The sequence below is a fragment of the Manacus candei genome, unplaced genomic scaffold (assembly GCF_025592945.1).
Source record: "Manacus candei isolate 608988 ecotype Guabito, Panama unplaced genomic scaffold, ASM2559294v1 h1tg000015l, whole genome shotgun sequence".
NCBI lineage: Eukaryota > Metazoa > Chordata > Aves > Passeriformes > Pipridae > Manacus > Manacus candei.
The window spans coordinates 14,117,904-14,178,851 of record NW_026138063.1 but is presented as its reverse complement, the minus strand read 5'-3'; the positions used below and the strand labels follow the sequence as shown (position 1 = coordinate 14,178,851).

The 60,948-nt window shown below is 39.0% G+C and overlaps 1 protein-coding gene across 5 annotated transcripts; it reads right to left on the bottom strand.

Moving 5' to 3' along the window:
• Positions 1-9,226: 9,226 nt before the first annotated feature.
• On the bottom strand, positions 9,227-24,812 carry LOC127468330 (phospholipid scramblase family member 5-like). Of its 5 annotated transcripts, none has more exons than XM_051781383.1 (9): positions 24,649-24,812; positions 20,475-20,693; positions 17,921-18,072; positions 13,439-13,481; positions 12,362-12,582; positions 11,235-11,396; positions 10,448-10,609; positions 9,480-9,562; positions 9,227-9,397 (listed from the first exon to the last, which is right to left on the bottom strand). In XM_051781383.1, exons 2-8 carry the CDS (start codon positions 20,485-20,487, stop codon positions 9,524-9,526), a joined length of 792 nt encoding a protein of 263 aa, XP_051637343.1. In that variant the 5' UTR covers positions 20,488-20,693; positions 24,649-24,812; the 3' UTR covers positions 9,227-9,397; positions 9,480-9,523. The 5 variants fall into 5 exon arrangements, with proteins under 5 accessions (XP_051637343.1, XP_051637345.1, XP_051637341.1 ...); XM_051781385.1 differs by having other exon boundaries at positions 9,484-9,562; XM_051781381.1 differs by having other exon boundaries at positions 9,227-9,562.
• Between the last annotated feature and the right edge of the window lie 36,136 nt (positions 24,813-60,948).

Sequence of the window (60,948 nt, the reverse complement as noted above, 5' to 3'; positions counted from 1 at the left end):
CATTTACTAGTTATTTTCTCTGAATTAATAATATAAAATGCTTGCTGGTAGAGCTGCCTACAATTAGTCTGGACTCATCTGACAAAAGGCCTTAATGACTTGATCCAAGAGTTAACATTTATTTTATCAGGATTGAATAAAGCCTTGTGATTTTAATGCTTCACTGTGGTGTTGGAACTCTAAACCCTTCTATATCTACCAAGACTGCAGTTAAGATGACATTGCTTTATAAGTGACAGACTGAACACAGCTATTTACAAAATCTAATTTCTGGGAGAGCATGGGAAAAGAGAGGAGTCTGAGCCCTTTTTTACAGTTTGTTGGAGTTTTTTTACTACTTCTGCAGTGATATATTTCCTTCAGGAAAGGCTTCTATTACCACTTTTTATAATCAAGTGATTTAGATTAAAAAGCTTACCAAGAAAGTTAACACACAGTTGTAGTAATAAATATATATGTTGTGCCAAGCACATAATTGCTGCATGAGGCATTTTGCATGTCTGCAGATTTTCTTAACCATTTTTCTTCATTAATCATTTCTTATCAGTGATACTCCAGAAGTACAAGATAAGAGAACATTATAGCTTGAAGAGATCAGCAGTGCAGTAGATAACCATGACTCCACCAAGCAGATGCTTATTTTGTAGCAAAGATCCATTACTCTACTGAGTACATATTTATAAAGAACATATTAGACTTCACAGCTGGTTGAAAGCATTCATTTACACTTGATAAAAATGTTTTATTCTCCTTGTGTCCTCCTATACCCCCCGCTAATTTTGTTCCCATACCCTTGCTCTTTCCTTAGCTCAACTTACTCTGTGGTTTTGCAAGGATTTGTCTTGATCAGACTCTTCTTCTTTCCAAGCTCCACAATCATTTACCCTTTCCCAGTCAAGAGGGTGAAGGGCCTCACCCAGGGAGGTGACAGCTCAACTAAAACATTATGTTTAGACCAGTCAAACACAGTACAGGCAAGAGAGAACTGTGCCAAAGACCGCAAGAAGTGAGATAAACCATTTTATGGGACCATTTGGAGTGAGCGGATTAGTCAGGTCATGCATATGCCCTTTTAATGCCCCAGCCATATAACCACACCTCTCTGTGACAACAGCACGTATGTGTATGGAAGTTCAAAAGCATATACCTGTTGGAGGAGGTAAGTTCATCTGTTGAAAAACCACAAATCAGGGCAAAACACCGGGTCCCACTGGTTCCAACCACTGCAGCTAAAAGCAAACAGTTTCATCTGACAGAAGTTTTTGTGGATCACATGCACACGCTTTATTTAGGTGTCCCACCTGCTGGCACATTTGATGTTGGCGTATCAGTTGGTGTTTTTCTGCTCTTATGGAACAAAGTCTTTACCAAAGGCACACCCTGTCTGTTTACACAAATGCTTCTCTCTACAGTTGTCCCTAGATTTAGTGTCTCTTGTCCTTAATTTATTACCATGAAATTTTCACATCATATCCCCATGCACTATTTGCAGTTATTTAGCACAGCAAATGCACCTGTTCAACTTTTCTCCTCAGTAGCAAGTACAGAATCACCACACATTGTGTGTGTTTTAAACAATGCAAGTACTGGTCTGGTCTCACAATGATGAATACTCTATGAGCATCCAGGTAGATGAAAGACATCAAAAATGACCCATCTTGCAGATCATCAAAAGGAAAAAATATCTTTAATTTTCTATTAGGCTCAATTAGGAAAGTAAAGTGATCAAACTGTGGGACTGTACTGATTTTGCCAGGACAATAGCCATTGATTCCAGAAGGATTAAATACACTGTACACCACTAATTCTTGGTGGGGTTTCACTTTTCTGCAAGTTTATATTCATGATGCTGTTTTATATCAGGCCCTTGAGAGTCTGAAAGCAGTAAAACCCAAGATAAAACTGTTCCTGATAGAGAACCATTCAATTAATTTATTAAATTATTAATTTAAGTAATAACCCACTTGTCCTGGCTTCTGCTGAACTTGGTTTTATCTGAGCTGTTGCATTTTCAGAGCATTGAAGTGATGCTGCTCTCGTATGGTAGGCTCACTTCAGTGAAAACATTTCAGAATCAAATATTTATCAAATCAAAACTGTTCCAAACGCTAAGGTGTTTCAAATGCACATATAGTTCTTGGTTTAAATACTGACATTTAAAAAAATTCCTCTGAATTTCAAACTAGAACATTTGAAAACTAATCTTATTTTCAAGGGAATGGTATGGTTTCCAGGTGCAGTGTTGCTGACCCGGTCCTGGGCAATGCCAAAGGCTAGAAATGCATCTCACGTGGGTTATACTTTACCCAAGTGTTCTGATCCTTAATCTACAGCTATATGGAACTAGAGATAGGAGAGAAGATTAAATAAGTAAATTCCTCAACAGGTTGGGTTGGAAGGGACCTTGAAGATTACCTAGTTCCAACCCCCTGCCATGGGCAGGGACACCTTACACTAGACCAGGTTGCTCAAAGCCCTGTCCAACCTTGGGCTTGAATATTTCCAGGGATGGGTTATTCACAGTTTCTCTGGGCAACCTGTGCCAGTGTATCACCACCCTCACAGTAAAGGATTTCTTGCTTATATATAATCTAAACCTACTCTCTTTCAGTTTAAAGCCATTGCCCTTTGTCCTGTCACTACATATCCTTGTCAAAAGTTTCTTTCCAGCTTTTTTGTAGCTCCTTGAGGTACTGGAAGGTGCTATAAGGTCTCCCTAGGCCCTTCTCTTCTGCAGGCTGAACAACCCCACTCTCTCAGCCTGTCATCATAGAAAAGGTGCTCTAGCCCTCTGGATTATTAATAATTATCACTAATTTTAAAAAATCGTTTTTTACTCCTATCTTATATAATAGCCAAAATATCTCCCCTGAATTTGTAAAGAGGATTTTTCATTTTTAATTAAGATACTTGGGTTTCTTCGTGAAACCCAAAAGGAATTAAAAAAAAAAATGCTCAAAACTTTGAATGCTTGAAAAGTGTGAAACACACAAGATATTTCTAGTAGTGATCCTTATTTTGATCACAGGCTGCATTTCAGGGGAGACCTCATCACCCTCCACAACTGCCTGAAAGGAGGTTGTAGCCAGGTGGGGGTTGGTTTCTTCTCCCAGGCAACTAGAAGTAGGACAAGAGGGCATGGTCTTAAGCTCTGCCAGGGGAGGTTTAGGTTGGTTATTAGAAAGAAATTCTTTACAGAGAGGGTAATCAGACATTGGAATGGGCTGCCTAGGGAGGTGGTGGATTCACCATCCCTGGAGGTTTTTAAGATGAAACTGGATGTGGCATCAGTGCCATGGTCTGGTAACCACAGCGGTAGTGGATCAAGGGTTGGACTTGATCTCTGAGGTCTTTTCCAATCCAGTTGATTTTATGATTCTATGATTTCTTTTCCCAGTCCTGGTTGCTATTTACAGTCATTATCATGACAGGTGCCCAAAATGATTCCTGATGGTAAAATATAATTTTTCAAGGGTTTAGAAAAAACACACGGATAGAAAACTAATGCAATCATTAGCCTTCTCCAAATTTTCCCTAAGCTTCTGCAAGCAATCCATAAATGACTAAGAAAAGACATATGAAGCAACGCTGCACCTTCATACATGCACTGTGACATTTTCTTTAGGGCTTTGAGCAGCGTGGTCTAGTGGAAGGTGTCCTTGCACGTGGCAAGGACGTAGGAACTTGGTGATCTTTAAGGTCCCTTTCAACCCAAACCATTCTGTGATTGTATGATCTGGGGGAAAAGGGAGGGGGCAGAAAGAGAAAATGCCCAGGGTCAGTTCTATTTCTCAATAGAGCAATGTCTGCAACAGAAGCTTGGGGTTTTTTTTGTGATTTTGTTGTTGTTGTGTATCGGTTTTTATAATACAAAACATCAGCAATGTAAATAGAGCACTTACCTAATGTGGCTGGCACAGAGAAAAAGATGTCCTTCAAATGAGTATCTTAAAGTGGAAAAGCACAGCAAATTAATGAGTCCTGATGAAATGACTTGCAGGTGGATTTTTCCTTCAATACTCACCCGGTTGCCAGAATAAAATCATTATTATAGGATGACTGGCCTATAGAAACTTAATGATGGAAAATGTATGGTGTGTGCTTCTGTGTTTTCCAGCCTAACTTAGTACCCTAAGTGCAACTTCCCCTGTAGGGGATGGAGAAGAGGACTATTCTACAGTTTTTCATAGCACTATCTTTACTGCAAGCCTAATCTGTCAACCTTTACTTTTAGTTTACATAAACAAGCAGTAGAACTGTTAAGGTCACTCAAGTAAGTGGGGACTTTCCTCCCAATTAAAATTTTATGTGAGAACACGTGTCTCATCAACATCTTTTATTACAGTTAATTAAAGATTAAACCTGCAAGGAGCTGGGCTCCTTCGAAACAAAAGCCCACGAAGTGCTCACTTAGCTTTAAGCATTTGAGTAATCTCCATGCTTATATGTTTGGCAATATTCAGATTCTGGGATGTATTCTGTGCCAGATCCCATGTAATAAGAAATGCACAGACCTGAACCTGTAGCCTGTGAAAGCATTGAACTTGGGTCTATACAAGAGTGCTTCACTTATTTATTCCTCATGAAGGAGGATATTAAATGAAGGGGATAGATTTAATCCATGTCATACAGTAAAGTTATTCCAAAATCAAGACTGACAAATCAGCTTTGTGAGTACCAGTGCTGCACTGCTTTGTAGGCAACCCCAGGAACTCCACACTGGAAACACAGTCCACCAACATGAACCTCACTGTATCTCTCCATGGTCAATGTGACCTGAGGGTGGTTGGATTATGTACCCCTGTGTACATTCATACAGAAGGTTTGTATGAAATCTGCAACTTCCAAATAGGTCTGATGGATATGAGCATATGAGGACTTTGATTCCTACTGAAATGGTGTAATATAATGTTTATACTTCTTTCCCAGAAGAAAATTAAAGTGAGAATAGCAGTGAGAAGTCTCTGTATTGCTTTTGCAAAGAGAGACTGGAGAATAAGACCTAGTTGTGAATTGAGATGAATTTTCAGTGTCAATTTAGGAGATGCATAATAATGTAAAGTCACCTGAAGGTCTCGTTTTCACAGTGGCAGGAGTTCACTGTCACTTGGGATGAAGGAATGAACAAACATACTTTGGGGACGCAGCCACTGGGCACCCATCAGTCTCTGTCTTTCTAACATTTCTTTTGTGAACATTCATGTGCTTTTGTAAGCATAATACTAACAAATACATAAGAAAGTGGAAAGTTTTATCTGTCCTGGGCTGTCTCTCTCCAAAAAGTAATTACTATTATGTTTAAAATTGTTTTGTTAACTACATTTCAGATGACTGAAATGTAATAAAATGCTGACAAGTCATGAATAAGATGTTGTCTTGTGGCAGGTGCTACTAGAGTACTTCAGTAATGATTTGGCATTAAGGAACTATTCCTAAGAGGAATCAAGTTTAGAAAAACATTCAGGATTCCAGAAAAAAAAAAATCTCCTTTCACAGTATAGAGGTAGTTTTCCCTAAGGAGCTAAAGTGGGTTTTGCCCTCTAAGGGATCCAGTTTTAGGGAAGTAAAAGCACATTTTAAAACCTAAAGCTGATCTTTGAATTAAACTAGTATTTATCATTCTAACATGGAACATACCATTCTAATTGAAAAGAAATCAATACAACTAAGATGAGGGTCAGAAGGAGGAAATTTCATATATTTTTTTTTTCCAAACAGCTCCACTTAGTCAACTCTATTAGAAAATGTGTATTTTGGATAATTTCCATATTTATCTAATCCTAAAACAAATAACCCAATTGACACAAAATGACTTTTTCAATACACACATCAAAGTCTATGAAGAGACTTTTGCAGCCAGCAAATTATTAGACAACAAAAAAATCTCAGAACTTACAGAGATAATGGGTCTCTACTCTCTTACGATCTTCCCAGGGACAAACCAGCTCCTCCCCAGGTATTGGTGTCATCTGGGTTTGTGGCACTACAGGGGTTTTCCATCCCTCTGTCTCAATACAGCACATAGTGACAGACTGTCATGACGTGGCATGACATGACATTTTACCCACAGAAAACGTCTGCATTTCTAGGGACACCACCACAAAGCAATCTCTTTTAGACATGGCACTTTCTGTTTCTGCAGAAGGTGGGGAGTGCCCTGAGGCTGGGGCTTCTCCTTTGTCCACCTGTGGAAGCTGGAGAGATGCTCCAGGTGCAAAAAATAGGTTTAGTGCTGACCAGAAGAGCTCACTTTGTGGTAGACTGTATTCTGCCCATGCCTCAACCACATCTCATTAAATAACCAACAGTTCAGCTGTAAGTTGCAGACAACAAAGATGACCCAGCATCGTGTGACAAAGGTTTAATATCAGACACAGAAAATAAAATCCTCCAGTTAAGAGTAGAATTCAATTAGAGGTTAAAGGTATGTTGAACTTTAATCAGCATCCTGGGTACAGCTTATGATGTGTGTAAAGGTAAATATTGTCATAATGAGCTGTTGCTGCCATCTACTGAACACAAGGAGTGTGTGCTACATAGATTTACAGTTTGGTTAGTGATTACGAGTGAAAATATATGCTTGGCTGGATTAAGTAAAATTTCTGTTTCATTAGAACTATCATGTTTCTTTCTAGAGTATAACCAGAACGTGAATTTGGTTTAGAGAATACCTGTGACCCTTTGGGAGATACTGAATTCTCCTTTGGAGAGCCATGCCTAGCCTGTGGGGGAGCTAGGAAAGGTGAGCATGCATAGCTCCCATAATGTGAAACACATTGCTATTAATAAGCTGCAGGTTATTAAAATCTCAGTACACGTTAGCTCTCCTTTAGTAATATCACTCAGAACTCCATCATCTTTGCTGAGGATGAATACTTGCCTTTGGCAGCTGTGGTTTGGATGAACGACCTTCCAATTGAAAAAGAACTGGCATTGGCACTGAATTTCTACCAGAAATTCAGTCAAGCAGGCTACTGAAGGAGTTCTAACCAGAAAGAGCTATCCCAGCCCCAGTGCTTGTTTTATTCAGGGGCTGAGCCTCTTTCTGTAAGTCCTAGGGGCTGCCTCTAAGTGTAACCAGAGGCATTCAAACATACTCATATACATACACATTAACAGCAAAAAAAGTTGTATTAACACACAAAACAGCAATAAAGTCACTAATTGCAAGAAATGCAGTATTATCATCTGGTTGCAATTCATAAAAAAATATTTTCATGTATTGCTTACCTACAAGGTATTTACGTGGACACTCATAGCCAAACTCAGCCCTGCAGGTAAATAAACCCTATTTTGTGTTGACTTCAAAAGAGGTAGGACAGATTTGCTTCAGAGGTGTCTTTGGCTTATTAAGGGTCATAAGAAGAGTGAAATTGCAGAGGAAAAGTGAGAGATAGGCAGGGATCCTGCTGATCTTACCAGGCTCTGTATCCAGCTCAGAGTTCAGACACACACAGCTCAACAACAGTGCACAAACATGGTTTTGCACAAGACCCAAGATTATGGACTACAACAATACTCACTTCTGTCTAAAATGGAAAAGGGATTTAAATAAAAAAAATAATATAAAGATCTGGTTCTTTTTCTCAGTCTACATTAGAGTAAGTCAGGAGTTAAAGGGTTGAATTTAAGAGTGTGAAATTAGCGAGAATAGCAAAAAGCATCCTTTATTCCTCTGCAAAACCATAAATTTCCACACGAGGGAGCTTCTTACCCACGAAGCTTACAGGGTGTTCCTCCTGGGAAAGGTGGCAGCAATGGTTCCCTGTGAGCTCATAACTTGTGCAGCCTGATTGCACTGCTGAGAGTTACAGCGAGAGCCAGTAATGAAATGGTTAACAGATAATGATGATTGTCAGAGCTTGTTAACCACAATTATTTTCAAGACATATGTAAATCTGTATAAATACCTAAGTGTGGTATATAATCTAAAACATACTGTTTAAATCTATAAGCATTCCTGAGTTAATTTCACTATGGGAACGTTAGTTGCAACTTCCTGACTTCACTGTGTTTGAATTCATATCCATGAACATTAATTTAAAATTAGTCTAAATATTTGTTGAGAATTAATCACCTGATAAATTTAGCTCTTTTTCATTTTTATGAATTATTCATTATCTCCTCTCTTTCCGTTGATGTGTTGGTTGTTTGCAAGAATTGAATTACTGGTTCACACTGAAAAAAAAAAAAAAATCCAGCATTTCCAGTGATTTGTAAAATGTTCCTCTTAGAAACTTGACTGGTGACTTTGTTGGGTTTACCACCAATATTGTAGGGTACTGGACTGCTTCTTGAAGGACCTGCTGGAGTTTTTGGGAAGCATAAGCAAGTTCATACAGCAAATATTTTGCAACAAAAAAAAATTTTCTGTTTATGTCTTCCATATATATCACGGATTTTTCAACAAATGAACTTGTATTAGTAAAAACCTATTAGTGGGAATGTTTGGGAACAGTACGAGGTGTTACTGCAGGGATGAACAGCTATGTACAACTGTTGAACTACAAAAAGCTCCTTTTGCACAGCCCTGTCACAGAAAATACCTGAGCTTGCCAAAGGAAAAGAATAATTCTGTTCTAGGATGGCCTCAGGCAAGTCTGAATGAAAAATTATCAACCACCAGATATTATAAAGAAGAACAAACCTTTTAAGGAAAACCTTGAGTGGATGGCAGCAAGAATCCTTAACACTGGATAGTTCAAAGTGAAGTGCTTTGTGTGCCTCTAGCACACAGAGGACCATCTCTCAAATCTTATATATGGCCTACCTTCAGTGGAAATAGAGGAAGCCCAGATTTTCTGAATAGAGCTAACATTTTCAAGTCTAGTGCTGGAAGCCTAATTTCTGGCTGCCACTCATCAAAACAATCTTTGTCATAAAACTAATTTACCTGTCAACATAACTTCCCTCCTTTCAACACACTGGAACAGGTAACATCTTGAACTTCCCATGGCGTGATGTCCTTATATTTGTTACTTTCAATATCAGTTTGCTATTATTAATTAAATAAAATATCAGAAAATTACTTCTAAAATTATAAAGAAGCAACACCCCCAGAACACACCCTGGTTAGTAACTGGTACCAGCACTTGCAAAACATCAAAGGCTTCTCTAAACACAGACTTTCATCAGTGATGCTGCAAGCCTTCATCTAACCTTTCATGATTTTCCATGCAGGAACATCAAAAGAGAAAGAAGAGAACAGCACTGTTCCAAAGCAACAGTGCTCTGTGTGAAAAGTATGTGTTTAACTACAACACACATAAAGTGTAAGTGGCAAATTATTATTTACGTGAGACATATTTTAATAAACATCATCATTAGCTCCCTATCTTTTCCTATAAGGAACAAGGATTTTTGCAGTTCAAAATCACGTCCAAAGCTCAAGTGATTTCTGGAAGAAAATGAAAAAGAATTAGGAAGTATCTAATGTATAAGTCTTCAAAGCAAGACGATCAATTTATGTTCATTTTTACCTACTGAAACACATTCTGCATATTTCATTGTTTCTGTCATCTTGTTATAATCCATCCAAAGAGTTTTCAAAGAACATTAGGTCCTACAAATAAACAAACTGTGAATTAGAGACGGAAGGCATAAAAATGAACAATTACTATCAAAAGTCTTACTTGTAGGCATTTGTTACACAAAGTAATTAGATTAGGCAATCACTTTCTATCACTGCCACTGAGCAACAGGAGTTTTGCAGGGGACAATTCAATAACCCTAACTGTCAGTTCTATCCTAACAAAAGCAAAATTTCTGAATTGTAGCAATTTTAAAGCAAACACTTTTCAGTGAGTAATTTAAATAGGTTTTTATTTTATATTTTCTGTAAGTATCACAGATGATTGTGAAACCACTGCATGTTAATATTGACACAATTGTGTTGGCAGAAGAGGTACACAACGAATATCAATTTATAATTCTAGAAAATGGGCATCTTAACTTCATCTTTACCCTTAACAGTGAGTATTCTTCTCATACAATTCTTATCTTACAATCATCTTTGCAAGGGAATTTTTGTAGGAATTTTTATACGACCCGGAGGTCTTACATGCAACATTCAACAGAACTACTGAATTGGTTTGAAATTACCATTAGAAACAACATAACTTTTTTTGGCTCATACACTTGTTCAAAAACAGTAGGGGGCTTGAGGGAGTTTTGTAGGTTTGACATGTTGAGATTTGATCCTGCCATATAAAATATTGAACTGCATGTGTAACACTATTTAAACTATTTAAGAAACAAAAAATTAAGAAACCTAAAAAACAAAAGCAGACATAAAAATTAAAATGTTTTCAATTAATTTATCTTTTAGGTATTGGGTTTGGCTTTCCACTGCACTTACACCTTTGTAGGATCACAGCTGATACCAATGGACCCTCTGGCCCCAGTCTGCACACCTCTATAGCTCTACCTTTTCACAGTGCATACTTACAATGAGGAAACAAGCACCAATCATTACTGCCTTCATTCTCACATCAAGATCTACAGGGACCTGGATCCCAAAGTTGGCAGTGTTGGTAAAGACGTTGTTTACAAATCCAGACCAGTACTTGGAAATTTTGCCAATTGTTGTCATCTCATTGAGAGCTTTTACCTGCACAAATAAAAAATAGGAACAGACACAAATGTAAATAAATCAAGTGCACACTGATGACATCTCCACAGAATTAATGAATGTGCCCTGACATGCAGAGTATGCTATAGTTGTCAGGTTCTTCTTTTATTCTTATTGCCGAGATGTTCTATTAGTGTCAAATTTGCCTTTTGGAGTGGCACACAAGAAAGGGTCTCAAGTTTGGAAATCAGCATCTTTAGAACTGACAGAAAAGTGGAGGAAAGCAATTGTGAAAGTTTACACTTTTGTTCCTCTTTCACAGCGTTGGCTTTTCCCTGTCTCGTGTTCCCAATATGCTCCTCATCACATTGCTGTGGACCCCTGTCCCCTCAGGGGACAGATATGTTCTCAATTACATAGCCATCTGCATGCTTCTCACAGTATACTGAAATTTCAGACAGTACCCACTGGAGTCTTCTGATTTGGGTAATAACTTGATAAATCCAAAAGTTCCTTTATGGTTCTCAACTAAGGCAAAGCACTTTGTTCACATCAGAAAACTCCACTTAAGGTTTCTTCAAGCATCTCCCATTCTCCCTCTCACCTGAGAAATTTATTCAAAACAGTAAAACTTTTGAATTCTTAACACTCATAAGAAACATACCTCAAAGTCAACATCTTCAAAACAGCCACAGGTTGCATAAGGTCCAATTATTTTTAGTACATCTTCTTTACTTTGGTTCTGTATAGTAAACTTTGGCAGAAAAGGGTCCCAGTTCTGTACAACATACCCAGCTGTTGTACCTGGTGGGGACTGAACTTCTAACTAGCAAACAAAAGAAAAAAAACCAACAGTAAAATGTTTCAAACTAATTTTATATTAGTATATTTTTCCATGATAGCATACAGTTTATATAATGCCAAAACACTTATTTATTGCATATAGTGATATATAAATTTACCAAACAGTGAATTGGATATTGCAAAACAGTCTAATGGTGTTTTTAAATATAGTGGAAAATATGAAGCTCAAAAGCTCCACCAGAAGTGATTGAACATCTTATATGTAAGACTTTACAAAAGCCATACAATGTGAAAAGATTTTGTTATTGTAATCAGCGAATATCCTATAAGCTTTTTTTAAGTAGCTGTCCTATGAAGGGATCTTTTTTTTAAAATCCTGATGAAGGGCTGAGAAGGTAAGTGTAATGAAAAACATCTTCATAAAACAAGAAAGAAGTCAAAAATATGGAAGTCAAGTAAAAAATATCTGATACTCTACGGTATCTCCATTTTTCACTCCAAGGAGCTCACTTCCATTTTCTGCAATTTCCCAGAGATGTGTGGCCTGGAAGAGGCAGAGTCACAGACCAAAGCATCAGCCTCCTCAGAGAGCTGCTTCCCAGTCATACCCACACACACCCATGGCCTCCAGGGATTTTCCATCCATCACCCTCCTGGACCACAGTGGGTGACCTCCATCTGTGTCAGGGCAAGTAGTATTTTTGGGTGTGATGTGAATGGAGAGACATCTGTATCATCAGACACAGAAGCTTTAAGTGGCATGCAAGGAGAGCAAGGTTCCATGAAAGGGAGGAGGTGCACTGGGAAAGCAGCTCATAGAAGGGGCTCGTTTATCAAGAGCACTTCTAAAGGAAGGCCTCCAATCCCCCAGGACAAGAAGTGGCTGTGAATTCCTTCCTGCCACCCTCGCAGAACTGCAGGAAGCTTCATTAATGCTGTGCACATACAGCAGGACGCTGGAACAAAAAGCATCTAGGATTCCCTCACCTCCTGCAGGAAGCAGGGGAACCAGCAGCTGTTGCATCTCAAGGGTCTGATCACTCTGATCACTTCTCGGCCCATGTTATCCGTGATCCTTATGGTGAACGACCGTATAGGCGAACACAGGTTACGGTCAAAGCAATCATTTTCTTCTATTGCAAAGTAAACTCTTTGTCCCAAATGGTTTTTTATCTCATATTTGCTGGAGGTCTCTGTGCCAAGTATGGCTAATAAAGCAAAACAAGTAGAACATTAACTTAGTATAATGTTAGTCATTACCTTAGTATAATGTTAGTCTATACATATACAGGTGTATATTTCAAAGATACAGATTTTTTAAACAGATTGTTAAAACAGTGTTTTGAAATAATGACACAAAAAAATACACAATTATAAAGAAATAATAATGCCAGGTCTGTATTTTGAAGAAATTAGTTCAAAGACTTTGATTTGCTGTATGCTAAAGTACATATCATAAAACAGAATTTATATCCTGAGTTTTGGTTTAGGTTTTTTCTTACTGTATCATCTGTGAAAAGTAATACTGTGAGGCTGTCCCACCTCAGTGACTAAGCTTTCACCCAGTGGGTCATTCAAGAATCAGATCAAAATCATTTTGAATGGGAGAAATACATTTTACTTGCAGAACTTAATACTTGCTCAGTACTTTGAAATTCTGAGAAACCATGTAATTAGAAACTCTTATGCTTCACTTTGTGTCTTCTGATCTTCATTTCTCTATTTGCTTTGTTCCTCATAGCACATTAATTCTTGTTAAAGACAGTAAATTTTTCCATGGATTGAAATGATGGTCAAACTTTAATAACACTGAGAGGGAAGTGTCTGAGGGAGAGAATTTAGGACTATTGTACAGACTACTCCCTGTAATCCTTCTCAGTGGTTTGCTGCAGAGCAGGCATACAATGAAGTGAGCCTTTCCCACACTGTCACCTCATTACAGCCTGACACAAGGGCACTGAGAGGGTTCACAGTGACTTCAGTGAGGAGGGGCAAGACTTGGGAAGCCTTTTGGAGACACCTGTATAGCAGCATTGTTAAGGAGTGACAAGGATTGCACCATACCTTCCAGAAGCTCCACTTGCTGATGAATAATTATCCGGTCCAGCTGTTTAAAAAAAAAATAAACAAGATGGTGGGTCTTGGATAGGTCTGGGGCTGCCAGTGGTCACCTGTCTATTTTTATTGCTCCTCTCCCTGTTACTAGGATTTCTTTCCTTCCAGAGGTGCACAGGCTGGGTGCCTGAGGGCTGTCTCAATCACACTTTAGAATTCTCTCTGAAATGACAGCTGAAGAATGTGACATTGGGTGCTGTGGGCATGTAATTCACCCACACATTTGAATAAAAATAACCTTCCGGGGGGAATAAGGAAGGCAACAGCTATAGAAAGCTGTGTCTGAGGAGCAGGATCCACTTCTTGCTCCTGTTCCTCCTCCTTGGCAGAGGGGAAGCCCCTTACACCAAAGCTAAGGTTGGTGCTGGGCACCACGGCAGCACAGGAAGGAACAAGTCTGGATTCAAGCTTAAAATGTGCTGCAACCACATCCCAAAGGGCCCTGTTGGAGCAGCCCAGCAGGGCAATCAGGGGATGCCAACAATGGCACACAAGAGCTTTAGTGCTCTAATCTCAGGCACAGGAGCTCTGCATCCTAAATCTGGCAAATGGTCATGCCAGGGTGCCAGAATGAGCAAAACAGGAGTTCCACAAAGAAACCTTAGCTGGTTGAAATTTTCTTACCCCATGAGCTGGTAACAAATGCAGGAGAAAAACTGCTTGCCATGATACCCAGCTTTGCTGTGCTTATCGCCCCTCTGACATTATTCTTCTTTAGAGAACAGTTGTTGGTATTATAAAACCAGCAAGACTTAATTTCAGTCTACCTTTCAGTTTTATGTGACTTTAATGCCTGTTTTATGTGACAGTATATTTAGGCTTTACCAGTCTTTTCCGTAAATTCCTGATGGGCAAACGCTTGGCACAGGGTCTTGCCATTACTCACAGCTGCAGACAGAAAGCACACAGCAACCTTCTGAGACCAGCATGTCACAGCTCTCCAGTGCCTGTATATTCTACAACTGATAAATCTTGCCTGGTACGTATTCAAACTGTTGCAGCCATTTGTCACTTCTAGTCATCTCCTGCAGCTAGTTCAGGCTGCAAAGAAAAGCTGGTAAAAAGAGGAACTTCTTTATCCCTTTCATTAATCTCTGAAATGTGCATGCCAGTAATTGAAATAATAAAAAATATTTAGACTTAAAAATATTCTCCCAAAACTCTTTGCTGTTTGTTTAGGTTTCATGAGAGATGTGAACTCTTGGAGTTCACAGGAAGGGCTCTGCTGATGAAAATAGAATAAACAAGTTAAAGATATTAGGGCTATTTTAATATTTTAGTATTGATTTTAATATGGATTTCTTTGCCCCATGTAGACTTTCACAGGGAAAAGAAAATTAATGAGACTGAACTGTTAAAAGCTTTGAGTGATTTTCGTCTGTGTATTGGTTTATTGTGCCCAATGTATAAACAATGTTGAGACAACACAGCAGTACCACTTGTTAGCCTTGTTTTCCCTTTCAGTGGTTTCTGCAAGACAGCTATTCTGATGCATTTTTATTGAGGCACTTGTGGATTAAGGGAATTCTGCACTTGCATTTGAAAGCATTCAAAGCCCTTTGGTTTACAAGGGTCTGGTCCTCTCGAGCTCAGATATGTTACAATTCCTTATACACAGCTAATTCTCAGTATTCAGTTCTGTGGGCATTACATTTACATCTGATCAGTCTAACCAAGCCTAAACTAAGAAGTTTTTTACAAAATTGGTTAAGCCTGAATGGTGGCACAACATGAGGCTGAGCTAGTCAGAAAATTTTTCTCCGAGTTCTCTCTTGTCTATTCCTGCTGCTGGAAAAGGTTCCTGTGCTTTTTATGATGGACACTGAACAATCCTTCAAGTTATGGCTGTGATCTGGAAGATGATAATGAGGTTTGGGTAACATTTTGCTTGGAAATTATTTAAATAGTGTCACTTTTGTGATAGTTATAGAAAGCATGGTATCTGTTTGCTGAGGCAGAAGCAGTTTTTTGCCCTTCTCTGGTGCACCTTAAACAGCTGATTGAATTGCTCCTTCATCTGAACTCCGTATCTGCAGAGTGAAATATTGCTGTCAGGCCTTAAAGTATAGGACAGATATTTTCCTTTCTTCTCATTCAACACTGTATGCCGTGTCCTTGAGTTGCTATTTGGAATAAGATTATAGGGATCCCTCTGAGATTCACTAAATCTGCATTCTTGTTTCAGAGTCAAACATATCATGCTCTTATTAAGAAATATATTCAGCTTTTTCGAATCTATCCAGCTATCTTCCCCACTCAGGCTTGAGATAATCCCAGAATGTCCTTTCTATTTGATATCCTGTATTTATTCACAACCACTTTCTATATAATATTTCTTCCAGTAATATAATTCTATAAATTAAATGTGTCTCTTTCCCACAAGTTGTTTACTCTTCTAGGTACTCAGTCATGGTTCCCTCTCTGGTAGTGTTTTTTTAGTCTAAAAGATGAAACAACTGGAGACTCATTTTAAAACAGGTTCTCTATTCCCCATGCCCTTCCATTAGCACCTGTCTGTGCCTGTTTCAGTTTGGACCCACCTTTCCCCAATACACACAGCACCAGAAGGATACACAGTCTTCTAGTGGCACAAAAAAAATTCCCAATTCTGCTAGAAACATCTTCATTGGAGAATTTCATTACGTGAAAATCTCTGAGTCCATCAGGATAAATCCCAAGTGATTATGCTGGCAGCTGTGAATCCCACATTCATTCTGCAGGCAGCCCTCTCCCTGCTGGTGGGATCTCCTTTATGCTCCAATCTATCCTATATGAGCCTGTTTCATTAGTCACACAGACAGTATGACTTCAGCATCACACACCAAACTGTTCTGTGATGCACAGAAACTCGAGCTGTGGGTATATGCTGACAATCAGCATGGCACACACGCTTCCCACTTTTCAGACTGCAGAGAAAATTAAGAACACTTAGCAGCACAGGCATATGGTTATGGGGCCAAGAGCAAGCATGGATGAGGTCTTCAGTTCCAGTTCCAGTTCTAAAAGCAACTTGCTTTTTTGTCTTTATATCAGATGTAAAGTTTCTATAAAATGGAGCGATAGTATTTGCTTGCCCACATTGTCTAGGTAAATCTGAGGTGTAATTCATGTTCGTACAGGAGCCTGGATATGTAACCTGCCAAGTATTTACTATCAAAATCACCTTTAGACTAAAAAATGTAGCTTCCACAGTCTGTAAGCAAATGCTCGTGTAATTGACAACACATATCATTTTGTGCCTGGGCACCTTGAAATGAAAGTCATAACTCCACAGGAAAGACTGTTTTTGAAGGGTCTCCAATTTCATTAGCTAGCTAGGTAACTTAGCTCCAAATATAAAATACATTCAATTTCTGCTTCTATACAAAACTACTAGAAACATGTGCCTAAAATATAGACCTGGAGTGAAGTAAACATTTCCCATCATCACCAAAATGCAGACACAGCAGAGATGTGGGTATCAGAATTATGACCTGACTACACTGGGGGCCTGATTCCGTCCCTGCCCATACCAGGCAGGGAGTATGACGCCTCATACAGCATATATGAGAGTGGCAGAATCCAGCCACATATGAAATGCAGACTGGAGTCAGTGTCAAAGTGACACCAGGGAGCGACCTTCCTGGTAAAAAATTTCAGGAAGATATGAAACTTCTGCACCAGAGCTGCAGATCGTCACAGCTGTGAGCTCCCAGACCTGAGAGGTTTCACAGAGTGAGAGGAACAGCCACACACTTAGCAGTAGGATGGAGAACACTTAAGCATTCCCTCTCCTTCCCTCCTTGTGGCCTACTTGTCTGCTCCCATTTCCAAGCATTTCCCTCTCTCAGGCATTAGCACTTTCCTCCCCCTCAACCCCACAAAGGGTGGGTGCAGGTTTGTAGCCACCCATGCTTACACTCAACTAAGCTGTCTCCTTGGGAGCTTGCCTCCTGAGGAGAGCAAGCCTCTAACCTGCAGAGGCAGAAGGAACTTGCTCAGAAGACTCTGATGTTCCTCAAAGAATGAGATATAAGGAGGTGACAGTTCCTTCACACACTGCCTGCTTTAGTGTTTTTGAGGCCAGCTGGAGTTTAACAGCCATCTCCCTGAGGGTGAGCTCTTAAGGAGCTGGAAGGAAACTGGGGGAACAATGAGACTCGTAATACTATGACCTACAAAATGTCCTAGAAGGAAGAAAACAATGGTTTTGGTGCAAGGAGAGCTGCATGCATAACAAATTAATATCTACAGAAATGAATGACAGCAATGAAGAAAGAGCTTGTTATTCCTACGCTCCTTATTTCACAGTAATATCAAACAAAGAAAAAGCCTCTACATCTCCACCTACCCCTCCCCCAAGGAAAAAACCCAAACCACCTCATCCCTCAAGGTATCAAAGCAGCATACGAGGAAAACATAAAATTTCTAACATTTGGAAAGATTCAGGACCTGGTTCAGGTATTCTAGACCAGGTGGTAAGTTATGAGTGTGTGATGTTTGCTTCCAGAGACTTGTTGGTTCAACAGGCTTATTCTTTTCAGGAATGTCAGAAGAACCAGGGAGGTAATCCTTAAAGATGGGGTTGGTTTGTCCCCGAGATTCTACATGAAAAAAAAGGAAAAAAAAAATTAGAAATTAACAGGGCATTTACTGTTACAGGCACCTGTCTGCCCACACCCCATGCTCAGGCACCATCTCCCACAGCATTGTGATCACCTTAGTCATTTGACTGCCAACAAACTCCTACTGGTTTTATTAGGCACATCTTTCCTCAGCCTTCAGCAACACTGGCTCTACCAGAACAAGAAAACGCAAGTTGAATCTATCATTAGCAAATTTGCAGATGACACCAAGTTGGGGGGAGAGTGTAGATCTGCTGGAGGGTAAGAGGGCTATGCAGAGGGACCTGGACAGGATGGATAGATGGGCTGAATCCAAGAGTATGAGGGAAGTAATTCTTCCCCTGTACTCAGCAATGGTGAAGCCACACCCCAAGTCCTGTGTCCAGTTCTGGGCCCCTCAATTTAGGAAGGACATTGAGGTGCTGGAGCATGTCCAGAGAAGGGTGAAGGGTCTGGAACACAAGTCCTAGGAGGAGTGCTGAGGGAGCTGGGGGTGTTTAGCCTGGAGAGGGTTCAGGAGAGACCTCATCACTCTCTACAGCTAACTGAAAGGAGGTTGTAGTCAGGTGGGTGTCGGTCTCTTCTCCCAGGCAACCAGTGACAGGACAAGAGGACACAGTCTCAAGCTGCATCAGGGAAGGTTTAGGTTGGATATTAGGAAGAATTTCTTCACAGAAAGAGTGATTGGGCATTGGAATGGGCTGCCCAGGGAGGTGGCAGAGTCACTGTCCCTGGGTTTGTTTAGGAACAGACTGGATGTGGCACTAGGTGCCATGGTCTAGCTGACAAGCTGATAGTTGATCTCAGAGGTCTTTTCCAACCTAGCTGATTCTGTGAAGATCTCCCGATATAAATGGCAAATCCTTGTATTTAGCTGAGCCCCTGTGATTCTGCAGTAAAGCAGTCCCCAAAATGATAATTTTTATCTCACGTGTGACAATTCTTAGGCACGATGGGGTTTGAGGTCCAGAAGGAATTTTGGCTCCAAGTCTGAATCTCTCTTTTGCTGTTGTGGGTTTAAATGAGATCCTTTAGTATTATTTGAACTCACTGTGAAAGATTCATCATTTAATAATATTTTGATCTTAATTTGTCTTTGCAGCCACTGCTTTCTTTCAAAGTCTGAGACCACAGGAAGAAGTAACCCCTTTGAATTTGTAGCTGGCTTTTAAAAATGTATAACTGGGTAATAAATATTTTATATGCTCTTCTGCATCATTTTACCTCACAGGGTTCTGTTACTGCCGTAACTCTTGTTGTTACATGAAATGCCACGAAGTGGCCCAGTGTTAGTGTTATTCTTGAATAATAAAGAGAAAAAAAGACAACAAATTGCAGTTCTACCTGTCAAATTTTAAGCTATACAAAAATCAAACAGTAAATACGTTAAATATTAATGACAATCCGAGCTACTCTGACACTTTGACTATTTTTATGGATGATTCCCATTTCATTTCTAATATAGAAAAACTTAAAAGTTACTGTATGATACAGCGAGTATTCTGTACAAACATAATTTATAGAGTTACATGTTCCTAAATGAGGTATATTATCAAATTTATTCTAAACACTATATTTCACACCATTACTATTTCACTGCTTCTACTAACTGATACACATCAAAAATATGCAAAACCAGATCTCTCTTATATGGTTAAAGTGAAGCAAAATAAAAAAACCCACCTACATAGCTAGAGTACAACAATGCTGTAAAAACTGCTTGCTGCTGTGTACCTTTAATGCTCTAAATGCAGAATGTCTTGAGTATTTTTGAAGCAAAAAAGAGGGGTAAAAATTTGACAAACATAGATAGACATTGCTGAAACTCTCTAGGCCAATATCTGCCTCTGCACACCTGAGTACCCAACCAGCTGCTACTAAAAGTCAATGCATGACAAAGATAAACCCAGATAGGAGTAATCTGATTAAATTCAGTTACTCTTCAGATATTATTTGCCATACTTGGTTAGCAGGATTCTGGCCAGTTTTGAATGTGAAAATCATTTGCTGATGTATTTTCAAAGTGGAATAGGGAAGAAGTGTGCAAAAACAGGGGCACCCTTGGCTCAGTACCTACCCTTCCCATGCATTCTGTACCGATAGGTTTAAGCACAAAGATACAAACACTAAATTTTATAATTGAATTCAGACGCTAACATTTTATAACATATTTTATTCAAATAACATTCTAGTATAGATTTTAGTCTCCTTAGGAGCCTCCTGGATGCTGAAAAATTAAAGGAAGGTAAAACAACTGTGCTTTGACTGATGTGGTTTTAGCCTGAAACACTCATTTCATCAGACTGCTGATTGCTGGAAACGTACAAGACTGTAGTTTTCTGTAAACATGATCTAAAAATACAGACTATAGATGCACTTACCTTGAGAGGCCATGAAGCTTCCTGAGTTACTTCTTCAAAGGAAGCCAGGTTAAAAGAAAAGGCTTTTCTTGTTGCAGCAAAGAAAAAAAGCGCACAGCATGCACAAAACTTCAGAAGGTGTCTGTCTACTTGATATCAGCTCACAAAGAACGGGAGATGTGTCGCCTTCCTCATGGTGCAGAACGCTGCATTGTCTGAGCTGGACAACAGGGGGAGATGCTGCCAACGAACCAGGGGAACATTGATCCATTTCAAGGCATTTGCACCAACAGAAAGAGGGAAAAGTGCTTTGTGAGCACAAAGAGGCAAAACTTTAATGTACCCACTGGCTAACTGAACACAGCAGACCTAAAATTCTTCTTTATCGTGTATGTGTTAATTCTAAGACTACAGAAAACGCATCTTTGTAATTCAATATTTATGTTTCCATTTCTTCGAACTATCCAGTAAAGACAAAGGAGTTAACGAACTTGTAAATGACCCATCCCTAGAAGTGTTTACAGCCAGGTTGGATGGAGCTCTGAGCCACCTGGTCTACTGAAAAGTGTCCCTGTACGTGGCAGAGGGTTTGGAACTAGATGATCTTTGAGGTCCCTTCCAACCCAGGCCATTCTGTGATTCTATAATTTCCCTGTTGCTGACCCCAGTAAACATTCTCCATGCACAAAGGAGGAAAAGTTGCCCTGGATTTCTCCTGTGTTCCATCCTTAGTATCAGCCAAGGGATGTCCTCCAACGGATGTCATGTCTAAACCCAGACCCAGAAAATTACCCGTACATTCCCCCATGCCTTCCCCCTCACATCCAGATATCCACACAGGGTTCTGCTTATCTGTGTGAGGTGTTCAAACTGGCTTTGGAGAATTAAAACAGTCTGTCAGTGCTTACTACAGACAAGCACTATCCATACAAAAACATAGCACATGTAATTACACGGAGGAGAAGGAAGAGCAACCTTGACTTACCTGCTCATATTTCTGCCTTGAGTGCCCAAGCCTCCATGGAGATCATCACGAGATCTGCACACAGAGGTGATGCATGGCTGCAAAAAGGCAGAGCCTAAGCACAGAGCCCAGCAGAGGAGAGTGAGGTGTTAGGGACCATTTTCTGTTCTCCCTGCTATTGCAAGTTCTAGTGGTTTGAAATGGTCTGCCAGGAGCAAGGTTGAGCAAATTAAATTCCAGAGTCTACAGTTCAGGAAGATGCTGATTCCCTGCAGGAAGAATATATAAAATCCACCCCCAAAAAAACCTTGAATTATATGGAAGCTGATTTTTATAGACTATATTAGCAAATGCAAGAGCCTTGGGTCTACTTATGGATTTGGCTATGTGAAGTTTCCCAGGAGTTTATCATTGCCTGCTTGAGAAGTCTCTGAGTGCAGAGCCAAGTTCAGGCCGGGCCAGCAGCCACACTCAGCTGTCCTCACCCTTGGAAACACCCAGAAAAGGCAGTCCACAGCCAAAAACTTTGGTGACTGAAAAGTGGGCACTAAATAAATCCTTCTGGATTAGGAGGAAGTTTGACATCACTGGAAATAAAAAATAAGAATGACCTCAAGTTTTTGCTTCCTTTCTCCCTGCCAAAGATGTGCTTCTTTGGAGCAGAGGCTTTAACCTGAAGAGCAGGCACACAGCCTAAACAAAGAAGAAAGAGGAGAGGGAAAGCTCTGGATAATACTAAACTTAACTTTGAAATGACAGGTGAAAACTCAGATGAGATGGCACTCATTTACCTTTAAAATTGAATAAAGACAGAAAATTAAAAGAAACAAAAAGGCCAACTAATTCTGTCAATGCATAAAACTAGTGTAGTACATTAAGAAAGGTGTCTCAAATAGACAAAACACACCAAAAACATATATGCTGAAAGAAGATGTTTCAAAAATTTAAAAAGCATTTTTTGAGAAGCCCAAGCAGTTCATTTGTTGACCTGGAGGAACATACAGACACAGACTGTGCTGTACTGGTGCCCGTGACAGGGGATCAGCCCCGGTCTCTCCTGCAGCATTGGTGGGCTGTGGGACAGGACAGCCTGGATGTGTGGGGACCTGCTGGAGCTCTGGCACAGGCTCTAGGCAAGAGCTACCATGGTAGCACAGACAGGTTCCCCCCCTGCAGGAGCCAGGTTTCATTATCCTGCCACTCGTAAAATAAACATTTCCCCAAAATAGTTCTGCCTCAAAGAACTAATTTTCTGGCATTATTTACAAAATTGCAGTAAGTAGGTAAAAGAAAGATATAAAACTTGGCTTTAAGTATATTTTATGTTTTTTTCATTTCTTTCACAAATTTCCATACCTTTTACAATGTCCCCTCTTAGCCTCTTCCTACTGTTTTATTCTGAAGCAATAATTTTAGTAGATTATATCAGTGGATTTCTGTAGGATTTGCAAATAGTCTTGCATTGGCATAGGTCCTTAGTAGTAAAACTTCATGTTTAATATTTATTTAATCAGAATTTTTGGTGCCTTTTTTTAAATAAATATGCGCATATTGGTCAAAATTTGCTCCAGAAAAGATTAAAAGCAGTCTCACTATGACACGGGGAACAGAAGAGTTTATCAAAAGACTTTATCCAGGCACAAAGGCAGCCATACTTTGGTACTATTTAGACATGCACGAGAAAAACAAGAAATGAGGACAAACATTTCAAGATTTGTGTAGTGCTATTTCTAACCAAATCTTAAGGACTTCAGAAAGCAGAGCAGCAGCATGCAAAGGAGAATTTCACCAAGACATCAAGCTCCCTGTCCCTGCCCCTTGAAAAAGACTCTGGGGAAGGATATCATTGCCTCTATCATTTGGAGTCTGAGCACTAAAACAGAGTATGTTGCCTTCCTCTCTGTGAATGTGCTGGATACCTGAAATACATTCACAGGTATTAGGGAAGAAAAAAAAAAAGAAAAGAAACTGAGTGTACATACATGTACTCCCTCTACCTGCACAATATTCTTGCTCCATCCCATGCTGTAAAGCTAACACAAATTGATGGGCAGATCCTTAGAAGGTGCCAGTTAGCATGGATCCACTAAAATCAATGAGACTATTCAGATCAGGGCAGGCAGGGCTTGGCTGGAAGAGTTTACACATCCAGAACCTTCCTTTTTTCCTTAAAGAAAAATTACATTTTATCTTTTCTATAACTACCACTTCTACAAAAGCTCAGAGATCCATCCCTGCTGAGATGGTGTACAAACAGCACTGCAGTTAATGGCAATTACATAAAATACTGCAGCCTGTAGGATACCTATCCATGGACTAAGACATCATTGTCCCTAACACAGAACTAAAACACAGACTTTCCTCCAGAAAGCATGTAGTAATAGTCAACCAGGTGGATCAAGAGAGCAAAAATGCCATATGGCTCAGCATAGGTGCTGTTTCTCTGGAGCCTACTCACTCTTCCATTTTTTTCAGGCATCACAGTCAGAGTGTGGCAATGGTTTCACAAAATACACCTTCACAAGAGAAAAACAAGAGACAGCAACAAATTTCAAAGTATTAGGAAAAGCTGTTTGATTTCTTGTCCTGCTCCCTGCTGCTCGGAAAACTGTTCCATGAGCCTGGTGCAAGACATTTGCCCTTGTACTCAGCAGGGAAAAGACAACACTCCCCTTTCCCCACTGTATCACATCATCTCCTCCAGGTAAGCAGAAACTGCCTCTGCCCTTCTCCAAACGGTCTCGACAAGTTCCGGTAAGAACTCAGCTACTCCCAACCAGCCCTTACTGAGCTCCAAGCAGGCAGGTGTTAAAAGCGCTTAACACTGTGCCATCCAGTGTTAAGAGCAGGGTCAGAGCAGCACGCAGGCATCATGAGATGCACCCCAACCTCACCAAGCAATGCCTGAGCTTCCCTGTTGCTAAGAGGGGTCATTGCTAATCACTGTTTCCATTTTAAATTTCCTTTCCTCAAAATATCAGTGACCAGCATTAAAATGCACTGTTACTGTCAGATTTTAATAGGAAATTATATAGCCTTTTTCTTCCCTTTTCTAGTCTTGCCTTTAGTACAGGGAGACATGCTGAGCGCGAGCATAAGTATCAGACTGTGACCCTGTGCAATAACAAGCCCCAAGTTACATATTTTTACCCAGTATTGCTTTCTGCACTGGAGGGAGGGGAGGGCGGAATAATTTTCTTAAAATCAGCTACCATCTAGTACGGTTCTCACCTTGAACTTTGGTTTGTGAGGCGTCTTGCTTCAGCTGGTGTCTACAGGAGCTCCTCCCCTCCGAGGACGTCTGCAATCGTGTTGGAATTCCGCAGCCAGGTCCCCGGCACGGCAGCGCTGAGGGGCTGGATCGCAGCCAGTGCCCGCTGGCAGCGCACGGAGCAAACACGCTGCGGAACTGCCTTCCCTGCCTGCCTGTCGGCCGTGGGTTTATCAGGCACTGCCATTAGGTAGCTGTTCCACGAGGTGTCTGTTGTGCGTGGATTTACAGAAAAATGCAATCTTTAAAGCAACAACTCTTCACCAATCCGATCTTTATTTTGCGTGTAACTGAACTGGGAGAAACGGGATTAAAATAGCAACTTAAAAGTGATTGTGTAAGGAAAAATCAAGGAAGAAACATTTCAAGTTTCGAGATGGTACATGGTACAGAATATGAATCAGAAATTTTAACGCTACCCCCCCCCCCAGAAAGTATTGATAGGGATGAGAAACTAAATATAGATGTCAGCAACATACAGCAATCAACTGGAAATTCATAAAACAGCTTCCACACCAAATTTTGACACAGGACTTGGACAAGGTTTTTGGGGGGTCAGGGGCTGATTATCTGTCTGGTTGGTGTTTTTTTGTGGAACAGGTGTTTGGTTTTGTTAAGTGGGTTTTTTTGGGGGGGGGGTGCTGGATTTCTGTTTCTTTGGGGTTTTTTTGTTTGGGGGTTTTAAAATCACCTGTAAAATCTTGTTCTTATGAAAATACACCCTTTGAGGGGCTGGGGGCACTGTTACTGAGCTCAGGCACATCCTGGTTTCCCAGCAGTTCTGAAACAGCTGCACAAAGCAATTAGTCCAGAATACTGAGTTCAACCCCAGACCCAAATATTTCAATTTGAATCATATTAAGCATGTTTTAGGTTAAAAGCAGAGGAAGCGTGGTCATCAAGAGGTTGATTTACGTAAGCAGATCATGTGATTTAAGCAAAAAATAAGGCCAGAAAGGAGCAGTATAGAAGACCTGATTGTATCTTGCATCAAAACCTGTACCAAAAACTCCTTGCTGGTCACGAGGAAATTTTGCAACTGGTCTTTCACCTCTGAGTGAATTTGCCCTAACTCATGAACACTCTGAGGAAATCTTTTTGCATCTATCCTGAAGATGAATCTATCCTGAAGATCTGTTCTGCTCTAGATAAAAATCCTTTAGTAGTAATTATGTCTGAGTGTCATAAATAACTTCATAGCTCTCCAGCAAGAGCACGCTGGAGATACAAAGTTTACTTGATTTAACTGTGTATTGGAAGAAAAGAGATTTTATGCTTATTTTCTGCTTACTTTAGTAAACTGAGATTAATCTATTTGCAGAAGCTGAAATGAACTTATTATTTTTATTTTTGCTTGAAACCATCTGCCAAGTTCAACTGAAATTCACAAACCATCTGAATTTCTGTTTGCTGATTAAACACAGACTCGACAGTAACAAAACTGCATCTTGCCCTTCCTTATGTGGAACCAAATCCCTCTGAACGCTATGCAGGCTGAAAGTAAAAAGAGACATTCTTCCTGGGAAGTCATAAGCATCCACAAGACTAACCAAACTGCAACTGCCCAGCAGCCCCTAACAACTAGATTTAGTGTTTGTCTCTAATTAAATTTTATCCATTTAAGCCTGTGATAAAATGGGATAAAGTACTCAATATACACTGGTATATTAATTAATAAGATTATTTCTGTCTTCTAGTACACTGAATGACAGACATCTTGGACACAAATTGCAATTAACACTCTTGGTGATGATGCAGAACTTCTTTACTGGCTTTGAAAATTCATCAAGTAAAATTAGAACGGTGCTTTGCTGTAGAAGAAAAACTAGTATGTCTCTCATACCTCTCCTTTTCCCCTTCTCTACAATGAAACATATAAATTGGAAGAAAGTGTACTGGCAAATCAGAGTATCAGAAAACATTGAGGATATTTTAGGTGTTTTTTCTTGGGTAGAAGTGACTTACTTTGAAATCAACATTTGCATCAACTGTCACATCAACAGTGTGATCTCCTGTCAAGGCACCAGGTAAGATCTGGACAGCCCTAGCCCTGTCCATGTTAGCCAACAGCACGGCACAACAGCAGCAGACCTGGAGAAAGAGAAGACAGGCACCAAGGACTCCCCATGCTCAGTGGTTCTTTTGCTCTGGCTCTTGTGTGGTTCTTCAGTCAACCATCATTGGCAGGTTTTGGTGTGCGACTGGAGCACATCCTCCAACTTGGTCCCACCCAGCAGGAATCAGTCTGCACACTCCAGGAAAAACTATTCAAATCTGCACTCAAGTACAGCAAGTCAAGATGACCAGGAGATTCCCTTAAAATACTCTGTACAAACTAAATTACTAACATGGACATACCACAGTATTTGCTGTCAGATAACACCTTCCATCCATGAAAGACATTTCATTTAAGGTGCAATACGTTTTTGGCAATCATGATGTCCGTCCAGTGGTTGAGCTTTGCTGGTTCCATATCTGTAAAATACAAGCCAATGTTACCAAGGTACTCTAGGAGGCTACTGGAGTGTCTGTTTCCAAGGTAATACTGAGTAGTACAGACCCAGTGATCCAGAGGCGAACAGTTTTGTGCTCATTCAGAGCACATGAGGTGATGAGTCCTGACACTACCATGACAGCTGTAGCTATTCCAAGATTACTAGTTGATCTTCTCCACATTTTCAGTAAGCCACCGTTCAATATTCTAATTCTAAATTCAAACTAAATAAAACATATTTCACTTTTTCAGGGAAGGAAAAAAAGAGAAGTGGATAAGATATCCAGAAGATTTAATGACATAATGGTAACTCTATTAGGACATGAAAATTAATTTCAGTTTCCCTGAGGTATCTTATTTTAATTAACAAATCCATGATCCTGCTCTATTAATTAGCATTCTGAAAGAATAATAAGTTTTAGATGAGCTTCATTCTAATAAAGCTTTTCATCCCCTAAAAAAATAATAAAAGGAATTAAGAATCTTAATCCAATTTATTGTCTACATTTAGTACCAATGTTCTGAAATTCTACCCAGTAGTACAGCACAACTATTAGTCATTTCTTTTAATTTGAAAATATTTTGGTTTTGCACTCATTGTATTTAAGACATTCTACCTATTTGAAGGGGTAACAGTGGCCCACTAAGAAAACTAATTTTTGCAGGATTCCAGGTAATTTTATTTTTCATATTATTTTCTACTGATAACCAATAGGAATAACATATAGAATTTTTTTAAATACTTATCTAGTGCTGATTTTCCAAAAAACCTATACAATAACAGTTATCCATCAGCATCTCAACTGGGTCAAATAAAATTCTAGGAACTTATCTGGGACACCAAGCTGCACAACAGCTGCTTTGTGCCTCAGTTTCCCAGGACCATTCAGTGGTTGCAGAGTGGCCACTATACTACTAGTCCAATCTCACATTTTTATGGACATATTAATGCATTAGTCTGCTCAGAGCAGATCTGGAAACCTGATTATTTTTTCCCCAAGTTTGTTTTATGTTCCTGTCTTCCTGTATCACAGGACACTTACTGGTAAAAAAAAATCACAGCAAATTTTTCCATTTGTTTTTTATTCCAAAAGCAACAACTTTGTACCTTAGATTCCAACAAAGCACTTCACAGGATTTCCTGTTATACAAAGTAAAAGAAGAGAAGAAAACCTCAGCAAATCACCAACGGCTTAGGTTAGCAAAAAAAGCTAAGTGGAAAATTTCTGCGTAGATGAAAATGGATAGATGCTCATAACTTCAGAACTGTTTGTCCTGTAAAGACAGGTTGCTTCTTTGACCTAGCACCATCTGTAAAACAAATGAGAGCAAAAGTGAACACTAGGAGGTTGCATGTGCACAATTTTTCTAATTAGTATCCCTTGACAGCATTTTGCTTATTTATTTCAAATTATCAGGTTGAATGTTTTCAATGCTTTACTGAAGAACAAAAACCAAAAGAGTTATTATGTTACAGAAAAATAATCAGCATTAATCAAATTTGTAGAAAGAGATGAACAATTTAAAAACATGGGCTGTAATGGAAAATGTCTGCCAGCTCCATCACTGCCCAGGCTTCCATCAGTCACGGAGACTGCAATGGCAGGAACTGCTCTATACCCATAACAAGATGCTCTTACAGTTTAAGTTGGTCCTGCTGTCTCCTCATCTCAGCTCCCTTAGGTTTGATCAGCACTGCTGTATATCTCGTGGGATCCCTAAGTGACACCCTGGTGCTGCATTGCCTCTGATGTACACAGGAAAATGACGGGTATTCTCTGTAAGGATACTGAGAGCATGGACAGTTCATTATCATAGACAACAACTTCTTGCAAGAATATCTAAATATTCATCTGTTTGCTTCTTTTTTTTTATTTATTTCATTTCCTTTTCATCTCCATGTGGTCCGTGAAGGAAGCCTAATTAACAAGTCCCTCTCATATCTTTGTTTTTTCCTCAGATACCCAATAGCAATCATTCTCTGTGTTTATTTCTAATCATTTATGTCCCAGGCATGTTAAAGAAGGATGTTTCTCAGCAAAATTATTAACATGCTATCACTTTTTTATGTATCTTTAGGTTTTTTAACGTATTTGGTAGTTTACTCAGAAGAAATACAGAAGTTCAAAGAAACTTCCCCTCTCTCCCTTCCCCCCAAGAAAATAGAGTGGTTCTTTCACAGATTCATTGCTCTAATAATTTATCTTCTGAGAAGAACCTTAATCATGGAAGACCAAGACCATGGAAGCAGTGAGCATTCTTATTTCATACTTTATGTTTCTTAGTTAGTGTTTCAACATCTCAGGATTGATATTTTTGCTGTAGTGGGGATTGGCACAGATAGAACCATTGATTTTAAAAAAAGAAAAGCTATTTTCCCTTAGTGGGAATACTAAATTAATGCTTAATAATAGTCTTAAATAATAACATCTTAATTAGATTTCCAGCTCTTATACTCATTGTGTATCACATAAAAATAAAGGACTTCAAGTTCCAGATTTATTCAAAAGAATGAGAAGTTAAAAGAAGAACCCCCATCCTGTTAAATACACACACCATTTTCATATGGCAATTATACTATTTTACTCTAATACTTACACTTTGAATACAGTAGACAGACAGGGAAAGACTTAGTGTACCAAAACCAGAATATGTAATTAATTATAGCAGCAAGAAATGAGAATAATCACGTATTGGATGAAATTCTGCTCTCATTTACTCCAACATAATAGTTTATGTGAACGTGTCCTCTTTTATACGTGTGTGTGTGTATGTATATATATATATATCTGTCCAAAGAACTATACGTTTTATAGACTGCAGCAGTTGGTTAATGGTTACTAAATCTGGCATTTACAGAGACATTAGGAAAGATGGTATTTATTTGCAATTTTATTTCCCTCATAGTGAAACATGGAATCCATACAGCTGTACAATGAAGATGATTAGAATTGCCAGAAATGAAGGCCTCCTGGGAAAAAAAAAATATCAATAGCATAGTTTAACTACATGAACCATAATTGCATTATTAGCTCTGCTGTGCTCTACCACAGGAAAGCTAATGACATGATTCTGAAGAAGCTTTATAGATTATAGAAAACTATATAACCTCTTGCTCTCCCATTGACAACACAACTCATTTGAGATCCCTGCCATTAAAGGAAAGGAAACTGCCTCATTTTTCACAAACCTTGTGATTATGTCTTTTCATGGATTTTAAATATTAACTGTATATATGCCCATGGACCAGCAGCTGAAATAACAAATAACCAATTGTTCAACCTTAGCTGTGCCAAATTCAGTACAAATTGTATTTTCAATCTGAGTCCAGTACATAAATAACTATTGCAGAAGAAGCAAAGAAGAGGCACTCCCTGATCCAGCTATGCACTGGCTATACCTGAGAGGCAGCAAGAGGGTCACTATCAAAAAGTGTCAGTGAAATGAAATGTCTGGGTTTTTTCAGAGTTCTAAGTGTACTTACTGCTCAATCAGTCTGCCTACAGTTTACTAGCAGAATGCCAGTTTAAAAGCACAAGACCAAAATAATTTTTATTATGTTCTAACGACATGCAGTAGTTATTCCCAGTGAGTCATTGCCACTTTGTTCCTGTATTCCCTCCCCCACCCCGCCCCCAGGTTGCAAAACCACAGATATATGAAAACCATGATTATTTCAGTAGTTACTGAAATAGAAGAAATGTGTAATCGAGATTAATAAATCTCACAATATAAAAGGATCCAAGACACAATCCTAAAACATTGGGCCTGGGAGACACCTCCTCCATCACATTTCACAAATCAGACTTGCTTGACTTGTACACATTTGCTCTTGGGCTCCTTGGAGACCTGCAACAACCTATATAGACTTTATTCTCACTTTGTATGTGCACTGATAGGCACCTGTGGGTCTCCCCTTATTGCTGCAAGTTCACCATCATACAAGGATTAGCAGTTTCTTTTTTCACTGGGAAGGTTTAAAAGGGGATTTGTGGGCTCTGTGGCAACTGAAAGAGAACCAGCCCTGGAGTATTTCCCAATTCACAGCTCAAAGCAGGCATCATTAATTTAAACCAGTTTAGGTGATGAATCCCTTCACTGCACTGCACTGAGCAGCCGTGGGTGGCACCTGCATGGTTCCTATGCATGGGCAGAGCAGTGTTTGGTAAATGGGCAGGTTTGCTCCTGCACTTGGGGCTAAGGTGGTGCTTCTGCCCTCACTGGCACCATAAATGGACTGAGAGCATGAGACAGAAGGCTTGCCTTTGAACTGGAGATGGGGCAGCAGGATAAAAAATGAGCACTGATGGACCAGCAAAATCAACTATAATTATTTACACATCATCTTCTGTGTAAGTTCCTACTGAGGTGACTCCCCACTCTGCAAACCTGCCATCCCATTCTGCCCACTGGGGCTCGAAAGGGCTGACTTACTGAAGGACCTACCAACACGCTAAATGAAATCCTCTAACAAGGGAATTTACAAACAGACATTCAATTGAGATATACACAAGATACATTGGCTAGGAGTCCAGAAGTTCTTGAAAAGCAATGCCATATCCTGAGGAAACGTGCATGTTTCCAGGTGTTTATAGTTTCCACTGTCAAATTCTGCTGGGTTTACCTATGTGCGGTAAGATGTTGCCATCCAGCGGCCGTTCCCTCAATTACAGAGAGCCACCCCTGCGGGCCAGGCTGCCTGCCTCTGCCCCTGTGATGACTTCCTACTCTGAGCTGTCTGGTGTGTACATGTAATAACTCAGCTGCTACTACGTTACTCAAAACCACTTTTAATCCCAATTGCTTTGAATCTCCAAAAAGAAAGAGGAGATTTAAAGCGTCTAAATTAGCAGCATCTGACTTATTTATTAGTAAAATCCAGCCAGACTATTTTCCTCTCTAGCAGAGGAGCATAACATAAAATTCTAATTCTAGAGAGGAGGTAGGGAGGGAAGCATTGCCCTTAAAGCTGTTGCACATACTTCCTTACAAACCATAGGGGGCATTATGTTACCACGGTTTGTTCTTCTCATTTATCAGTTTAAAATGATGCTCTGCTATTGTCATATCCATCAAGCTCTCAAAATCCCTGTCTTTGCACCAATGCAAGAAATAAAGACAGAAAACTATGTTATATACATTCTGCTGTTTCAAAAGTCCTTTTCAGGACATTCAAAACGTGGGATAGGCACCCTTTCTTATTACCTGCATTTAGATCCATTTACATGCTCTGAAATGTGCAGATTGATCTGTAAAGTGTCAAAAATCTGTTTCTGAGTGAATGTACAAAGAAAGCAGGGGACTAACCTCCTGGAAGAGATGAGAAAAACTATACACTTTTAGAGTCCTGGGCTCTCCACAGCATAAGAGTATTTCCTTACTGCTTAATTGAAAAGAAATGCAACTGCAGGTGTGATGGGAAAGGGCAGGATGGCTCTGGTCCAGCTCTGGTCCACCTGTGCCTTCACACAGCACATCAGGCACCTGCAGGAGAACCTGTAATCTGGAATATCCACCCAAATTGCTTTGGCTCTGCCACCAGGTCTCAGCCAGTCTCTTGGCCCCCTGTGACGTTGCCTGTAAACACCTCCACACAGCCAGCAAAGGCCCGGGGACTGGCGGCAGGGATTGAATTCTTAGGAAATGTCAAGCTTTTAGTATTCATAAACTCACTGCTTATTACTGTCATCCTGAGAAGAGGAAAAGGAGATTATAATGAGAAAGGCAGAAACATTTTGTGGTAAAATATGCTTTTCTGAACCACTTCAAGGAACAAACTAACATTTTTCTACTGAGATGGTTCTCCCACCTGAGAACTGCAGTCTATGTTTAATTTTGAAAAAATTGATGTTACTTCATACCATCCAGTTTCTCTCACATTCCTTTCAGTACAGAGATTCCTCAGATGCAGAAAGGATGTATTGATACTTCTTGGTCTCACATCACACTTCAGCCACTCAGTGCTGGTAAAAAGCTTCTGCCAAAGAGAATAAAGCCAGCTGCATCCTTCTAACAGCAAACAGTGCCTGATATCTCTGACAGAAATAAGGTGTGAGCGCTTACTGAAAGCAATCCCCATGGGTTTTGCTATCTCACAATACAGAACACTAATACAGTACTGAACAAAAGCAGCAGAAGACAACCTCCACTATGGGAAGAGTGCCAGCCTCAGGAGCACCAGCAAAGTGCTGGTTGTACTGCATGAAGACATAAGTGGTCGAACCAAGGGGAGAGTTCAGTGCTCTTGACACCTACAAAAACATTACCAAGAGAAAGAAAGGGAGATGGGGCCATCTAATTGCATAATATTAGAAGAATACTTGCATAATTACAGAGCGACAGTGACAGCTGCTTGCGATGTCCACGATCACACGCTGCAGGTGGTAATTTATCCATAGGTTTCCCATTCATCTGGATGGAAGGCGGCAGGGGGTGGCCTCTTGGCATCCTACATAATGGCAGACACTTTAAGCAACTACCATGCACTAGGCCCCCATTTTAATTTTGGCAAAAGGATACGGACTCACCTATTGTTAAGTGCCAGTTTTAGGGCTGTATTTTTTATTTGCAGAGATGTCACAGGACAAATTGGAAATGAGAAGGGAAGTCAAGTAAAGTTCCTAGGACTTTTGGTTATACAGACCTGGTTTCTGGAATTTTCCCTTAAGATGTATTCTCTATTGAGAGTTTTTTTACAGGAGATGGTAAAGGAGAGTTGTGCCATTTAAAATTCAGGACTCTAAAATACCAGCAAGTGCAAAGACAACTGTTGGTAGTTTGAATAATAATACATATCTACAAAAGCCTTCTTTGTTATTTTATTTATACCTCAATTATATCGCTTCTAAAAACACAGTTTGGAAAGAAGGGCATAGCTCAGTGCATATCCTTTCACCTCCTTCATGCATATGAGTATACAAAATTCACCTCAGGGTCAGAAATCAAATGGTTATTATGGCTTCAGAAGGAACATCACACATGCCGTGCTCTGTGGTGTCTCACAATACAGTCTCTTCATCTCCTCAGTTACCATCCACTCTTTATTAATAAGCAGTGAGCTCAAAACAGAACAAAGCTTTAATCCTATACTTCTTTTGAGCAGGATAGTGTGCTATCTTACAGCCTTCTCTTAGTGGTATCCATATACCATATGCTTACAGTGATATTTGCTTTATTTTTATTTCCATTTAAGACTATATGTTTTCATGTTTTCCCTAGTGTATTTTAATCACTTGTTGAGCAATGCTATCACCTTGTTGCCTTGGTCTTACAATGCTGGGTGTACTGCCAGAGCTTCCAGAAGTAACAAAAGCCAGTTACAGCCATGCCTATTATTCTCAATGCTGCTGGGAAAAGCTGGCAGGCTCACTTTGTCACTTTTGCAGCTGGGTGGCATTTATGAGGTGTATTTCATGTTTTCACAGCACTAACTTGCATCACAGAAAAGCACAAAACTATAATTTTAATTGGAGTAATCATAGGTATCATTCTTGCCACTCTATATTACATTAAGTTAATGAACTTTGGGAAATACACTTGAACACATCATCGCGATCAGCCCAATTCATTATAAACCGTATGCTTCATTTACATGGGCTCCTAGTTTATTTTACTGGGGATGGGGAATATGCACCCTCTATAATCAGCTCGAATTTTTTTCTTCCATGCACAAATTATTACTTCTGACAGACAGTCTGAAGTGACAGAGGAACCAAAGAAGCATAAAAAGAATATGTATGTACTCTAAACCAGTACTGTATTCAGGACTGGAGTGCTAAATATGAAAAAAGCATGAAATAAGGTTTTGAAAAGCTGCCTGTTTGTTTGTTTGGGTCTTTTGTTTGGTTGGTTTGGTTGTTTGGGTTTTTTTTAATCCTTTTACTTATTTATTTATTATGGGGAGAGTGAGGCAGCTTTTCCTACCATTCACCAGGACTCTCCTCTAGAACTGTGCTCTCCAGCAGACCCCATGCAGTAGGGAGGGATCCTGCCTTGCAGCTTTTGGTTCTTGTTTCCCTGCCTCCCTTCCCTTTAAAGCTCAACTTGATTTAAAAAGAAAATAATCACAGCTGGTTTAGAGTTAAAATTAACTTGAAGGAAAATGGAGCATCTCAAAAAGAAAACAAAACACTGAAAAGTCACTCTCCCTACATTTCTGTCAGAACAATCTCTTCCACTAGTTGACTAAGGAACTTTCCAATCTCATTTTCTTTGCTGTACCATAAATATGAAACTTATTCTGAACAAGAACGTGCCTGTGCATTTTTATGTAACAAAGCTGAGACTGCTATTGCGTTAGAGCTCTGTAAGGCCATTCCAGGGACAGAAGCAATGCTCTTTCTCTACCTACTGCTTTTCCTTGTCAACCAGTTCACCTAGAAACTCTTCTGCTCTATCATATCCCATATTTCTTTAATTCATGCATTTTTCTTTTTGTATGAAGCCAGAAAATAGCAAAGATCTTGCAGCTTTCATAATTTCTATATACGCATTTTAGGCTACGGGCATTTAGAAGATACAACTGCGGAGTAGCTCACAGCTCCAATGGCAAATTTTTTTGAAAGAGCAGTTCCAGGGAAGCACGTACAAAGTACAAAACTCTCAGATAATTTCAAGGTCACTTTCATCAGAAAGCCTGACTCAAGCCCACTGTGTGACAGAATTAGCAAGCAGCTGTAGCCATCATGCCCATGCAGTACTTTTTGATAAGTTTGCCTGTGAAGATGATAAGTAGAACATACAGGTCATGATGACAACATGCATCTACTAAATAGCTCACGTTAGCTAAAGCTGACAAATGTAAATTAGCCAAAGAACATTTTGTTCCCCAAACCAAGAAAATTCTTTCTAGTTTTGTCAACTTGATTGTTGTCTTCTGATTTGCACATACTCATGTTATATCACTTTCTCCTAATTAGCTAATAATACATTTTAAAAATGGGCAATTAAAAGCATCAAAATTCCCATTATGTTATAGATCTCATCTCTCTATTCTAAGGATGAACAAACTGCAAAACCCAGAAGCAGCTCTGTCATACTACAACCAGAAGCATAGTTAGACTTGGTTATTATCAATAGAATTAGAGGTCCCTTTTAACCATCATGGTCTTTAAGTCTTATTTTCCCACTACTTATTTTTGGTACACTTTTTGCCTGGAAATCCAAGTGTTAGATTAAATGTGTTTACCGTTCTCTTTCCAAACAGCTGTAGGTTTCTGCAATAATCTAGTGAAGGAGGGAAAGGGTTTACAACAGCTGCAAGTATTTGTTTTTTACATGTAGATGCCATGATACTCTAAAAATATTTGTCAAAAATAAATACAAGCAAAACACCAGAGACACTGTGGCCATACCTAAATCTCAGTTGCTGTCAAGTGGTCTGCAATCCTAAAGGTGACTCAAGCAGTCTTGTAGGGTGGAGATTTCAATATATCTTGACTCCTGCTAACCTTACTATTGAAGCAGCTTCAACTTTTTATTCTCAGAAATTTCTTATCTGCCCACTCTTACCCCCTTTGCAAGTTTTGCACAATAATGAGAAGATGAGAATATTACTTTGTTGTAAGAGAGTGGGTGGAAAAGAGTAAAAAAAAAAAAAAAGATATTAAAATGGATGATGTGAATAATTAAAACCACTTTTCTACCTACTGAAGGAACAGAAAGCACAAAGATGAAAGTGAGGTCGCTTGTTTTATGAGTTGCCTGGCCAATCAATACCATCCGTCAGCAGCAACTGTATAAACACATCCTCCCAGCAAAGCCTTTGTAGAGCCACCTGCACCCCGAGCCAGACTGAACCTCAGTGACATTTTAAACATTCTCACGAGAAGTTTTCTTCATTCGATGAATACAACATACTGCATGGCTGAGCAAATTACTGGAACATATGCAGTGGTAGTTTAGGATTTGCCAGCAGCAGTTTAAGTTGTTGGGGTTTTTTTTTAACCGATGCTGCTTTTTAACATTTGAAACCCCCGTATTCGTTTCCATTCGTGTTCCAAACAGATTTGACAAAACTTTTGCATACTTTGCAGCTTGGATCACAACTGCCAAATTCCCAGACACTGCACTGCACTGAACTCAGTGGAGAGAGGTGAATTCAATTTAGCTGAGGATTTAGACTATTGCATTTTAAAGTTTAAAAAAAAGAAAAAAGGCAGCAGCATCTTGAGCAGTTATTTATTATTGAGCTATCAGGTTTATTTGTTTTTTGCAGTGTTTGACAGAATCATAGAAGTGAATTGTCATTGCAGTAAGCAGGGGGTTATACATACAATTCTCATTAACACTAGTATTCTTCTTGGGATTTTGCAATGCCAATGCCACCTAATCAGTCCTAGCTTTCATGCTTCTGCATGCACAAAGCAGAAGGAATGGGACTTATGGAAGGTGAAGCAAAATTACTATGCAAAAAAACCCAACCTGGTTTCATCACTGAACTTCACAATCCCCAAGCAATGTAAGCCATGATACTTAACAACATTTCACACTGAATTCAAGGCAGTCATTATCTTAACCAGTCTGCTCTTCAGTCTCCAGGTTTACCCTATGGTGTGTTTCCTTGACATAAAGATAGACTTTAATATAAAAGGTCTATCTCAGAATTCTACTAAAAAGTCAATCTTTACATTAAACTTCTGCCAAAAGAAAATTTATTTATTAAAAATACTATTTATTTTTCGGTTTAGGTCTGAAATCAGTAGATGTTTTTCCATTTCTTCAATGACAGAAAAACAATAACCCACAACTGGTTTAATGCCTGTGTATAAAAGGGGATAAATCACATTTCATCACAGTTTCCTCCTGTTTTTCCAGAGCGCTATTTAGTTTTGTGTCTCCATTCCCAAATTGTGTCTAGAATCAGGGTAATTCAGTGTACAAAGAAAGAACAGAAATTAAAGATGTGACAGGAGTGATATAAGAAGTATTTTCTATTAGCATTTTCATTTCCCTTCTCTGTCCAATCAAAGCACAGTGATGCTGTGGGTTTACTAAAGCGTAACTTTTTCTTCTTACACAATATTGGCAGATTCATCACCAAAACTTTACAATCAGTGTGTATGTTTGAGTGCCAGGTACTGAATGACATTGTCATTGACAGGTGGTTTGGTTTGCCAGAGATTTGGTCTCTAAAGCAGGTGACATTACATACCAACAGTGACACTGGGACATAAAAGGGGCAGAAACCCAAGAAAAGAATACAGGCAGATCTACCAACCTTTCCTGTGAAATTTCCAGTACTTGTTTACCTCAGTCAAGAGACAGCATTCATTAGTAAGTTTTCTCTTTACCATCACAACCAGGAGAAGGAAAAAGCCAAGCAGAACGAAACTGTGAAAACATCAATTTGGAATCAGTTTTGGCAAAGGAAAAGTGCAAATTTCTGCACCTGCCTTGGAAGTGAAATAAGCAATGAAGTATGAACTCGAAGTTCTGTAGATGAGATCTGTCCATATGATAGAAACTGCTGTAGTTGCACAAAACAGTAAAAATATTTGATGAAACGTGTTCTGCTTCCTAAAAAAGTCTAGTTTTAATGAAATTGGAATATTTCAAACAAATGCTTGCAAAAAATTATATACAGTGCATCCCATAAATTTCCATGGGAAAAATTAAAGGAGGAAAGGGGGTAAACATAAAGACTATGTCAGAAAATTTGTTTCTCCAGTAAATATCAAAGCAATTCATTGTAAATACAGTGAGATTATGAGGCTCCACACTGACTGGTTAAGCAACCCTATGTGCCTTGCCTACACAAAACTTTCAGTGCAGTAATCACCTAATAATTCATTGATAGATGTGTCAAACAAACAAACAAACAAACAAACTCCAAACAAAACACCCCTATAGGCAGAATATGCAAAATCTCCTCATAAATCAGTAATTATCTTTTTCAGTGCACTTCCCAGAACAGAAAAGCATTACTGGAAGCAGTGGCTAAGCAAATACCTCACATTCCAGCCTCTTTCTGACCTTACCAAAAGTATAATACAGCAGAACAACTATTTTTTTTTAGACTTTTTGCTTATAAAAATGATGTGAAAATGGCTTAATCAAGTCTAGAACAGCTTTTCTTTTAACTTGGGAATCCTTGTTCCAATGCCCATCTTTTAACCTGGGCCTGTGTTCACCTGAGCCTGGGTTATTTTGGTGTTGGGTATAGATTGCATAAACAGCGCTGGCTCAAGAAGAGTATTTTCCTGCAAAATCTATTTTTAAGTTTTCACTGTATAGTTGGGAAGTGTTCATAATCCTATGTTCTTCTAATGAAATAAAATAAGCATCAGGAAAAAGTATTAAAATATATTTATAACCGGAATGAATTCAAAGATGCTGCTGCCAAGATCATACACCACACAATACAGAAACATCTTAACTGATCACATCCCACTGTAGTATAAAATCATTTTGAAAAATCACCTTTTTCTGTCATCTTGTCTGACAAGCTTTATATATTTTATTTGTATGCAAGTGAAGGGAACTTTATTGTGTCCCAGGGGATGAAGTATTAATGATGATTTGCTCCCTGCTGTGTGGCCTGTCATAATTTTGAATAAAGACTGACAGAAGTAACAACCACTCAGTTGGGTAATACTCACCTGACAGTGGCCACTCAGTCCATTTTAACCAAGGTCCTTTGCCAAATCCTCAGATAATTTTCATTTTTAAAATGCAATTTTTGATAGCATCTGCCGATTGCTAGATGGGAGCAGACTAAACAAACTGTATATTTCCTTTGTGTAGCTGTCAGACTTCTATCTCAGCAGGTGTTTTCTGGAAAAAAAGACTTCCAATCTGAAAGCCCATTTTGGTCAGCAAGAATCAATCTCTAAAACATTTGGCAATTTGTTATATCAATATCTTAACATGGCGAATTCCTTGCAGCATATAAGAATTAAATCCAGTTCTGACAAGTAAATAGAAGGGAGAATTTTTTTAAATGATAGTACAAAGTCAAGTGTCAAAAAATCCCACAGATTTGTACAATGTGTTGTCATTCATTTTTCTCTTCTCTGCAATGCTGCCTGCTTCATTTTACCTTGAGGCTTGTGGAAAAATCCAGATAAAGACAGTTGTTACCAACTCTGACACACAAATAACCTTACATTTTATTAGTCATTTTATATCCTGTAGCCCCATGGTAGATGCACTCTGAGCTATTAAAAAAAGTTTCAAGAAAATGACTTCTGAGTGTTTTCCGAGCACAAGGTACAAATGATTACGGAGAAGATTAGCAGATGTTGGTATTGACAGTCAGCTGACATGCCCCCCACAAAAAGAGCTGTGTTTCTTTCCAAGCAACTGCATTTTATTCTTATTCACACTGAAACAATATAGAGTCTCAATATCCCTGTAATTTGTCTGAAAGCTAAATCCTGACATGAATGATCCTGGTGAAAAACTGATATTGGAAAGAGGAAAATTTTTTCTTTAAAAAAATATATATATATATGTATATGTGTGTGTATATATATATATATATCTCAGTGACAGGTGCACATCAGCTTGAGGCAAACCCTGCCTCCTGGGTGACAGATAGGTTGTGACAAGGTGTGACACGGCTGACGGACCCTACCTGGAGGAAGCAGCATCACCCGCTCCCTTCCCAGTGTGTGCTTCCGAGACCTAATGACAGCCAATATCACTCAGGTGTTGCAGCAATAACATTTTGATGTAAATTAAATAGATACATTGCATCAAAGGCATTTGTATAAATGGCATAAGAAAGGGAAAGAGACTTGTTTGCTGCCTGCTGTTCTTTATATGCAAATCTGAGTATATTACATGGCAACATACTTGCCTTCCATAGCCACATAAATGTTTTACTGTTTTATGAGATGTTTGCAATAAATGTGATTGATGATGATTTTTTTTTCATAATTGCCTATTAGAAATACACTATTTTGGTGACAAATCCTTAAGGGATATCTCAGTTTCCAAACTGAAAAGAATGAGAGATACCTGTACCAGGAATGGGGTGGTGCTGCTAACAAATGTCAAAATGCACATTCAATCTGCTGGTTAATTTTACTCATACATTTCTTTAAGCTTGTTAGCATCCTTTCCAGGTTTACTGAGTTTTGCATTTCAATCAGATACAAAGATGTATAAAAATACTGCTACTGTACCTTAGGGCAGGCAAATAGCTTTAAGCTACACACACAAATAGTCACAAGGGTGAATAGCTATAATTATGTTGGAGTGCATCCAAGAAACCAGCTATTCTGTTTATACTTCTTGCCTCTTTGAATTTATGTGCACTTCAAGCAAACATACTGTAAACTGATTTTAATACTAAAACTGTTGACCTCAGTATTGCAGCTTATTGACTATTTTTCATACAATTGCTATTGTGCTGAAAAAGATATAAATGCCTGGATAAAAATTTATAGCAGGAAAACTCCTGGACCATTTGTAAAATAATCTTGGGTATCACTAATTGGCTTTAAAAACAGGAACCATAAAGATCTTTGGTCTACAGTGCTGAAGCCAAATTCTCTCCTGAGCTCTCTGAAATTGGTCGAGGTGTACAAACAGAAAGAAACCAACTCTACTATGTCGATACACACAGTCCTTTTGAAATGCTAGGTATCTCTAAGTTTCTTCCAGCACAAGTCACATCAGAGCACGGAGACAGCTGCACAAATGCTCTAAAGGTCATACATGGATTTGCACTCATTAGTGGCCCTTGTAATTTATTTGTCAGAGATTTGGCTCCATTGTTTGCATTAGACCTCTCCACATATCTTAAGGAAGTGGCAGGAAAGCAGGACTGTAGCTGTTGGCATGAAGAATATGAATTATGTTCCAGGAGTATATGCAACTGTATCCCTCATCTATATCCTGTTCACATAAAATCAAAGGAGCATGCATAGACGAGCTCATGTTTGAGTGTTGCTGCTGAACTGTGTTCAGGACCCTGTCACAGTTTTTCTGTAGTGCTTTGGTTTTCCCGACATTAAGACATAAACAATGAGAACTCTTTTGTACCGCTTTGAGTTCTAGCAAAATTGCTATGGACATATTTCTGCTCATGAAAATGCATCATCCACTCATTAGCAGTGCCCACAAAATATAAAGATAATCAATTGGCATATATAATATTAAATAAGCATGCAAATAATCAGAAAAATCTTCTGCAACATTTGATGACAAGAAATTAATTCAGTATCATTTATCAAACTTTTCAAATATATATATGGTACAATTAGGTCTTTTGAGTTAAACTATAGCAAACAAAAATAGCAATTGTAAACTAGTAAATGAATGGAACCAAACCCAGGACTTTCGCATCTGTGAATTATTAGTCACAGATTTCCATAACAATACATTTTTTTCTTCTAGGTTAATTGAATTAAGAGGAAATTTGTCCAATTTTTTGCCAAATAAATTAGATTTAATATATTAACTTGGGAAGACATCAGAGGAAATTTACTGGGTTCATTAGGCTTAGGAAATTAAGTTACAGAAAATTGTGCTTCCTTGTAATGGATTTAAGCAGTAATATTTAGCAATCTGCCAAAGATACACATTCCTCATACAAATAAATATCTTACAATATGAAAGAACCACTACTGCTTTACAGCACCTGCAGTCATGATTTGTAGAAGAAAGACTCTCTACTTCTAAGAGATTCTAAAACATCTACAGAACTCCACAGAATTATAGATAATGTTACTTGTATCCACAAAAACAAACCACTTGCCCATTATGTGGGGTAAGCAGGGGTTACTCTGAATAACCAAAAATCTTGGGTAACATCAGAGCATCACAGCCAGACACTCCAGATTTGGCACATTAGCCCTTGCTCAGCTGTGCTGGTCCTCAGCACTCACCCCTGAACCCCTAAAACACCTGGCACCTGCCCTCTGTGCTCCCTGGGGGCTAGTAGAGAGAGAACAGGCCAGCTTGGCACACTCAGCACCCAGCTCTGGCTCAGTGTGGCTTCTCTGAATTCACAGGAAGATTAATCCACAGCCCAGACAAAACTTCCATGATACAGTGTGCACTGAGGTAGGGAAGTGCACATTCACAGCCTGGGAGGCTTGGGATATATTATGGTGGGCTGCAGGTGTGCCCAGGAAATGCAGAGTAATGTACCTACAAAACACTTTACATAAGTGCTCCTACAATGCTACCTTTAAGCATCTTCTAATAACAAGTTAAACAAGGTGTTCACTCTAACTCCATTCCCTTTTTTCCCCTACACATGTAGAGAAACAGCCCAGAAAGAACTATTTTGTAGAAGCTCATTTGTGAATACATTATCTCCTGTTGAAAAATAATGTCAAAGAAACCAGAACAGATAGGAAGTAATTTTCTTGCCTTGTAAGGAGGTAAGAACCAAACCCTTTTTCAAATGAGGCAAAGGAAGAACCCCTACCCTCCCATGGTCATATCCAAGACTGTGACAGCCCAGACCTATTCCTAATCTGAATTAGGCCAAGGACTTCAGTATCCTATGGGACAGAATGTGGTTACAGCCATTTCTGAAAGCTCAGAGGGTGCAACAGGAGAGACAATAAAAACTCTCGATCTAATGTCCAACCCAAATAGGAAGAGAAGAATTTGAGCTGCTGAGTTCTCCTGAGCAGGATGACACAACCACCTGGGTGGTGACCTTTTGGGAGAGCATTGTCAAGTCTCATTAAATTCTATCCTAGAGGTACAAAGGTTTTCCAAAAAGCATTGGGGCAACTATACCATATTCCTACGAATACTTGATGTTTGAAAAGTTACCTGTGGCATGAAATTTAAAAGCAGGATCAAAAATTCTGAAATAGAGCTGTCTTACACATAAAACAGAAACTGAAAAAGTTTGTCATGATCACCTTAATTCTAACAGGGAGACTATTCCTCAATATGAATTCCTTCCTACCAAAGCAATTTATTGGGTCCATATAAAGACTGATCTGAGTGGGAGAACAAAGTGGCAGTCTCCTCCTGATGTCACATGCATAGTTAAAGCTCATACAAAAGGTAGTCTGGTTTTTGTAGCTAAATTTGGCCAAAATACCATAAATTAAGAATTTCTATTGGCACAAAAGCACCAAGGGGTAGAAAACTAGTTTCCTAATCTAAACACTTTGATGAATTGGGATCATGCAGTCACAAAAAGCCTATCTAGAAAGAGCAATGCAGACTCCACAGAACATCGTCAGACTTTACTGCCTAAATTCACCCCTCTGACTACAGTACCCAGTGCTGGCACCAAAGTAGAAAAAGGCACACCTTTTTCAGAGGAAAAAATAAAATCAAGTCCCAGTAATTGAGGGCCCTTACAGCAGGCCTTCTCAATGGCCCTCAAATAACTTATAGCCAGGCTGCTCTGGAGCCCAACTACATAGAGAGATTTTCAGCAAAGAGGAATGGAGCAAGACAGACCTGTACCACTGCACTTGGGTCAGTGTTTGTGGACAGATTCAAGATTTACATCCCTTTCTTGCAGGGATATATCAAATGAAGTAACTAGAGTTATTACTTCCCTACTCTGTGCCTTCCTTTCTTCGTGCAAATTGTCTTTTGCATCTTATTGCTCTCCCAGCTAGCGAGTAGATAATTCGATTTGCAGAAGAACGCACAGAGGACTCCTAAAGTGGCTTATTTCAAACTACTGGTGGTATCAAAATAACACTCCAATGGGCAACCTCAGGCCCCAGAAGGCTTTGTGTAATCCTGCAAGTATCAAGCAAACAGCAGTTCATCAGATGTGCGTAAGACGGCATTTAAAGAAGTGAATCAAGTCATGGGTTTAAAATTCTCTATTTGGTAATAACAAATAACAATAATTTGATGATTGAAACATTCTGGTGTGTCATACTGGCATAACTGCTAAACAACAGAGCAGCAGAAATGTGGTATGTGCAGACTCTTTTTTCCTCCTCTCCCTCAGAAATATTTCTAAATATTATATTTGTATTTTTAGTTCTGTTTTCAACACTGCCTTCGAACACAGGCTGCCAGATGTAACCACTGAAATGCTTGATGATATCTAGGAATGCCCACTTAAGGAGATGGGCAAAATGGGTGGGAGTTCCTGGCTTGCTTTCAGATTCTGGAATTGAGAACTAATGTTTGAGAAGAATACAATGAGAGGCTACAGAGGCTGTGTCAAAGCATTAGGTTATCCCTTGTAATTTTAGGCTCAACTCAGTCATATTCCACAGTTGTACTTTCTTATTTTTAAATTATTATAGATTGACTGTATGGCTAAGATGCACGGGGCTGGAAATACTGTGGGGAATGGGATTTTCTAGGAAGAAAGCCAACTAAGGCAGTAGAAGTGAAGACCAAACTCTGGTGTGAAGCTCTGCAATCCTTTCCTTCTGCTATATTTATCTGAAAAGGTTCAAAAGAGTAGAGATAACATAAGCTACGTAGCAACAAGGACTATCCTACTAGGATATTCTAGAATATTTGACCATCCTAAGGTAAGGAGACTGCTGCTGATTTCCTCCACTTCTTGTCCTGTGTTTAATGATCCACTTCCCCACTTGAACAGGACACAGGTCTAAAACAAGTATCTGAACCACAAAGAAGCACCATGAGGATTTGTATGATTCCCTAGTGTCTTGTGCTCATATAACTGACAAAGAGCAGCACAAAAAGGAAGAGAAAGGAAACCAACATGGGGAGGCATTTTCACAGCTGGACTGTATTTTGGAACTGGGCAGGTAGAAACTGTTAAACTGAAAGACTGCCCAGCTAAATTATGCTGGACATTTCATCAGCTCTTTGACCAGTAGTTTCCTTCCTATCTACCACAGAGGGAAAGGGTCACTTTCTGCTTCTTTGATCCCAGCTGAGAAATAAAGTTTTGTACCTTGCTTAAGATATTTGTAAACAGTGAAAACTCAGAAGGTGTATGCTCACAAGTGCCAGTTGCATCCCTGAATTTTGTGAAAGACTTGCTTGAAAGTACTTAAAACATCAACTTTACCCCATATAAGATATCAGCTCTTCAGCACTTGCTCCTGAGATTGTACAGCTGGGACTTTGACCTTAGTGGAGCAGATGGTGTAGATGGCTTAGCATGTATTTTCAGGGTCCATGAAAATAAAAAGCACATTATCATATGAACTTCTTTGTTATTACTCCTTGTGGCATCAGTGGTTGGTGAGGGAGAAAAACAATACATAAAGATTCAAATTTTCTAGACATTTTAGGGGTGTCCTAGATATATATTGCAGACTCTAAAACCATTCTTCACGTTTGATGAATACATTTAGAAGTGACCATCTGGAAATTATCAAAGTTCACAGGAACTAGAAAATATATACACAGTGTGGTTTCATTACTCCCCACACTCCAGCATCACCTCCCATATTTAGAAAGACAGAACTGCTCATTTATTTATTTTTAAAATACTCGAGCAGAAGATTAAACTCCTAGAGAAAACGACTAGAAGAAGAATATAATGAACCAAACCAGACAATAGCGCTTTTCTATTCTTGGCCATCCCCCCCCTCTTCCAGTACCATGTCCCTGTTACACAAACAAATGCCACCATCCACATGCACGAAGGTACAGAGTGTCTCACAAGATACTGTCATCCCTGGTGAGTTCAATTTGACAGTTTGCCCGTGCAACTCAAATAATCTGTGGCCTAATGAAGGTTTTGCTTTTTCTCTCTCTAATTATCACATCTTTATTGACGTGCATTGAGAGGCCTGATTCAATCTCCCCACTCCAGTGCTCTTCTAAACATTCTCTTTCTTTTGAGGTTTACAAAATACTGCAAAACATCAGCTAAACCAGTGAAAAGTATAAATTCAGTTTGGGGCTGTTCTTTTACTGGAATAAAAAAAAAGGCCCAACAGTTTTTACGCAATTACTTTAGGCCTGTGGGGATTGCTTCATTAAAAAAATAACTTTGTGGCTTCCATGGTTTGATGCCAGTAGAATCATTAAAATAATGTGTCTTATATTTCTTAATATGAGAATTCTCATTAACATGATACATCCACTATTACCATATTCATCTCAAATTTGGTGCCAACAATTTCCAGAGTGACTTCACATATAAAAAGGGTGATTGGAAAAGTACTAATTGAAACAGACATTAACAAAGACAGTTTGATTATTAATAACCAAAGCTGGCACCTTCCTATGGTAGCTTAAGCATGCGTTGTTTCTTTTCCTACCTGTAACATTTATTTTTCTATAAAACTTTGAAAATAAATCATGAAAAGCCAAAACAACTACTGTAGGTCAAAGCATATAAAAAAGTGAGGTTTTCTACTTTTATTTTACTTTTTAAAGGAAGACTGAGTATTTCAGGTAGCGTACATAGAGTAGCTTTGCTTAAGACACTGTCTCAAGGTTCTGTAAATTTTTAACAGTGCCCTTTATAAATGTTTCAGGGCTATAGAAATGAGACAGGCCTATAAGAAGTTTAATGGGTCCCTGTTTAGCCATTTGTAATGGGGATTTAACTGCTTTGTTTGTGAGCTTCAGCCAAGAAAACAGATTACCTTCATCAAGTACTAATACTCCAGAGTCAATCTAAACTCTGCTCAGCTATGGAAAGGTATCAAGGGATGTCAATAAGTATTATAAACACTAATCCAGCAAACCTGTCAGCTGCTTTATAAAAAAATTATATCTGAATTCAAGCTCCAAGTTCAACACTGCTCTTCCATGTCCAAAGCTTTTAAAAAAAATTGTGATGGATCATCAGGGGCACATTTCAAAATATTCTAGTCATAATTGAAACCCTTGCAGGGAAAGTGATGCTCTCTGAGCACGAGCAAGATAAAGGCATGTATTAAAGATTAACAACAATAACAATTTTAAGGCCTCAGAAATTACATCATATCCACCATTTCCATCAGAACAATTTCCTCCTCGTATTCATTGTGTCCAGCTCACATGAATGCTGTTGCCAGCAGAGGGTAGAACCACCACTCAGCCCAGCCAAGACATCCCTGCCCTCTAGGGCAAATCAAACCAGGATTTGTTGACATGATTCCCTGTGAGTTACTTTGCTACTGTCAAATCTTAAACACAGTACACAGGAATCAAGTATGACCCATGCCCCTATCCATATTTACCTGCACCAAGAGGTCACAAAGACTGTGTTTTGCTCCTCCACACCCAGCAGAGCCAGAGCTGGCTGCAAGGAAAGGTGGTGCAGGCTGTGCTCAGAGCCTGTGCTCCACAGAGAGGAGAGTGGGACAGAAAGACCAGGAGCAGCAGAAGATAAGTCAAGGCCATTCACAGGACTCTTCAAGGAGAAGTCATGTCACCCCCACTTTTGTCTTGAGAACTATGAATTCCCATTTCTCCTTCAAGAGTTGTTTTTCCTTAAATGAAGCAGAGCTTCATTTGTAGCTAGAAATCTTATCTTTCACCAGCACAGCTAATCCATTTGGGATGAGAGAGAAGCTCTGGGCTGGGAAGCAAGCTGCTGCAAAACTTGTGCCAGCCAGGACTGCTCCCAACAGAAGGCAGCATGGGCAGCTCTTTAGCTGAGGTGCTGCTGGGGGACACGCTCAGCCTGCCAAGGAGCTGAGCAACGTGATCCAGCAAAACACTTAAGGGTCTGCTTAGCTACCCTTGTTTTCTCATTGACTTCAGATAGTGAGTATGTCTTAGCAGTCTGTTAGACCAGGGACAACACCACAGTGCTTTGGAAGATGGGACCCAGCCCAAGAAATTCTGCAGTACTGCTGCCTGACACATAAGCAGAAATTTCCTTTCTTTGGAGCTTTCAATATGGTACCTTTTATGACTACAAAAAAAAAAAAGAAAAAAAAAGGAAAATGCAGGAAGTAATCTCTTATATGGTTAATCCTTCATTTCCATCTCCTTGCCAAAAGCAATTATTTACTAAATATTTGTAATGGCATTGTCATTTTTTTAAAACAAACTCTGTTCTCAAAAAGTTTGGGAAGCTCTATCATGCTGCTCTTAGGTAGCTGTTGTACTTAGTACATGTTGTGTGCTTGATAGTAAATATTCCTACGAAGAAGAATGTTTAGTGAAGGAAAAATCATAAGAGTTTTATATATATGATTGGCATATGGAAAATAGAACACTATTTGCATAAGAGTACATTAGGAGAATTTCTTTTATGTTTATTCAACAAATGTTTCCTGAAAGGTTTTCCTCCAAACCAAGCAATTTAATTTTCTTTTTAATGTTATTCTCAGTGGTTATAAACTTAATTAGCTTCTTAAGCTTCACATTTATTTGCATTTGAGATAAATGTAATCTCTTCTTGGTATAACTTTTTGAAATCAAAATATGGACTAAAAAGGTGCAAGTTTGATTAGTGGAACAGATACTGTAGCAAGTAATCATAGCAATGAGATGTTAATTGGTGTCTGGGTGGTTCTATTCATAGCAACAATGGGCCATAATAACACCCGGTGTCCTCTACTGTTCAACAGTATTTTGCCTTCTCATTTATCATACTGACAATTATATTGTTCTCGAATTTCCTGCCTGTCTTAACAACAGAAAGGTATATAAAATGAGTCAGGCATTTGTGATTTCTTTTTTTTGAGGCGGATGAAATCACAAGGAATGTGCAGCAGTTTAACTCCCATTTCTTTCTGGAAGTTAGCAGGCTAGAACAAGTCTAATATTTTTTGCACAAATAAATTTTAATTTAATTTTTTTTAAAGTGCATTTGTTGATTTTTACTCTCCTGAAAATTTTGCTCCATGTACATACTGTAACAGACCTAGGGATTGCAGTGATACTTCACCCAAGAGGAAAGGGATCAGAATGTGTCCCAGGAATAGTCCTACTCCGCTTCAAAATACACACAGTAAAGGACAACATTTAGGACTTGACACAAAGATCTTCCCCTACCAGCCTAATTGCTGCTGTTTTGCTTCTCTGTAGCCATATTTTCCATCTCCATCAGATTTTATTTACTTGAGTAGAAAGATTTTCACTGTTGGACTTTAGGACTCCTAAATTTAGGTGATTTTCAATTTGATGTCAAATCATCATCCACACCTTAAAGCATGTAGGCAGAACAGGTATCCATGCTTGATTTCTGCCCAGTTTTGTGGGTCCTACACCAACATCATTCATTCCCAGGGGTCCCAGGAGCATAGGAGGAAACACTTGTGAATGGTACCTGTGAGCAGACACAGGTCAAGTCATAGACAGGGCTCTGAGAAGGACAGCAAGGGCAGAAGGAAGAAATACAAGAGCCCAGGAAAAATGCACCCTTGCTGCAGTTGCTCCTTCATTGACATTGTGTACTTTAAATTTTCACTCATTATTTAATTCATACCCCCCCCTTGCTTGTACTATTTAGCCAAAAAATGCAGATTTCTTCATTTAGGTAATTTCATTTCATTGACAGTTCTGTTTTTCTCTTCCTACCAGAAATCTGGGATTCACATTAACTACCTTCCTTGCCATTTTCTGCTAATAGCATTCCCCTCAGTGAGCCATCTATACTTCTGGGTCAGAAGCCTTTTCCCTCTCCTCTCAGAATTTTGCTCTAATTCATCTGAACATCTGCTAATTTTGAATGTTACCTCATAGATAGCAAGAGTCATGGGAAAAAAGAATGGCAAGTTCCTGAAATCCAGAAAAATACACATTTGGGAGAGAAAAAGGGTAGCCTTGCAGCTTATTTGAAGTTTATGATACAAAAGCCAGCTTCACATTTAAGAAAAAAACAACCCACTTTATGCTCTAACGTGCTTAGTCCTGGCTTAAGACGTGCAGACCATGAAATTGTACTGTGGGTTGTGTCAGGAACTTAGTGATGAAACCAGAAGTTCCTCCTTTTTATTTAATGGGAAAGGTCACTTTGGTAGATTTAAATGTTTACTTGCCAAAGATTTCTAGAAACCATATTATGTTCCAATTATAGGGAACTTTTGCTTTCATTCCATACACAACAAGATACATTCAATGCATTAACTAGCCTGTTTTCAGACAATGCACCTTATTTGACTGGCAGATAGGGAAAATGAAATTGCAGTGGAAGAGAAGTAGGAGAGGACAGACTTTTCCTCTATCCCAAAATTTTTTGAGTAGTTAAAGTCTGCTTATCAAGAACTCCGAAAGTTGCCCTTAGAGTTTATTACATGGCCACAGTTCATAAACCCTTCCCACAAACACTTTGATGTGCTGTCCTAAACAAACAACCCGATGCAGATAAATGAGAGTTCCTGCACAGAAATCCTTAGATTTCACCCTACCTCTAAGGAAGTCTTGGCACTCTGGAACATATTTCCCAGCATTTTGAAAACCTCAAGCTTTCATTCAAAGAACAGGACTGATCATTCAAATGGGACTGATCATTCAAAGCCAGGAAGACACTGATGTCCTTATCAATGAAGCAGCCTTGAATGCTGCTAGAAGCATCAAGCCCAGAGAGGGTTCCTCTCTTTTGCAATTTTATTTATCTTCAATTTAACAAAAACAAACAAACAGAAAAAGGTGGGGGATAAACAGGTTTTAGATATTTTTCTCCAACTTGTAAATGAAGGAGCCATACTCTCCTCATAGCACAGCTCTTTTGTATTCCAAACCCAGTGTCACCCACTACGTACAAACCCCTTACTTAATCTCCAAAAATAAAGGAACAATTAACCCAAGGTAGTTTTTACCAATTCTGTGAACTGCCTGGAAGCGAACAACTCCTGCATGTAAAATAGGTTCCTGATCCTCTGAAACTGATTAACTAAAACAATTACAATCAATTAACACTCTTTAAGAGTTGCTGCAATCCAAAGAGAGAATAAAATCAGCCAGGTGACCTTTAGCATTAAGAGATGCCAGAAAATTTACATATTAAGTTCACATTAAAAAAAAAAAAAAAAGAAAAAGAAAAACCTCGATTACTCCGAGCCCTAATTCTAAACTCATGTGAATAAATAAACCTGAATATATTGAAACAACAGCGAGTTCAGAAACTTCAGCCAGCTGGGAATATAGCACTCCAAATGCTTCAAGAGAAAAGTGCCTCAAAGGAATAACTAAGTATTTAATATTAAAAAAAGGTGAAAAAATGAGACATTGAACTACAGTTGCACTATGCCAAAATATAGAAAAAATAGGAAGTAAAGATTGTAAGGCCATGAAAAGATACGCAACAGGTTCAGCTTCTGTACACCCAGCGTTCCTCATCAGAAACCCTTAAGAACAGGCAGATTTTCTTCATTTTAAGAAATGTGAATTAAATCTTAACTTCTTCCATATAAGTAATTTCTGAATAGTTTTACACACACACATTCAGACTGAAGTGTTCAGATTGATTACAGCTGCTCCCAAGAACTGTCTTACTGTTCTTCCCTGATGACCTCTTTATAGAAGTGCTGACTACATTTAATTAGTCTAAGTTGTTTCTTTTTTGTTTACTAAAATCAAATTGCTTAATAGTTTAGCATATTTTTCCTGAGTACCAAAAAGTTAATTTTTGAAACTTGTTTCAAAAATACTTCCTTTAATAATACTTTAGAAATTTAAAATACATTGCATTCTCTTAAATCATATCCAACAAATACTATTTTCACTTGCTTCTATATTTTCTATACATTGTACAAGACATTAGAAAGGTGCCAGTGAATTACTTCATAGTTGCCAAGGCTCTCATGTCCTTCTCATCCCTGGAGAGCACAAATTTCCACATAATTTATATTTATGTGACTGATTATAAAAGGCATCAGGATCTAAGACTTATTCAGTTATTAACAATTTAAAAGTCTGGATTAACTCACTGGTGAGAGGCCAAAGCAAAGACTTTCTGCCAGTACAGAAAGTGTTTTACATGCAAATTACTGTGACTTGTTCAGCATAAGGTGAAAAAACAAAATGTAGAGTTGTCATTCGTGCACTGAAAAGTATTGCTTGACTATGTCTAAATCTTGCAGAGCCACACACCAGGGAGTTTTACCTGAGATGTTACATTGCTTGTCATTTACAGCAGTGAATATTGCAGATTCATTAAAAAGAGTGTTAAAAAAATGTGAAAATAATGGTTTCCCACTAGTTGGATCACAGTGACCATTTTTACTGTCTCTTGCATGTCTGGTAACCTCCAAAATACAGGTGTCAGCATTCATTAGCTATTGATGAAAAATGAATGTTTCTCCGGGATTCTAACAATGTAGAACACATTTCATCACTTCCTTAGAGAAAATGGCATTCACAGTCTTAAGACTAGTCAATTTGAAATGTGAAAGTAGGAAAGACTTGCCTAGCTCAATCTCATTTTATTTAAAAGGTCGTTGGAACTGGTAGGTATAGTGTAACATCAGGAAGAGTGATTCTGATTACACACTGTCTCCAAAAATTAAGCATTTCATTCTGGCCTAGATATAAAATCTCTTCCAAGACTTATGAAAGTGTCTCTGATTGTGAAGAGTCAGGGCTGAATCAACAGTGTTTCACTGGAGGTTTCTATATCTGTCCATTAGACAATTCTTGTTCACAGCATAGTGGCAAAAATACCATTATTGTTTAGAGGATTAATATATCTATGCTGGTTGCAAGGATGCTCATGTCTATTCCCTTCCTACATTTAAAACTGAGAGCCTCAAAAATATCATCTGCTGCTACTCAGTCATTTTCTGTCTCTCTTTAGGCATATATTTAGGATGTATCCAAGTTTTGTGTCATACTCCATAGTTACATAAGCATATTACTTACCTACAGGCCAGTAATACCTGGCATTTATCAGTAGCATTTATCTGGTGCAATCAGTGCATCACACCAAATGCTTCAGCTGTTCTAGAGAGATGATTGAAGGTGCCTTCTCTCACACAGAAGCTGACAGTTCAAGCCTGGTAAGGACATACCAAAATGCTAGTTTGGGCCTTCTTGACACCGCCAAGAACTGGGATCACTTTCCTAAGAACACAAAGGGAAGAATCTGTCCCTGCTCCCAGGATGAAGGAGGAGGCAGAGGGCACTGGGCTTCTGCATGACAGAGTGGCTCGAGGCAGGCAGCGTGGGACCCAGCTACAGAAAGGCACCCAAAGTTCATGAGTCAACTGAGGGTCAATGCAGAGTCTAAAATATATTGCACTGTGCAAGAACCAATTTCTGTGTTGGAGCCTAAGAGAAGAACAAAGCTACAGTAACCAAGATCAATTTACTCTGAGTGGGATATTCACAAGGGAGAAGGGATTGTAGTATTGTGCATTAATAAGCTACAAGTATCTTATTAAACTAAGCCTCCCCCAATTGTCCCTTTGTAGTCAAGCCATCCGGCTCTTGCACTTAATACCAACTGAGCTGCCTTAATATGACCTTTTTTTCATTTAAAATCTCTTTCAAAGTATCATAAACAGTGCTATGAGAGAAAGACATAGTTTGCCAAGCAGAGCTGAACAAGGAGAAAGGCAGATCCTCCACTTCCCCAAAGTATGTGACATGTTTAGAAAACACAGTGTTTACAAATCCAAACTGCAAAACACCAGATCACTTTTCCTCCTTGAGGGATAGGAGCACAATCTGTTAAAAGACCAACTGATCTAGTATTTAGTTGTGATCAATGTAGTTATACAGCAAAGGCAGAAGGGATACACGTGCATGAAGTTCATAGAGGGAAAGACTTATGAACCGATCTTTGAATGTTACAAAATGCTTTGGCCAATGCGAACTGAATATCTGCAGTATGGTATTTCTCTATACCTCAGCAGAGAATTTGACTGTATTAGCAGCAGGAGATTTACACCTGTAGCAGGACTTACAGCTACCCTTTATCAGTTATACAAAGCAGTTATATAAACTGAGCACTGACTCAGGTCTCCCAGAACAAACCAAGGGTTCTAATCACCAGTGGGGGATTTTACCTTTCCCAGCCCACGGCAAGGCTGCACTTTGAGAGAATGAAGGAACAGACTACTTGTTCTTGTACAAGCCAGGACATCCTTGTTCAGGATGCTATCCTATACGCCTTTTCCCACTTCTTCACTACACCCAGAAGGATTTTATTTGAAGCACATGAGAACTTCACTCAGCTTGTCAGTGAGAGCAATAACTGTGCTTACATTTCCTCTCTGTTCTCCATTCCCCCCTCACTGCCAAGATTCAGCTTTCCACTGGTCTGGAGCCTTTGAATCTTTACAAAACTAAAGGCATCTAAGAACTTATATAATACTATAAAGGTATGTGTTAATTGAGTTGGGTTTTCTCTGGGAAGTGCAATTTCTGATCAAAATTAGGAATCTGTAATCATTATTCACTGCCTTATCAGGGCACTCCCCTGCAGGAGCAACAAACTGAGGCTAATCCCTCCTGCACCAGAGTGCTTGACCCACCAGTCCAAAAGTAAGTCTGAGCTGTAAAACATCTTTAGGATCTGTCAAAGATCAGGGCCTTTTTTGAAAATGGTAAATTCTTGCAGTCCTAGTAGTGATGTGTTTCTATGAAAAAGTGAAAACATCCTAAAGAACAACAGAAACAAAATATTTCTTTTGGAAGCTTCCCACACTGGGTAAAAGAATAATGTGCAAAATAAAATACTTCGAGGGTTTTCTTCTTGCTTCTTTCACTTTTATTGCACAGTAGCTTTTCCTTCTTTCTTTTTCCAGTCAGACTGAAAAATTTAAACTAAAGGGGATCCTGAAAGAGACAGAAGCAATGACTTCTGACTACTCAACATGGTTGACTGTGCCTGTATGTTCATCTCTAGAATAATTTTCCAAAAAACAAAAAAATCCAGGTCTGGAGGACAGTAACGAGTTCTGATTAACTGAGAGATTAGATGGCTCAGGGGCAAGTTCCCACCTTCCTCTATTTCAAAATTGTGAAGAAAAGAAGAGAATATGAAACCAGAGAGTGTGGTCATTTATCTCCCCACCACTCCCCACCAAAATGTGTATGCATGGAACTGATCCATAAGAAAAGTAAACAAGGATAATACAAAGACCTAGAGAAATTGGGAAGGCATTGGAGAAAAGATTGTATCTGAAAGAACAATTTTACTGTGTTTGCCAAGCAAAAGAAGTGAGTAAAAGCTCCACCTTCAACATTTCACACTTGCAAAATAAGCTCTTAAAAACACTTCCCTTATGATTTAAAATATAGAAAAATTACTTAACCTACAGAAAAATGGGTTTATGTCACTGCCTGCATATTTGTTCTTGTTCCAAATGTTGTTACACAATTTTACTGATTTTAGTGACATATGACTTAGACTGACCCTTACTAAGGAGATAAAAAAGAAATTAATAATGATCTAGACAATTGACCTTGAAGATTCATGTATCTTAACAGAGCTTTTAAACTTAGTGATTAAAATTTGTGGAGAAAGTGTATCCCTTCCAATTACAGGAGGACCTCTACTAAAGAAAATTTAAACCCTTATCTTTCTAGTATTAGCTTAAAGTTGTGATCAAACACGAAAATATTCTTGACCTGTCCTCAAAGTTAAAATGACTTGTGGTAAAGTTCAAACCTCACTGAATTAGAAGAAATATTTCAATTAGAGTATAAAGAAATACCAGCAAGATTAATGGCAAGCAAGTACTAAGGATTTGTTATCAGCTTATCACTGTTCACATTGTCCCTGTGTCTCCACACCTCGTGTTAATGACTATCCAGCTTGCATCTTATACTGCCTCTGCCTTTATTAACAAGTGAAAAAGAACACTCTGGTATGGTAAAAAATTTTCTGTTGTTATTTTCTTTAGTAATTATAGTAGTCTATACACACATGCACACTTTTTGCACTCATGTTAACATGAAAAGGATAAGGTACAAGACCCTGTATATGCTTTGTTGTTTGCATAGTAACACTTAAAATAAGGCATAAAAATTACTTCCAGAGGGAATATTCTATTACATATGACACATCTGTTGTAAGCTAAATATTCCATGTAAGCTACAACTATGACAACGAGGTTCTTTGAGTTGTAATACAATTTCCTGTCATTACTGACATTTCATGTGATGCAATTCAAAACAGTACACACTTCTTTTGTACTAAACGTGTACATGCTTAAGTTGCACTGAACACAGAGGAAAACTGTGGTGAACTTCACAGCCTCACTGTGGTAACAAGTGCCATCCAGAAAGGCAGTAGACCCAAACTGGCTTCTCACACTCGTAATTCTTAGCACTGGTTCCTGGGGAAAGGAAACCTTTCCCAGAAGTAAAAGCCCTTTGTCATCTTTGGGATGAGGAGCGTGCAGAGAACTTGCAGTATTCCCTTCCTCTCTTGGGCAGTTCGTGTTCTAGGTGACTCCTCTACCTCCTCTGAAGCCACCACAACAGTTCCTAACAGATGACAGACTAAAATATTTATTTCTAGTTTTAACTAATTTATAGTCTGCAGTTGCATATGTAATATTACATTTTATGCAGTAAGGCACTTTGAACTAAAAATTAACATTTGACAGGGCCAGAACTGCTGAAGTGACATGAGGAGAAGCAGAGTTTCCTCAGCAAATCTAATTCAAACTTCCAGAACTTTTAGACAAGGATTTCTCAAACTACTAGTATATTCCTTTGCACCGAACCACTGAGTGCTTCAAGAAAAACTAATCATTATAAAAGACATTTACATGGTATAAAAACATGTTATTTTTGCCCACATCAGAGTACAGTCAGCTGCTCCACCTCCAAGCACTTAGCTAACAAACACATCTCACAGCTCTTATAACAAAACACTCTGCCAACACAGACTGTCCGAATTTTCACCATCTGGGGAGAAAATCAGGTCATCAAATCAACTTCTAAAGAGGATCTCAGCTGAGGGGAAAGCCAATCCTCATACTTTATTGAGATGAAAAGGTTCTGGAGTCAAGAGACTTCAGGGAAGCTCCAGCCCAAAGGATACAGTGGCACAGTCTGGGGACTACTGTGCCCACTGCTCCACCCAGACCCTCCACACACATCAGATTTATATCCTGGATGGAGGAGAATACAGCAGAGTGCAGCACAGGTTGTCAGAGGTCTGTGTTGGCCCACATAATTCAGCTGTTTAGCATGCTGTTGAATTGGTCCAAAGCAGTCATGCTCATGAAAACTGGATGAAAATTGTAGCATGTCACATCTAGTTCATGCACCTGAAATCAGTCCTAGTGAATGAACTAGAGAAACAAAATCTGAATGATCACTTTGTCTCTATAAAAAACTTTTTATTTCCTAATAGATAGACTAAATGCTTCTAGAATAAAGAAAAATATGAAAAAAAAAAATTATTGCTAGTTAAACCCAATATATAAAATTAGGTTGTCGTAAAGGCTATCACTTTTTTAATAACCCAAGAGCAGCTATATAAACACACATATTTCTGATAATCTGAAAGAACAAATAAGATGCAATAAAAATGTTAAAGAATGTGGTTTTCTGTAGAAAGCTCTACACTATTTGCCATCAACTACACAGTTAGTTCAGAGAAGTCAAAGAAGTTTTCATTATATGAATAAATTGAAAATTTTTTCACCACCTCTGTAATAATTCCATGTAAATTACAGGCACTAAATAGAAAACACAACAAGGAACAGTGATGGTATCATACACCATAATTCCAGCAGCTCCTAAATTGGGGAGCAAAGCATAATCTATATTTTCTGGATTCCAATCTACTAAGATCATAACATTATAAAGGTTTTGCAACTATTGCCTAAGATACAATTTTAAATTCTAAACTGCTCACATTTTTACTTCAGAATTCACCTCATTCATTGAAATGTTACCTCAGCATCTATTAAGGTTTTGCCTTGAGCAAGGAATTATTGGGCTTTTTGTTTTATTTTGGTTTTCATTTTTACATTTAAAAGCTGTCTGCTTCTAAAATGAAGCTATTTAATCCCTTGTCATCACATGGTCATAAAAATTGCAGGCAGACAGAAGTTAGCAATGGCTGCTTCACAGGCCCCACAGCAATGCAGGGTAACAGATTTTCAAAGCAGTTCAAAGAGTCCAGTTTCCATCTGTGTTTGGTGAAGGGTGCAAAAACCTTGGGGCCATCTGAAAACTCTGCTTCATCTCTAACACTTGGAATAACAAAGGTGTTATTTTTCAAAGCCACATTCTCCCCTCCTGGGGTGGCTCTGCAGATACAGTTCAGGGAAGGTGGGAAACTTCAGAGTAGATATTCTCCTTCTAGACTTTGCCTCCTTCAGGGAGTTCTTTTGAGGATGGCACAATGGTGGCCTATATAACATGGGTTACTGCCAGCAGAGGCCAACAGTTAATGAACCCTATAGACAAATTCTTTCTTCTGATTTCAGTACAAAAATCTACAGGAAAACAGCCTCGATGTTCCCCCTACACACCCTTCTCTTCAAGCCCAGGAGTGTCATTTGATCAAAAGAAAGCAGAGGGTGCTCTACACCCATTGTACAACCCAAAATTGTGCAGTGCAACACAGGTATCCATTACATCCAGCTAAGCCAGCTTCGCAAAACAAAACAATATAAAAGCAAGAGGATGATTAGTTTGCTTTCCTCTTGATAAGTAGCCAGTTGCTAATCTGTGCTTCTCTGATGTTTATTTCCGCCTTGCAGCTGCAAAAAGTAAAAAAAAAAAAAAAAAGAAGGGGAAAACAAAACCAACAACTTGCTAGTGACTTGTGACTTCTTGGGCATTGTATATAATATTCCTTTATTAACCATTTGCTACTGCATTTCTTGTGACCTGGTATCACAGAAACACACACCAGAACACAGATGTGGAGAACAAGTTGACCAGAAAACACCAATATAACCATGCAAAAGGCATGAGCTCCTTGAAGTCTCCCTAAAGAAAGGTTCTGGGCAATAAAGGCTTATGAAGTGAAAAATTCTGCCTAGATGTTCGCTTACAGTCAAACCAAAGTTTCAATATATTCGCATTAACTTTAATGGGCATTGATTCAGTTCACTCCTAGCCTAGCCAATGTGACTGTGGCCAGGATAATTTCATGAGACTGACAGGACAGTATGCCTATTTAATGCAATAATTCTGTTAAAGTCTGAGACATACTTTTATATGGAGGGGCTGGGTGAATGGTTTTGACTTCTTTGGTCTTCTGGTACACATCTTAAAACATAGCATCCTCAAGAGAAATTGCTTTTTAAAGATGTATTTTCCCCTAGGTACCTTATTTGGTGATATCTGCTGCAGCAAGACTTTACAACAGTTTTGAAGTTAAGCTTCTTGACTAGCTCAGCTTCAAAAACTGGATGCATGTTCAATATGCCCTCCCATACTTCCCTCGAGAGTCTTTCTTCCCTCTCCTAAAGACAACATGATCATTTTCTAGCCCTTTTACATTAGTGTTATGCAAATCATTTCAGCGGAAATAAACCAACACAGAATCAGCATGAGGGAGCGCTGTTCCAAGGTCCCTGCCTCCTCTGCAGCACTGGGATTGGTGGGTGGGAGCACAGACGATGGTTCATTTTGGGGAGGAGGTGTAATGCACCATCTGTTCCCACTGCTGGTAGGAATCAAAGTGGAATAGAGCACAACAACTGCACACTCACACCACCTTTCCAAGAGCTCACTGCTTGTTTTCCACATTTTAATGGAATTCCATGCCTACCACTGCCTACAGGGTTCCACATTTATTCACAGGCATTTCTTTCTTTGTTGCAAAGCTCCAGGCCTCCTCTCTTTGTTCAAAGCTTCTCTCTCAGGGCAGTCTCTACCCTGGCTCTCATCATACTGCTTCCTCTTTGACGTCATGGTAGGTGGGAGTCAGGAAAAAAGTTAGTCTTAAATCTTAGGCTAAAAATACATTCCTTTGAGATCAAGTATTATTTCTTCATAGTTTTATCATTACCACTATGCCTTGACTAATGTTTAAATTCAGAGCAGGAAGGATCAAGTTCCAAACCAAAAACTAGTT

Bases quoted from the DNA above. Each gene is read 5' to 3' on its own strand.
- LOC127468330 (XM_051781381.1), bottom strand. The intron at 13,482-17,920 runs GTCCTGAATCTT...TTTTTTAAACAG, and splicing joins GTCTAGAATACCTGAACCAG to CTGGACCGGATAATTATTCA. The intron at 11,397-12,361 runs GTGAGGGAATCC...TTTGTTTGCTAG, and splicing joins TCCCCTGCTTCCTGCAGGAG to TTAGAAGTTCAGTCCCCACC.